Source organism: Bactrocera tryoni, chromosome 4, assembly GCF_016617805.1.
Source record: "Bactrocera tryoni isolate S06 chromosome 4, CSIRO_BtryS06_freeze2, whole genome shotgun sequence".
In the NCBI taxonomy this organism is placed as follows: Eukaryota; Metazoa; Arthropoda; class Insecta; order Diptera; family Tephritidae; genus Bactrocera; species Bactrocera tryoni.
Genome location: NC_052502.1, coordinates 40,038,637 through 40,110,725, shown reverse-complemented (window position 1 = coordinate 40,110,725; position 72,089 = coordinate 40,038,637). Strand labels below are relative to the sequence as shown.

The following is a 72,089-nucleotide window of genomic DNA, read 5'->3' as shown; positions in this document are numbered from 1 at the left end:
ACATGTTGCTACAGAGTATAATAAATTACAATATAGAACTGTAATTTGCTACAAAGAATTGCAGTAGTGTGTGTGAAAATTTTTGAAAAAGTGGGCGTGACCCCGCCCGCTAATATGTTTAATGTACATATCTCCTAGACCACTACAGCTACAAAACCCAAATTCCCTGAGGATAATTCTTATAAGAACTGTTACCAACAGTGTGAAAATGGATGATAACTCCGCCCACTCCCCGTATAACGGTACTGTTAAAAACTTCTTAAAGCACGATAAATCAATAAGTAAATTTTAGTATAAGGGGCCTTTATCGGAGCCAGTCTGTAAATTAGACGATAGGCGTGGTATCGCCCACTTTTTGGTGAATCCCATATCTCGAGATCCGCCCTACCGATTTTAACCAAATTCGGAATACGACATTTTATGGATGTTCCTATATACAGCGCGCCAGTCGTTCTTTCTTTTCGCTGCTTCGCGCCAATTGATGATTCCAATTGTAGCCAAGTCCTTCTCAACCTGGTCTTTCCAACGGAGTGGAGGTCTGCCTCTTCATCGGCTTCCCCCGGTGGATACTCTCAAAGCTGGAGTGTTTTCAACCATTCGGACGACTTGATCTAGCCAGCGTAGCCGCTGTTTCGCTGAACTGTGTCAATGTCATCGGATTGCCATGTGTAGAAGTTCGCGCAAGTGAGGAAAGTTCTCTGAGCGCCGCTCACTTGGGAGTGACCAGAAACGATTCTTCCGTTTTAAGAATTTGTCTGGAAATTGTCAAGAATACCAAAACAATTTATTATTTTTATGAAAATGCGAGTAGGATGTAACCTCACGTATCTGCACACGAACAAAATCCCTTGAAATTGAATCGGCCTGCTTTGCCCTTTGCTTTTGGTCGCAACGAATTCAAATCTAAATGATATTTAAGTAAACCTTATTTCTCAGCGCACGCCTGCAAGCACAGATCTACACATACATACGTAAATACGTATGTATGTAGACATGAATAGTCTTCAATTAGATTATTGATTTTAATACGAATGTAACAAATTACTCTTGCACCTCTGAAATTATCGCCCGCCGCTGCCATTGTTGTTGCGCAGCAATTACCTTTAACATGCAATAAAAATATAAACAATAAAACGAGGCTCAAGCGCCCCTCACTGTGATTTGATGACTGCCTTGTGTGTGCGGCGAATGTGATGGCTCCAATGCACCTATGCACACATCCACATACATATAAATGTAAAGGCGTGCTTATGCAATCACATACTCGTACATACAAACATTAACGCCCGTGCAAATGTATTTATGACACCTTCATGCTCGTTCGGGCTGCGCGAGCAGCCAATACCGCAGGCGCGGCTCTGCCAAAGTATTCGGCCAGACAGGGACCGGAGCGCAAATTGTACGAATGCATGTTACCCAGTTCAAAGCAGGCTCGTAAAACCATTACCAAAGACATCATGCAACGAACGACGTCAAATAAGCGGAATAGTCGTAGTCGGCTAAACGCCCAAATGGCTAATATGAGCATAACGAAGAGTGAACATGCGAACATGCACAACAACAAAACACCTTAACTTTGGCGGAAGATTAAGATGTGCCAGGTCAGTCGAAGGAATAAGTTAACACCATGCAAGTAGCCACTGACTAAACCGCAAACTGCCTTGCGTCGTCGTGGCCGTTTCCGTCGTCTTCACCGTCGCTGTGGTCGTTTCGTCTTGCTGATCAACTGACAACACTCCACAACCACTTGCTGCCAACCCTGCTCGTATTCTAGAGTTGAACGCGTTACAGGTGAGAAGCGTAAATAACAGCAGTAACAGTCAGTCGGATAGGCTAGCAGGCGATCGCTAATGCGGCATGCAATTCCACAATGAATAAGCCTCGCCGGGTGTGTGCGTTTGTGACAGTGAGGCAAACGGCAGTGCCACAAGCCGGCACTTCGGAATACTGACACCTCGCTCAGTGTCCGAGACACCAAAGAGTAAATGTGTAAATGAAAAGTCGGTGAACGATGGCTTCTGCCGGTGGAAACTGAGGAGCTCGTGGAGCATGTGCCCGTACGCGGACGCACGACACATTGTCTGTATGCCACAATTGCGAGCATTGCTTGGTTGTGAGTATTGCTTCATTTAGTGCCAGCGCTTGGTCAGCCTATCCAATTTCAACCCATCCAATCGTCTCAACCTATCCATAAAACGCATTATTATGCTAAATGACTATAAAAATCACGTTTACAATCCATTTATGCTGGGATAATAACCCATTCGGAGTGTACTGCATTTGTTTACGCCGCAGATAATTGAGTTATCTGATCCTATAGCGACCAACTCTACTGAGCACGGAGGGCAGGAGCTAACCACTGGCCAACGTCGGCTGGAGCAGCAAACGGTTGAATCGAGGCGATGAGCCAGTGCTTCGGCTAACAATTCACTCCACCGCTCTACCTCGCACGCCAAGCCATTGAAAACCAGTTAAGACAAACCCAGAAACAGTTGAAACTAATGGTGGAGTTGTGTCCATCTTTTTCTTTTCGAATTGCGCTCTTGCAGTCAGGAATGTGTCTGTTTGCATGTTTACTGGTTCGAGTTAACAAGTTTCTTTGGTTGTGTGCCATGATGTTGTGCTAAAAGGCCAGCAATTTGCAGTGGTTTTCGGCAGACAACTTCATTGCTGGCCATCCAATATCGGGCAAACGGTTTGCGCGCGTGTGCGACCACCACTTCTCGCATAGTTGCCTGTACATATGTATTACGACTTAACAACTAGTATTGGGATTTCTTTAAGTATTTGAATATTTGTGTCAGCTGGATATTTGTCCCTAGTATGGGTAAGTGAAAATGTACATATCTCTAAGGTAGCCACCCTGCGAGGAGAACGCTTCAATACTAATTTTCCAATATTAAATGGATGGGAAACTCGACAATAACCCAAAACGTCCTTCTAAAACATTAAATTTATATTTATTCTCGGTTCTTGACCTTCATAAATAATGAAATTCTTCAGACATCACAGTTGCGTTTATTTTGAAAAAAACTATTTAAGGGTTTGGATGATTTGGGGCCATCACAAATCTGAAAAGTGTTATATTGATACAAAATGGCGGTTCCTGAGCCAATCTTCACATTATTCAACCGAGAAATATGGGAAAACTTCCTGCTAAATGTATTTTAAGCTAAAAGCAATATTTTGTTTTTGAAATCTTAGACTAGCATAATCACTTTGTTTAAGTTTATATTAAATTTTCTTTTTATCTGAATAGATTATATCGGAAAAGAAAAAAAATTTCATGTAACTTTCAAAAAGCAATCTCAAGCCATTTCCTGCAGGGCATATATGTACATATATGCAATAATATCTATATCTAAGCTGTCTTGCGAGAGAGATACGCCCGTTCGTAGGCTCACGTTTCAGCCAATTCATTCCACTCCTCATTTTGTAGGCAGACACTGCGTGTAAGTGAATATTTGTTGGTATCGCGATAAAACATTTAGACGCGCCGCTCCAGCTAATCATCCGGCGTATCCTTTGAACAGCAACTTCAGCTCATTGGAACAGTGAATACTCTCACATACACACATTGGTAAACAATAAATTGTTTAAAAAAGAGGCAAAACAACAGTTGGTTGTTTCCTCTTTAATGCCTTGGTATTCTTGCCTCGGGTGTTGATAGCGAAAACGATCTGTATTTAAGTCCTCGTGTACCGCATTAAATAAAATTATTTTATTTCATTACATGTAAATATGTATGTACACATGGGAATCTTAATAAATATGCCAGACTTTTAATAAGCGCAATCATTCCATATTTGTATGTATGTATGTACGTACCATATATGTATATGCATGTACACATACCTCCGCCAGGCCGTCTGGTAAATTAATTTCGTGCGCCGGTGAGAAAACATTTGTCTCATTTGTGTTTAAAACAATAAGAGGTATTATTAACATTTTATACGAAGCTTTTAAATACACCTCTATGAAGATACAGTTACGCACGCACACTTGTGGGTATCAGTATATACGTAGGTTGCTATATATATATTTCTGGCCTAATAATGTAAATAGGCATATTTATCAACGAAAATGTTTTTTTTATTTTTTTTTTATTTTTTATTTTTTTTTGTCGATTGCTGTTTTGTTTCAATACGCATAGATCCATGATTCGTCACCTGTGACGATCTTATAAACGTCTTTTGAAGCACCGTGATCGTATTTTTTCAGCATTTCTTTACACCAATCCACACGAGCCTTTTTTTCAGCGATTGTCAAATTGTGCGGGATCCAACGAGAACAAACCTTTTTTACGGCCAGGTGTTCTAGCAATATCGAATGTATGCTGGTGGGAGAAATGCATAGGCATGCCTCTATCTGAAGGTATGTTACATGACGGTCTTACATTATCAGTTCACTTACGGCATCGATGTTTTCTGGCACAACGGCTGTTTTGGACGACCTTCAAGGAATTCGTCTTTGAGCGAGCGTCGGCCACGATTGAATTCGTTGTACCAGTTTTTCACAGTGCTATAGGATGGTGCTTCATAGCCATACAAAGATTTTAGTTCATCGATGCACTCTTGTCGTGATAATCCACGTCGAAAGTTGTGAAAAATGATCGCACGAAAATGTTCACGAGTTAATTCCATTTTTTGGCCGAGATGAATTTTTTAATTCCCTGTAAATAAAACAATTCACGATTAAATGACAAAACGTTCTGAGTGCTGTTATGCTAAAAAATGTCAAACTTTCCAATGGAAATGTCAGATTGCACCTGGCAACACTTAGTGTTGCCTTAGGCCAAAATATATATAACAGCCCTCGTACCATATGTATGTTTGTATGGATCCATACAAGCTTAACAGTTGATGTAAGAGAAAAATGCGTGATGTGGTCTTAAGGTTGGATCCCGCAAACTAACGTACTTAAGAAAATCATAAAAATCTATTAGTTATTGCAGAAAAGCTGGTTATAGTAATGTAAACGTGCGATTCTGTACTGTAATACAGTCTCAAGTCTCTCAATTTGAGATTTTAAGTTAGAGACAATTTTCGAGACGTGAGACAATTTAGCTATTCTGTAAGTGACAGTCACAAAATCTATTACATTTCATTATTCGGAGATGTTTTTACACTTGAATGAAAATAAATATGTCGATAACAATTATTAAGTTTGACTATGTTATAGAGTCAAAAAACATAATTATATCTTTTTAGCTTTGTGACCTGCTAACTATCAGGTCTCAAATTTGAGCCAATATTCTGAGACCAACGCTAGAGACTGTTTAGTGAATAGTAAATAGTCACAAATTGAGAGTTTACCTCAAAATGCCACAAATAGAGACTAGAGACTGGTTACAGAATCCCGCTATAAGTCTAAACACAATAAAAGTAATAATATTTTATATTAGTTGGTTAGACTGATTTTGAACACTTATCTTTTACCTCATAATGTTGAATAATAATTAAGAGCAATGTTATATTTGACTCTTACTACTTTTGTTTAAGTAGTGGAAATGAGATATCGTGACTTTGTGAGATCAGAGATCATAACTGATCTTTAAATGACTGAACGGATATGATTTCACATGTACATTTGCAGGCTGAGGCTAAAGTATTGACTGCCTCCATGCCTTTGAAATCCTGAGACAGTTCAGAGCGTCATATATTATACATATATACATACATATGTATGTAACATATTGTAGTATGAAGTGAGCGTTATGATACATACAAATGTATTGATAGGGGACATTTGTTGTGAACGAACCTTCATTTTTTTCTGTTTGGTTGGCATGACATCTGTCAAATTCATATATCCAATAACTTTACAGCCATTGAACAAGCAACATAACATTCTTTCGTTGTATAATTTTAAGGGGGTATTCTGGTTTAGAAATTCGAAAAATCGGTTTTTTTTTTGCATATTTTTATAGTATAACCCTTCAAGAAAATGTCCCTAAGAGGATTTTTCGAAATTCAAATTATTTTCCGAGTTACAGCTCATTTTGTGACTCCGACTCCGACTGCGCGCGACTAGTTCTCAAACTTTAAACTCGTTTTTCTCATAACTACTTTTCTAGAAACGGTGTGCATGATATCTCAAGTTCTACTCAACCGATTCACATGAAATTTTACACAGAGCTTTCTTATACATTATAGTATCGCACTACGAAGAGCTTTCGAAAGATTTTTTTTTTTATTTTTAAAAAATTCCGAACCACAAAAAACAGGGAAAATACGAAACTTTTTTTTCAAACCTCCACCATTTTGTAAAAAAATTTTTTTTTTTTCAAAAACGTTTCGTAGTGCGATAACTACACTTTTACTCTTCACGGATTTCGCATAAATTTTAATTTTAGGTCACGGAAATGATTTATATCCACACCAGGAAAAGCCATTGTTTCATCAGTCTCTACTTCGCCGACCTGCAGTTTTTTTTTTGTTTAGCATTCTTAGATTATCAATAAAAAGCATGTAAAAAAATGGATAGTCAAAATAGTTTTTGATTTTTTTATCGCGTCAAAAAATACCTCAAATTCGGGATTCGAAACCAGAATACCCCCTTAAAAATATCAAATTCTGTACCGAATTTCTCGCGGAAAGCATTAATTATTTCATTTATTTTGAAGAAAAGTGCTGCAGAGTCATATCGAATGCTTATCGAGGCATAAAGAGGGTTTTAACGGTTCAGAGATAATGATTTTGAAGTAAGAAATGAGGAACGGAAGACTACTAAAAAAGTTGTAAGTCACCGAACTGCACGCAATTTTGGATGAAGATGATACTTTGAGTCAAAAGCAAATGGTGCAAAATAAACATTTCACACCGTTTGAAAGCTGTGGGAAAGATGAGAAAGTTTGGAAGTGTTGTTGGCACCCGCCACAGGAATTGAATGAATGCCAAATGGAAAAGCGAAAAAATACTTGTGAAATTTTGCTTCAAAGACACGAAAGAAAATCAGTTTTGCCTCGAATTTTCACTGGCGATAAAAAATAAATTTATTTTAAGAATTCTAACCGGAGAAACGGTTTAATCCGGGACAACCATCAACATCGACTGCAAAAACGGTTCGATTCTAAAATCTAGTGAAGCTGTTAAACAAGTGGCTACAACACAACAATGATCAACTTGAACCAGGCATTGATATACCAGACGACCAGAATGGGCCAGAAGACATGTCAAAGTAATTTTGTTACATGACAATGTACCCACACACAAAGCAAAATCAGACTTGGCCACTTCCGATTACTACTTGTTTTCATCGATGGGTATCGGCTGAGCAGCACTTCGATTCCTACGCAAAATCGAAAATTGGTAACCATAACTTGCCAGAAAGGTGCTCAAAATATGTAAAAAGCAATTGCCAATACTTTCGAGATTTTTGTTTACTTTCCCATTCAAAATTAGTATTTCATTTTTACAAAAAAAAGATCATACCGTGAATCAAGCAGAAATATAAGAGAAATTTTACTCTTTGATGATTCCTCGCGATAATTATGAACAATTAAATCCTAAATAACCTGTCTAATGACCACTGTGGTCATGAAATTTAGCTCTGTTGAGCTCTTGTAAGATTTCTTCAATTCCATAGTCTGTACTTGAAAATCAAGGGTCGAAAACCTGACGTATCTAGTGCTGAGCACAATCCGAAACTAAAGCGAAATCGGTCAAGTAAGGACCACTAACAAACTACTTCGTCATAAATACATATGTACCGTATATGTATATATGTTGGAAGATTTTAAGCGGCAGATGTTTTTAATATACCATATATTTGCACCTAATATTTTCTTCTAGCCAATTACGAATCTTACATACACATGTACTTATATTTAAAGTACATGTAATTTATGTTGCAGAATTTGAGGAACTACTTCATTAATTCTCCTCAAAGCGAGAGTGATAGGTAAAATTTACACCCTACAAATTAAATTTTTCCACCAATGTGTGAACTATATAAATAAGTAAATTTACAATTAATTAAATTGTTTCCACATAACTGCATATAGTACATACGTATAGGCGTTCTAATGTGTGTAGGTGATGTTTAAGCTTAATTAATCATTCCCGAATTCAGGATTGATGATGCGGAGGCGCCGTCAAAAAGATTCTAGGAACCACAACTGGTTCACCTGCTGGAGTAGGTATACTCGTATAGGGCATGCATCAGTACATACACATTCAAAGGCCGAACGAAGCGACGGAAGGAACCAACCTCAATGCCGCATAGCTATGTGGCTATTAAAACGATCAGGTTCGTGTGAGTGCGAGTGTGAATTGTGAGTTGCGAAATGAAATCTTCACGCAGGCGGCAGAATGAAAGTGGTACGAGTATTATTATTGCTGTCAGAGTTTTTGTTGTGAGTTGATGTTTTTGGTTACTCCTTTGTTGGGGCTCATAGTGATCTCGACTCTGTAGAGTCGAAGCCAATGAGCGTTGGCAATTGTGTTTTAGTTGTTAAACCAAATTTCTGTTATGACGAAGCCAACTATAAATGAATCTCTTTTATTTTAATTCATTTTGTGGTGCCCTCAAGACAATTACACTCGTACATCATCGGTTACGCTGCATTTTGTATGGGCTCACAACGATCCAGCCAGCCAACTAGGCGACCAGGCGAACAGCCAAACCGTCGGATAAGCTGCATGCCAACATCATACCGATTACTCAAGTGGTGGAGTGAAAATGCCGCGTGCTTCTTATTAACTACATTAAAACCCAGCAGGGTTTTCACACCTTGTGCGCCCTGCTGTGCTGCCGCTATAGCTTCGGCCGAGGGATCATTTGAAATCTTGAGATCTCAATAACTTCACACATTTATGTGCAACTGCCGCACGACCTCTGCCTGGTCGCTTGCCCTGTCTGCCTACCAGTTTACAGTCATCCAACCACCAGTGAGCCGGTACAAGTTGCTACATCACCGCTGAGGAGTGAGTATGCGAACGTTTTGGATATGGTTGTTGCCTTAATTGTGGCCGCGGGAACGCATTGTTCAAATATTAATTGGCATATTGCGCAGTCAAAGCGCATTAGGTGCCAGTAAAAGTTCAACTTTTGGACTTTCTTTCTGCGTTGTTGATACTCGTCTAAAATCGCCAATGGAAATATAAATACAAGTATAAGTGTACCGTTTCTACAATTTCCATTCACACTCCGATTCAGATTAATTTGCAATTAAAGTAATTATATGATTCAACAACATCAATAATGGTTAAATACTTGTAAAAACATAATAAGTATTCATTATAAATAAATACAAACCGAGGGCCCAAGCAACACGTGCTATTATGCATTCAAAAATAATTGAATTATCATTTGAGTTGAAAAACTTAATTAAAAGTAAATTTATAACTCCCAAACAACGGAGTGATAAAAATCGGATTTAAAATTTTATATTAATTGCTATTCCCAAATACAGTCCCAAGCTTATAACTCGGGTGTAACCGATTACTCTTGCAAGCATTTAAGTCGGCGAAATACTTATATATAAACATTCAACAATTTTTTGGCGTAACATTAAATGCCTTGAGGATGGATGGATTTCCACCTAAATGTGGGCAGTCGAACGCCCAACGGGGAATTTTGACAACTGCCACTTTAAAACCATAAGTCTCTGACTCCTTCAGTTATTCATTTATCGCGCTTTTAGTAGTTTTTAATAAAACCGTTATATGCGAGTGGGCGTGGTTATCATCCGATTTTGTCTGCCATCATCCGATTTTGTCTTGCCATCCCCTGTACCAAATTTCAGTTTTATATAGCGCTTAGTTATGACATTTTATAGGATTTCGATTAATAAGGTTTTGTGGGGGTGACAGTGGTCCGATTACGCCGATCTATCAACTCGTCCTCCGTTTCATCATATCTTAAGGGGGTATTCTACTCTAGAAGCATGAGTTTCAGGTAATTTTTAAAGTGTCGTAAAAAAAGGCCATTAATATTTTTATTGTCCATTTTTTATGGAGTTTTTATTGATATCTTAAGAATACAGAAAAAAAATTTTACAAAAAATATTAAAAATTAAAATAATTAGAGTGGGGGGGAGAGACAGGTGTAAAAAAAATGGCGCATCCTGGTGACATTGATCCTGACTCTCCTGGTGTTCTGAAAAAAAAAATCAAAAGAAATTCTTAATCAGTAAGGATGCTATTATAGTCCCTACCTCAGGAAACACGAAAATTTTTTTTTTTGGAAAATGGCGACTGCCTGAAAATAAAAATCATTTTTTATATTATATAAAGAAAGTTCACACAAAATTTTAAGTAAATCGGTTGAATAGAACTTAAGATAATGCCGGTACCGTGTGGAAAAAAGTAGTTTCGAGAAAAAAAATCCGATACTGCCGAACCGGGCTAGGTACTGCGTCACTAAAGTAACTGTAGCTCTTAAAATAATTTTAATTTTTAAAAATCCTTTGGAGGATATGTTCTTTAAATATATGAAAAAAAAATCGAATTTTTCAAAATTCTAGAGTAGAATACCCTTTTAATTTTCACTCAAGCTGGATTACTTGAATGTTTAATTAAAAATTTGACTAAAAATTTTTGAATAATACAATTCGCAACCCTGACTAACCACATAAAAATCAAGTAATTTCGTCTACCCTAGACATGAAACATATTCTTAATTTAAAAAATCGTAATAGAAAATTATATTTATGTTTGTCCGATAAGATATCTAATGTACTTTTCTTGGTCACGGTAAAAGTTATTGGTTTTCGGTGAAATGTTCGAATTAGATTTGCTAAAAAGCAATATTACTATCTAATTAAGATTTTAAATTAACGATTAGAACAGAATAAGCAGACGTAAGCGTTGAGATAAAATGAAACAGATTTTATGACTTCAAAATTACTACTCAATGCTTTCCCCATTGCTTCGTTAAACATAAACAATTTACGAATCAAGAGGGATAAGGACAGTGGAAGAAGAGAATGACCGATGATTTCCCTTAAGATTGAGCAACAACAAGTCAGAAGAATGTAGAAAAGTTTGTCAAATCTTTATCGACGAAAATGCAATAGCAATATGACAAAAACCTGAAAGAGAATCTCGAAATCTAAATTAAACAACCAAGTAGGTACCAAATGCGTTCAAAAACTTTAGAAACACTCGAAAAAAACTTCGATAAATCACATGAGTACTGAGTTTCCTTAAACTATTTTGTTAGATATCTGAAACATTTACTTTCAAATCAAGCAGACTAGGGAAATTAAGGATCGTCAAACCAAAAAGGAATAAAAACAAGTAAGGAAGGGCTAAGTTCGGGTGTCACCGAACATTTTATACTCTCGCATGATAAAGTGATAATCGAGATTTCATTATACGTCATTTATATATTTTTCAAATACCGTATTCTTGTAAAGTTTTATTCCGCTATCATCATTAGTTCCTAATGTATATATTATACAGAGAAAGCATCAGATGGAATTCGAAATAGCGTTATATTGGAAGAAGGCGGGGTGGTGAACCGATTTCACCCATATTTCGTACGTGTCATCAGGGTGTTAAGAAAATATTATATACCGAATTTCATTGAAATCGGTCTAGTAGTTCCTGAGATATGGTTTTTGGTCCATAAGTGGGCGAGGCCACGCCCATTTTCAATTTTTAAAAAAGCCTGGGTGCAGCTTTCTTCTGCCATTTTTTCCGTAAAATTTAGTGTTTCTGACGTTTTTTGTTAGTCGGTTAACGGACTTTTAGTGATTTTCAACATAATCTTTGTATGGGAGGTGGGCGTGGTTATTATCCGATTTCTTCCATTTTTGAACTGTATATAGAAATGCCTGAAGAAAACGACTCTGTAGAGTTTGGTTGACATAGCTATAGTCGTTTCTGAGATATGTACAAAAACTTAGTAGGGCGGGGCCACGCCCACTTTTTCCAAAAAACTGCGTCCAAATATGCCCCTCCCTAATGCGATCCTTTCTACCAAATTTCACTTTAATATCTTTATTTATGGCTTAGTTATGACACTTTATAAGTTTTCGGTTTCCGCCATTTTGTGGGCGTGGCAGTTGGCCGATTTTGCCCATCTTCGAACTTAACCTTCTTATGGAGCCAAGAAATACGTGTACCAAGTTTCATCATGATATCTCAATTTTTACTCAAGTTACAGCTTGCACGGACGGACGGACAGACGGACGGACGGACGGACAGACGGACGGACAGACAGACATCCGGATTTCGACTCTACTCGTCACCCTGATCACTTTGGTATATATAACCCTATATCTGACTCTTTTAGTTTTAGGACTTACAAACAACCGTTATGTGAACAAAACTATAATACTCTCCTTAGCAACATTGTTGCGAGAGTATAAAAAGAAAAAATGTCCACATCCACTTAAAATATATCCCTGCATCAAGAAATTCGCCTACCAAATTTCATGATTATATCTAAATTTGGAAATCGTTTCGCTATTATATCCTCAATTGAGTTAAAACGGTGTCCTCGGAGTGGTCATGTGAATTTGCTGAATAGCCAGAAGTTACACGAAGGTAAATCAAGCGAATGCGGTGGTTGCGGCACGATATTAGTTGAAAATGTATGAGATGGTGCATCATCGCACGTTAAAATCGAAGAATTCACTTTCAGAGCGAAGTATAAACTAAAAATTCACCTTTCAATTTCATTTGATTTAATATACTTATTCAAGGGGTTCAATGCGAGCGAAGTCGCTGAAAAAGCTAGTAAAATTTATAAAAAGCATAGAAAATAAATACAAATTTGGGCTCATATCTCAAAACTTCCAGGGGAAAAACCGGCATAGAAGTAAAATGTCCAGTTTTGTTACGTCCTTGTCGACTACATAAAAATTGGATCCAAGTCTCCTTTGTACACGCTTACAAGAATTTTGGTTTTACACGATAGTATTGCTGTACGCGCTCGTATGTATAGGACTCCACTTTTAGTAATTTGTGGTTTAGCAGTTTAAATACTGCATTTTTCATTCTGAAATCAATAACATTAGCATGAATATTCAAGCTTATAGCATAGTTCTCTGAGTGAGAAATTTGCATTTTTAAAAAGTTCGATTATTTGACCATCCTATTCTTTTTGATATCATCGTATATTAAACTTTTCAATGCAATGAAAATACTTCTCTAATTACTAGTTTATGTCTATTAACGGATTAGACCGCTAGAATAGCAAACGACCCCATATTTTTTCCCGCTCTTTTCTCATTGCTCTTCAGTAAAGTTTGCCATTTCGTCATGAAAAGATATACGATCCAGAACGAATCGAAATTATTCAAATTTACTACCGAAAAACGGAGTCAGTGGTCTCAGCCTTACGAGCCTTACGTCCAATCTATAGTCGTCATAATCGTCCTGTCAAATCAACAATTGAGCGTCTAGTGCTAAAATTTGAATCCACAGGCACAGTACATAATGTTCCCTTGAGACAAAAAAGTGCCCGTGGAGTTGACAATATTGCTGCCGCTGGCGCATCAATTGAGAAAGATCCAAATTAGTCTCTCATATGTCGTTCTGAAGTGTTGGGCATCTCTGTGACGTCGTTGTGGCGAATTTTGCTCATTTCTGTCTGAATGGCTTCGACGATAAGCAAAATATGCGTTATTGATCAGGCCGCAATCCCCACGTACTCCACAGTTGCATCTCGAAAAAATTACGGTTTAGTGCGGTTTATTGGCCGGCGGCGTCATTAGGTCGGACTTCTTCCATGATGATCAAGACCGGCGCGTTTCTGTGAATGGGAATCGCTACTGCTCAATGTTAATGGAATATTTTTTTGGCTTGAATTGGATGATATGGACTTGGACAATAGGTGGTTCCAACAAGAGTTCCACACAGCGAATGTCACAATCGATTTTTTGAAAACCAAGTTTGATGTGCGTGTTATCTCACGAAATGCCCCAGTCAATTGGTCGCCTCGGTCGTGCTATTTGACGCCGTTAGACTATTTCCAGTGGGGATATGTCAAGTCTATGGTCTATGCCTACATGCTACCGAAGATTGATCTACGTACGAATATTGAACGTGAAATTGCAGCAGTATCAGCTGATATATACTTGAAGACCGTGGAAAAATGGGATTAGCGTCTGGACTTCTGCAAGCGTGCCCGTGGTGACCATGCAAAGAAAATCGAGTTCCATACATATTGACATCGGATTTCACAGGAATAAAGAATTTCATTGATATACCAAACGGTTTTTGTTTTATTTAAAAAAAAATTTTGTTTTTTTGCATTCAGAAAATAAAATTTAAAAAATACGGTTTTGTTTTTAAAATTCTAAGTGTAATTACTTATCGGCAATATCCTATTGCTGTACTGTATGTATCTATGTATGTATATATACTAATTTGATTTCATGTACATTTATCTAAACTATAAATAAATCTTAGTTTTATATATCGATTTCAGTATCATATAATAAATGTGTATTACTTCACTTCAGATAAATATACAGTGAAACCTCTAATAACCGGACCCTGTTCATCAGACAATTTCTGTCCTCTTATGGGGGTATCCGTTTATAGAGGTCCACGAATAAACGTTTTACTAAAATCTATACCCACGTTTCTTCTTAAATTAATTTACAAATTTTAGAATAATATTTACAATAAATTCGTTTGTTCAAATAGTGTATACATATGTATGTATATGGACAAATTTATTTATGCTTGAGTTTTAAAAATTTGTTGGACCTTAATTTCATTGAAATGGTTTCTACTCTTGTCAAAATATGTTTGATAATATTGAATCTGTAGTGTCATATGAAATTCTGTATAATGTCTTGATCAAAGCGCTGACAAACGGATGCTGTATTAGCAGACTTTATATTATCAAGTTTATTATCACGAGGGTGACTTAAATTGTAAACGTTTTGCCTCTTTGCATTTGTAATTTTTGATTTTTTCATGCTAAAAGCTACAAATTGTTACATATGGATCCCGTTACATTCATTTTCGAATACAAGGGAACAGCTAAAAACCACACTCGGTGGTAGTTTTACGGTCGATAACTTGACGACACTCATGTGTCAGTCGACTGATAAATGGCAAGCTGTCAGCGAAGCATCAGCGTTCATAATGACCAAACTGAGAACTTTTCAACAGACTAGGCGTCCGTCAGTCCGCGCAATAGAGGATACTTAAATGTCTTGTCCCTCCCACGAAGTAATACCTAGCCGGTGGCTCCGTGGGAGAGTCCTGAGTTGGGAGTAAAGTTCCGCACTTCGGCTTTCGATGCTTCCCCATACTATAAAAAAAAAAAACCCGTTACATCTTAACATGTTTATGTTCGTCATCACATTTTTACATACATATGGTGTGTTATGTACTCATATTATTCGTATTATGTATATACCTACATATGTACATACATACATACATATATGCTACCCCGGTTTAGTTATATTACCTTTACTTCAATTATTGATCTTTGTTGTCTCCAAATAAGAATTTCTCCTCCGCTTATTAGAGGATTTGTTTATTGTTTTCTTTACACTTTCTTTCAATAATTTAATTTTCTTGACCGCTATCTAGAGATCCGTGTCGCTTATGAAAGTTAACGAAACTAAAAAGTAGTAAAACAAGTGTCCCCGTCCGATCATGATAGTTCTTAAAGTGGAATTTGTTCTGAAAATCTAGCGTAAAACTTCGTTTCTAAATTTTTGTCCGGTTAAGACAGAGGTTCCCTATTTGGGTATCCGCAAGTAGGGATTTCACTGTACATCATCACATTCAAGTAGTTGTATTTGTTGTAACTGTGAAACTGTTTGTTTTCGTTTTGCGCAAGCCACAATTACATTCTATTAAAGGAGAAATCCACAATGTCAATATTCCTGAAGCAAAACAACACTTGTAATGGCAACACCTACACTAATGCAATTGTCGAAAACGGTAACAGCATAAGTTTGAAAGGTCACGAAGCAAAACGGATGCTAAAACTCAATTACATAACAATCTGTTCACATTTTTTTACACACCATCAACTCTAAATGAGCAAATGACTTACAGTTACAAGTAGTAAAACCATGCAACCAAACAACCACCAACACCAACAACAACAGCAACAGCAACACGCGCCAGCTCATTTCACCGATGTTCGCCTACATATGTGCCACACATCAACTTTGACTCTGACTGTAGCTTTCGGTTTTCGCCTTAGCACACCGATCGCTCCTCACCGCACAATCACTGCCACCATGGCCTCGACGTCGGCCACAGCCATAGCCGCAACCTCAACAACACAAATTACTATGCAATTTAATCTGATGCCAACAACAACAACAACGAAAATAGCTATGAGAAACATTCATGTGCAAAAGTTTGTAGCAGGATGCAAACATATACATATGTACATACTATATATACATATACATATATGTATGTATGTACATATGTATGTATTATTGCATTTTTGTACGTGTGTATTTAGAAACATTTGAAAATAAACTAGAATACTTGGGCTCAAACAACCCCCAATGAATTCAATCTCATTGTGGCCCATTTCGACGCCCATAAAGTTGGAATCATGCACCGCTCACTAAATATCTCCCACCGCCCATTAAGCAGCGATAACCGTGAGGCAACCACCCATCTTCATTGTGGCTCAGAGCCAACAGCACACATACATACATACATGTACCATATGTAAACACATGGCCTCTGCGCATTGGTACAATAAACGGTAAAGTCGTAGTGTTGCCTTTGCCGAAAAGCCGTTCAAGTCTCAATCAAAAAGACAAAGCAACAACATTATATGTGCATATATGCATTCTTACATACATACATACAAACATTTGTATGTATGTTATATGCATACCTATGCATGTAACGTTTAATACGTGGATGTGTTCCTAAGAGGACAGACATAGACATTCATGCATATACATACATAACAAAATAGCTAATTTCTGTAGGTGTATGGGGGAGCGATAGTGAGACTAAATTCATGAACAACAGCAATGAATTGGAGGACGACAGCGTTACAAGGATCATATATCTTTAACAATACCGTGGACGCGCTAAAACCACTCAGTATCCAATGAACCCAATAAATGCCAAAATTATTTTCTATAAAGCGAGCGCAAAACTCATAGAGAAATACCGTTCACTGAGAGCCAGCAGTTTACCCAATTAACAGTAAATATTCTAAGCAACGACAGCGTCGCATTAGTTATATAGAGTGAATGCAGATTTTGTTTGTGGTGATATCTATAATTTCATCGCTTCCTTTAGTACGATTGTATAGTCATATGACATCGACTTCATCACCAAAATGACGCAGTGATTTTAAAATATCTCAACATATCAAGAATCAACAAAGTTTCAAAGTCATTCAAGTTTTGTAGGGTTATAATGTAGCAGAAGAAGAATACAACTTATTTTCACGCCGTCATAATAAGTTTAATAATTTAGGCACCGTAATATTACGTTTGGTTCATCCCACAACGCCAGTTCTGCTTACGAAAAGTGGCTCACTAGGCACATTATATTTATCATAATCTCAACCTTCATATTAAGAAAGGTGAGATCCTTTCCCATTTAAAGTTTGAGAATATGTTAAGGTCGTTTCGACCCTAAGGCCTCTAATCATTCGCTTTATCATATAAGATTATTTTATATAATAATTAAATGCTCCAGCTATCCTAAGGAAACGGAGGGAACCAGCTACTAGATGGTTTTTAAGTGGACAAATTGGTGATGAGTGTTACACCGGAGCTTTTCCAAGAACTGTGTCGTGCTGATCATCTGATTGTGGATGTGGATCACCACTTTCCTTCGTTTGGACAGGGCTGAATTTCAGTCTCCAGGCATAAGTTTATGTATGCATTACAGCTTCTTGCCAACGTATTTATGTAACTCCGTCTAATGCCGTACAGTCACAAAATATTATTTTTCATTGTTCTGGAAAACCTCCCGATTTTGAAATGAATTATGTGGCAGAGATAAGCTAATATAATTATCTCTCACCAAAACTGAAATACATCGTTAACTCGGCTATAATCGCGTAAGCGGTGTCTACGCCAATTAAGAAGAAGAAGAAGTATTTTGGGTATTTGGCTGAAAGATAAAAAGTGTATGGTCGGATGCTACTATTGACAGCTTATAAGTATAGGAATGTTCAAGAATACAATATTTTTTTTTGTTTACTGGGTGGCTCTATCTTCAGGTGCATACACTCGAGTGCAAATACTTCTAGTACTATTCACTTGTATGTAGTTTATTTATACGTTTTCGAACTTCATTCAATTCAAATTCAATAAAATTTTATTTAAATATTATATATGTAAGAATTGATGTGTATTTATTATGTATACATGTATGTATGTATGTGCTAGTCATCTCATTTCACTAACATTTTATTACATAATCTCCAGCCAATAACCTTAACCAAGAGAAATTCCAAAAAACAAGAATGGAATCACTGACAGATTTGGACCTTTCACCATATTCTAAATCCCGCTTTCTTATGCAGTCAAAAGAAAAAAAGAAACCTAATAAAACTTCTTGCAATATATCGTCATAGGGCGGTTAAAAATTTATTTTACCACCCCAGCAAAGACAAACCTATATCTATAGTGGTCCGATCTGAACAATTTTTTTTGAAACTACAATTTTTGGCCATGCCAAATTTCGAGAACATACTCTGTCAAATCAAAAAGTTTTCCATACAACACACACGGACATGTCTAAATCGAGTCAGCATTTATGTATATAGAATATATTTTATAGGGTCTCGGACGTGTCCGTTTGGGGGTTACAAATGTGGCAAACATAATATACTAGTCAAATGTATAAGGATGGGTTGTGAGCAGAGTGAAACTGTCTTAATCTAAACCGATTTCTCCGAAAAACGCGATATAGTCCTCTCTTTTCACCTAAGACATTCGATAATGATTGTTCAAGTGCAAGAGCTGGTCACGGTAACGGTTAAACCAACTAAAGTATTTTTTTTTCATTATAATTGTATTTATTATATCTGATTTTTTTAACGCCTAACAATAAGTTATAAAATCTTAAATCTATTTGAAAACTAGTACGCAGGCATATCTCTTCTTTTACGTAGGTTGCTATATATATTTCTGGCCTAATAATGTAAATAGGCATATTTATCAACGAAAATGTTTTTTTTTATTTTTTTTTTATTTTTTTTCTTTGTCGATTGCTGTTTTGTTTCGATACGCATAGATCCATGATTCGTTACCTGTGACGATCTTATAAACGTCTTTTGAAGCACCGCGATCGTATTTTTTCAGCATTTCTTTACACCAATCCACACGAGTCTTTTTTGAGCGATAGTCAAATTGTGCGGGATCCAACGAGAACAAACCTTTTTTACGGCCAGGTGTTCAAGCAATATCGAATGTATGTTGGTGGGAGAAATGCATAGGCATGCCTCTATCTGAAGTATGTTACATGACGGTCTTGCATTATCAGTTCACGTACGGCATCGATGTTTTCTGGCACAACGGCTGTTTTTGGACGACCTTCACGGAATTCGCCTTTGAGCGAGCGTCGGCCACGATTGAATTCGTTGTACCAGTTTTTCACAGTGCTATAGGATGGTGCTTCATAGCCATACAAAGATTTTAGTTCATCGATGCACTCTTGTCGTGATAAATTCCATTTTTTGGTCGAGATTAATTTTTTAACTTCCGGTAAATGAAACAATTCACCATTAAATGACAAAACGTTCTGAGTGATGTTATGCTAAAAAATGTCAAACTTTCCAATGGAAATGTCAGATTGCACCTGGCAACACTTAGTGTTGCCCTAGGCCAGAATATATGTATATAGCAGCCCTCGTAAGGCGTGTTTGATCGCAGGAATGTATCAAAGCATTAGCCAAAGGGTTTGGGTGATCTCGGAGTTTAGATATATATTTAATTCGGCTATCTCCTACTTCTTTCTTTACTATAGGCATACAAAGGTCTTTATGGATATTTTCGTTACGTTACGCATGTACCATGGTGAACACATAATTGTTCTAAGCATTTTCGATGGGAACCTTTGTATTATATCAATATTAGTTGCACCGGTCGTACCCCACAGTTGATCCAAATCGGCCTTATGACCGCATTATATAAAAGCACTTTGTTGTCTAAGCTAAGTTTGGAGTTTTTATTTAAAAGCCAATTTAAATTTGCAGCTCTAATCTTCATACAAGTTATTTTACTAGAGATGTGTTTTCTCCTCGTGAGCCTTCTATCTATGTGAATACCAAGATATATTACTTCGTGCGCTTGGGGTACTAAAATATTGTTTATTTTTACTGCCGGGCACTTTTTGGCATTTTTGGTAGTTTACTAGGCATTCTTCGACAGAACTTAAATGCGCCGCACAGTGGTGCCAGAGCGGAAAAAAAGGATTTTTTTAACATTCCAAATTTGTACCATCTTTTCAATTTAAGCTAAGAACTAATCAAATAACATTGTCCGAACACTTGGGCTTGATATATTCAATGGTTTTTTGTTGGGAGAGCTTCAAAGTCCAACAAAGTATCAACGCAAAGTTACTCAGAAAAATGTGATGAATATTGCAAAGATTAAAACTCAAAAGTTAACTATAAAATACCAATTGTAAAGTTTCTATTTATTAAAACCAATGTTATAGATGTGATTTACATCATCAAATGTATACTTTCTTTTTCAAGATTTTTTTTAATATGATGTTTTTTCATGGTCCAAAAAAATCATATATTTCCCAACTTCAACAGAATATAACTATTGTGCGCAGGAGCGCGCAGGTTAGCCACTTACACAAAATAAACTTTAAAATCTCCTTAATCGATAGAAAAAAAATCAGCTGCCATTAGCTGCCAATTCATGAGTAATTAGCATTTTAATCTACTACAACTAGCTGTGATAACAGCGAAAATATTGCAACTTTTGTGATTATATTATATGGGAGATGGGCGTAATTGTGGGCGGATTTGCTTCATTTTTTCTGGACAAGCTTATATTTACAAAATATTACACTGTAGAAAATTTTGTTACTGTAGGATGATTTTTGATTTTTGTGTTATATGGGAGGTGGGCGTGGTTGTGGGCGGATTTTAACAATTTTTTTTTTCATCTAATTTGCAATATGAGAGATGTGTGCCAAATTTCAAAGCCCTACCTCGATTCCTTCTATTTTTTGTCGCGGATTGTATGAAGCGGCACCACTGTGCGCCGCTAATATTCTTGATGCTAAAATGTGGCAATTGTTCCTGCTCACTATACTAGCTGTGTCATCTGCAAAAGTTGAAGTTAATACATACATTGTTAGCTGTTGGAAGATCTGCTGTATATATGATGTAAAAAGTTGAGCTTAAAACACTGCCCCGTGGTACACCAGTCCTTATCTGTCGTTCATCAGATATGTAGAGTATTCATAAATAATCCGTTAATTTTTCGCACAAAAGACAGAGATGTATATTTGATATTAATAATTCGTCATAAAGCAGGGCACTGCATAAGCGCTCGAAATTGTTTTGCCAATCAAACCAGATGTTTTGATTTTTGGTAGACCAGAATGCGCCCAATAATCTCATTAATTTGTCACGTCCCATACACATTACAGTTATCGCTAGTCTCGCTCACAAGTGGGTGTGTCCAGTTGCAAACAACAACTGTTACAAATTAAGAGCGTTTGGCCACATATTTTGATTTTGACTTGATGAAGTGTAAATCCCCTAATTGGTGTGACCGAAGAAATGATAGCTGTTCCCGTATGGCCAATTACACCTCGAAATGAAATAATTGTCAGTCGTTACGCTTCATATGCTTCACATATTTATATACAGATGCACAAATATAAAATAAAAACCACATTTGCACACTTGCATTCGGAGATATTAGTCAGAACAACCCTGCGTGATCTACTTCTTCATGATGATGAGTTATTTGGTAGGTGCATTGAATGGGAATTCATAAATGGGGCGACAGCGAATTGAACATTAATGCGCTAAAATTTATTCATAAATTTATTTATAGGCATATATTATTGTACTTATATGTGAGTATTTTTAGGCAAAGAAGCGGTAATTTGTTATGTAACGACATATAATTATTGTAACTAAAACGCTTGTTGTAAATTAATTGAAAGCACAACTGTTGCAACATATAATGAAGGTATGTTTAATATATGAAAATATGTATTTAGTTAGAAATTTATATATTCAATTATATGAGCCACCATTAAGAAAATTATGCATAAATATATTTGGAACAGATAGGCTAATTATATCAGCTAAATGGATCTCTATGTAGTAATTACCAGCTTACAAATCGGTGCGGTACATGGAGACATACGTGAGTACATACATACATAGATGAGATAGAATATCTCGAGTTTTTGGTTAAGACTTTGACCTCTGGAAACATTTAAAATATTACCAGTATGAATCATATAAATGCATTTTGTATATATGTACATACATACATATGTAAATGTACATACATACATATATGTTCAAAATACTAAATTGATGAATTGGAGTAAATTGAGGCATATTTGTTCTCTTAAGGTATTAAGGAATACTTACATATGTAATTTATGTTTTTATTCTCTTGCAACAAGTTGCTACAAAGTACAATAGTTTTGTTCACCTAACGGTTGTTGGTATCAGCTAAACATGATGAGGCGAGTTTAAGTCCGTGTGACTGTTCGTCCATCTGTTCGTGCGATAACTTGGAAAAAATTAAAATGTCTTGATAAAACTTTGTACAACTGTTTCTTGGCAAAAAATAAGAGTGAGTTTGTAAATGGGCGTAATCAGACCACTACCATACTCACAAAACGCCATTAATCGAAAACCTCTAAAATGCCATAACTATAACACTAAATTAACATATAAAATTGCAAATTCGTAAAGGGGATTGCAGGAACACGAATCGTATTTGGTTTGAAAATTTTTAAGAAGTGAGCGTGCCCCAAAGGACCCCAGTGCGTATGGCTGACTTTTTGCCGAAAATATCAGTCAATCTGTGAGACATATTGCACTTGTTACGTTAAAGTGTAACAACGCAGAATTTCCAAATTTTAGTTTTTTTGCAAGAAAATAATGTGCAGTGGTCATCTCTACCCACTGTAAAAATCGTTCAGTGATTTGTCTAGTCTTTCGTTAAAACAACCGTTATGACTCTCTGTTTATTTTCAGCATGACTTCTTTCGACTCAACAGTTTTTCGTCTCTACTGAAAATGTTCAAATTTTGAGTTGTTACACTTTAACGTAACAAGTGCGATATGTATAATTGTAATTTAGGGAAAATGTTATTGTTAATAATATACCCTTGAGTCTAAAATTGAGTTTATTCGGATTAATAATCTCTTTAGATCTCTTATACCAAATACACTCAGAGAAAAAAATCCCACGCAGTCGATAATTCTCTAATATTCAATTTTTAAATTGTCACTATTCACTAAAAAAATACTGCTTGTCTTTTTTTGTTATGTAACATTATTGTATGTATACATTATTTTACCATTATTTCTGAAACAGTTAGTCTCTGCACATGTTTATTATTTAGTTTTTGAGTCAGTAAGCATATTGGAATATGGTGTTGCGAATAGAGAAGAAAGTAGAAATCGTAGCTTCATATGAAAGTAAATTATTCAAACGTCAAATTTTACAAAATTTAATTTTTTAAATCAGAAAAAGGGCAGTAGGCGTCCGAAAAAAGTAAAACCTCGTCATGAAGGGCAAATTAAACGGAATACCATTATTGATCGCTTTCTAAATGCTGGAACAATCAATTTAATATTTTACGAAACGTTCTTTGCGACGTCCAGCCAAAAAAAAACGGCGGCTAGAGTGAGAAAAATCACATAAAACTCGGATTGCATTAGATGGGGAAATGCCACGGTGCGTCGTAGGAAAAGAGAGTGATTTTTGGAAAACTGTATTTTACGCACCGTAAAGCATTCCCCTTTTTAATGGTTTGGTGGGTTTTAACCAAGTTTGGTGTTAGGCAGCTTATTATTCTTAATCTGACATTTGTGAATGCCGAAAAATGCATTGGAATTTTCAATGATGGTGTTTTGCCAATGCCAACTTGAACAGCTGTTCGAAACCATTAAAAACGTTTATTTTCAGGTTGATTGAGCCCCTTGCCATAAAGCCAAAGCCGTAACTAAAGCACAAAAATGTTGAAATATATTTTTCAACAATTCAAACAATTCCAAGTTACAAACCAAAAAAAATGTTTATGGAATTGAGGCTCTCACGTGACCAGGAACCAGTACAGATCTCAATCCAAATGAGAACTGCTGGCATTATATGGGCAAAAAAATAAGAAAGAAGCGTGCTAAAAGACTAAAAGAAATGTAAAAAATTATTAAAACTGTATGAAATGAAGAAATTAAAGAGCTACATAGGTTTTCGGGTTTCAAAAAATCGAATTTTTATTGTCTTCATGTGTCTACAACACCTCTGAAATATTGTTCTAAATTTTGAAGTTGATCAGAGTAATAGTTTCGTAGATTTAGCTTTGAGGACTTGAACACTCGAGGCTAGCTAGGCTATGTGCGCTGTCTTTAAATGCGTTTTTTCTCGAAACTGTGTTTTTGAAGTCGTTTGGCAAGATTTCTAGAGAACTACTCAAGCGATATTCATGAAATTTTACACAGTTCTTTGAGATACAATTCTTAAGGACTTGGACGAAGGATTTTGTTTTATTTTTAATAACAACTATTTGAAAAACAGTTTCGCGAAATTTTCACTGGAATTTTAATTTTTTTTTGTGAAAATGTCTGCAAAATTCCGCTTTTCAGTTTTTTTTCCTTCGCCCAAGTTCTAAATTAAGGTTTTAAATAAAACGCGTACTTTTTTCACTTGATGATCCTGTAAGAAGTTATCGTAGCAACGCGGGCGCTTCTTTTTTCCGAGGAGTCACCGGAAATGATATCGCAATGGCCGACATTAAAATATTTTTTTCCAAAAAATTTCGAAATTACTTTGTTAATAGTGTATGTTTGTAACAACAAAAAATTCTAATAAAATATTTAATTTTTTATATGAGAAAAAAATTAAAAAAAGGCTGTCCCGGGAAGCTCATCTAATCCCTTAATAAAAATTATTTATTTATTTATACTAGGATTTTTTTTAACAAATAATTTTATTTTTCCTTGGTTTGTATTCTATTGTTAAATACAGTACATATAAACGTAAAATATGTAAATAACATTTTTAAAAATTTTATTATTGTTCATAACAAATTTTAGTCTAGGGTTTGTTTTGAAGTTTAACACGAATCTTATGTAATTTTGCGTTATATACATATGTATGTATATATGTACATATAACCACTCTGTAAAGTATAGTGCGTTTTTTTTCTCCGAGTGTATATATTTTCGAGCTTCTAGTTGACTTCATAACAAAATCAGTAGAGTTTGGATTTTCGAAATAGGGTTTTTTTTAATTGCAAAGAAGGAATAAATACAGTTATTTTAAAACCACAATAAGTTACTTTAAAAATATCAATTACTATAATCTTCCTTCTACTTTAATTTAAAGGTGTTGTAATACTACAATACTAAGAAAGCAACGTTGTTTCAGCTTCTGTTGGTACTAAAAGAGACTACAAAAAATATACAAAGCCTCTGCTATTTTATATAAATTTTTGATCAGAAACTGTTTGAAATGACCTGTAAAATTAGCGATAATTCAGTTGAAGCAACTTAGCAAATCTAAGCTAACAACCTAAATTACGTCCCCACAAGCCCGAGCGCCTCAAAAGCCAAGTAGTAGCATTGACACGCTTTATAAAAAAATGTGTTGAGTCGATCCATAAGAGATTCTCTGTTACCCCTCTAACGATATTGAAGCGCTGCTTCTTTAACCTTTTCGAGGTTGTCGTCAGATAAAAAAATGATTGACACGTGGCTTAACTCAACGCATTTAATGGGGTATTCTACTCTAGAAGCATGAATTTCAGGTAATTTTTAAAGTGTCGTAAAAAAGGCAATTAATATTTTTACAATCCATTTTTTTATTAGTTATTTGTTAATTTTAGAAGAGTACAGAAAAAAATTAAAAACTAAAAAATTTCAAAAATTGTGAATTTTTGATATATTACATGTACATACATATATCAAAAATTGTGAGCTGACGAAGTGGGGGGTCTCTAAAAATTTCCACGTGACCATACCCATGATTTCAACCCTCCTAGTTATCTGAAACCAAAAAAAAAGCTATTGTTGATTATTATTGATTATTAATCTAGAATAATGTCACAATGGCCGGAACTACGGAAAAGCGGGGAACATTTTTTTTCACAAAATGGCGACGGCCTGAAAAAAAAGTTTTTTTGGATCACTTTTTCTGACTATTTCGAATTTTTTAACAATAATAAAAATAAAAATTTGGGGATGGGGCTATTTCCAATCATAGACAAGCCTATAAAAATTTCAAATAAATCGGTCCAGTAAAACCTGAGGAATCGTGAGTATCGTTCCAAAAAAGTCAGTTTTGAGAAAAACGCGTTTAAAGTTTAGGAGACAATTCTAGTGAACACGGATGCCACGCCACAAAATCGTCTGTATCTCCGAAAATAAGTCGTATTTTGAAAAATCCTTCCAAGGTCATATTTTTGAAAGTCTAAACTTTCAAGATATGCAAAAAAGATCGATTTTTTCAAAATCCTAGACAAGAATACTCCCTTAAGCAAGAATATTTCGTTTAGCATTACGTCATTCGTTAACTGAGAGATAATAACACATACATATGTATGTATGTACGTAACATTACCAAATGACTTAAATACATACTTCGCTACGCTTTGAACGTTTTTCAAGAAAAATCTGTTAAATTTTATTCAATAAAGCTTAAGTAAATTCGTCTACACCGAAGTTACGTGATGAAAAACCAGCTAACTAACTACAAAAATAACCATCACCATCACTATCAGCAGCAGCTATCAGCTTGCAGCAGCAGTTGCGGCAAGCAGCGAGGCACGAAAACTTTCATGTCATTAATAAAATTATCACTACGGCACACACCAATTAAGTAACCTGCCAACGTATCCAACATTTAACACCCTCTGCCAACGTCACTCAAATCCCTTACAAACCAAACAACACCAAAAACCATGCTCGTCGCTATCCGCTCGCTCTCTTGTGTAAATGAAGTAAAATTTTCAAAATAAATAAATGGATGAAGTGGCTATGCGAGAAGTATATACAAGTACATATATTATATATGTATATCTAAATGTCTAGTATACATATGTAAGTATGTACATAAGTAGAAACTATATGTAATAAAGTGTTTACGACTGCCCTCGTACTTGCTGGAAATTTGTGCACATACATACATACATACATATGTACATACATACATACATGCATAAGTAAATAGTTATATAAACATTATGTATACATAGCGTTACATATGTAAGTGCAGGCATTTCGAAGTTTACAGCAATAAATTTGGAATACAACTACATATGTATGTATGTTAGAACCATAGTTTCGGAAGTAACAAAAATTTCGGTCCATTTTAGAAAAAAAAAAACAACTTACCCAATGTACATGCATATGTACATACATACATACATATGTACATATGTACATTCATATATACATGTATACATATGTATGTATGTACAGTTAAAGTTGTACGTCTGAATTCATTTACACTGTACCCTCCCACTTATGTATATATGTATGTATATTATTTCCAAATTTACAAGTTCAAGTAGATAGCAAGCTCATGAAGATAAATAGACGAGAAATAAAAAAATCAAAAAGCCACAAACAAAACAACAATGCATACATATGCATACAAGTTTGTTGGTATACTAAGTGCATAAATAAATAAGTGGAAAACACACAGCGAAGGACATTTGCGACGAAGCCACACCAACGATGAAGAATCCCATATATACAATATAGTGCCAACTTTGCACAGATGCTTGCGCACATACACAGTATGTAAGTAAGTATGTGTGGGTATATACGACCAAAAAGAATAACGAATTCGCTTCGCAGCTTGACGAGTGGTGAAGTAGAGCAGGAAAGGAATAATCATAAAATGATTCATGTGCCTTTTCTTTAAGCGAGGCGTTTATGTTAACAAATTAAAAGCAAATTGGTCGCCACAAAGTCTCCCAACGGGCCCACTTGCGTACCCATACATGCAGACATTCTAATATACTTTATATCTACATATATACATACATATGTCCTCGTTCTATTGCACCTACCCAACTGGAAAATAGTTGTAGAAGTACTCCGTAAGAGTTTGTGTCAGTAAAAATTACCGTAGAATCATGGTAATCCATCCGAATTAAGCTTTTTGACTTTGTGGAATATATTTAATACTGCTTTCTATAAATCTATTTTTTTACAAAATGATAAAGAATAATACAAATTTCGATATAATACTTATAAACATTATATATGTATATGTATGTTAAGTGGAATATGCCATGAGTCTAGGGCCGCTATCAACAAACCTGTCACATTGAGAATATTCCAATAAGGGTTACAAGGAAAGTACCGAAAAAAGTAAAACTGCCGAAAACCGTTTGCCAATCGTGTAAATTTATTATAGAAATAATGATACAATTCGAGCAACATAATCGCCCAGTAGAGGCGATAATTCGAGCAACTATGGATCTGATTCGCACAACCATTAGTGGATAAGGCGCATCCTTAGAGACAAAGCTGCTGTTGCTGCTGGGAAGGAGAGTGTCACAGAAGAACCAAACGAGACCTTCATTGTGAGCAACAATTGGGGATGTGCCCAGCCACTTTGTGACAGATTTTGCAGAAAATCCATATATGCAGGTTTACAAAATCCAACTCGAGCAAGAATTGAAGCCGAATGACCGTTAATGTGCCCTAAACAAGTTGGCCATCGATCCTAATTTTCACAAGAAAAAATGGTTATGCGATTAAGCCCTCTTTTAGTTGAATGGCTACGTTAATATACAAAATTGTAGAACTTCAAGTGTTGATAATTTACAAGCCTTTGTTGAGGCGCCGTTACATCCTCAAAAAGTCGCTAGGATTATTCAGACCAGCCTTGTTAATTCGTTAGTCGTTACTCGGTAATGTTTTACGTGCGTTTTGTTTTTGTAAAATTAACATCACTTGTCTATTTGGCTTGCGTTGTTGCCTCAAAAGTTAACTTGATTCATTGCAAAAAAACACATTTGCTGTTCACTACAAAATAATTTTTGACAAATTTTTGAAAAGTAAGTATTTAATAAAATGTAATCCGCTGTTTGGAATAAAATTTACACACACCTCAGTAGAACAAAAAGTATGTTCACAGTTAAGTGTTTTAACGAGGTATCAACTAACGATCTACCAGATTAACAAGTTTGGTCTGAATACCCGTACTGTTTGGTATGCCGAGCATGGGGAATCATTGGCCCATATTTCTTCAAAAATTAAACCGACCACAAAGTAACAGTCAATGAGGAACGCTATAGAGGCATGATTAGGCCTTTACGATCTTGGTAGCCTCTCGGCTTATCTTTATAATAAAGCTAAATTCTTGGCCTTAATACCAAATTATATGCATTTTATTTCTTCTTGAAAATCTCATATCTTAAAAACTCCCTTTATGGGGGTACTCTCATGTGAACGCATACATTTTACCACTTTTCAGGAAATTTTTTTTTTATGCGACAACAAAATTCAATCATTTTAATTTTTTAATATATTTATATTTGCATTTTGAAATGTACAAAAAATTTTTTTTTTCGTTTTTTACATTTTTAATATATTTTTTTTTTAAATCAAAGTAGTCCCCAACAAAAAAAGTAGTTCACTGGTCATGGTGATAGCGGCTGTTCATGTTGTCTGAAATAAAAAATCGAATGGATTATTATTCAGTAGTTCTGCGGCTATCATCCCTACCAAATATAATCAATTTCATTAAAAAAAAATGTCGAACTTCAAAAAAAAGTCACGAAAATCTTTTTTTTCTTTTTCGTTAAAAATCGTTTAAAAAAATTAAAATATTTTCGAAAATAAACAATTCTGGTAGGGGCGATAACTATAAATGAGTAGAAGAACATACATATGTAAATTTTAAAGCAATCGGTTGAATACTTTTTTTTTTAGGACCATGACATTTTCAGAAAATGATGATTCGAGAAAAATGCAGACATGGCGCCTGGTAGACACGTCGGCGACTATGAGCTGTAACTTATCAAATACTATGAATTTCGGTCTGAATTTTTCACAGCATGTTTTCAATAGGTTTTACTGTCAAAATATCAAAAAAATCGATTCTTCGAAGTGATTACATGAGAATACCCTCTCATATACTTGTAGCTCAAATCGTTAGCGATTCTTGTTGATTTTAATATGAAAAAGAAACACGTATGTACAGGGAAATCTCCAATAAGGAATTTATATAAACAGAACTGTAACTGATGTTGTCTATGTTAACTACTTTAGGATTTCTTTGTAAGTGGAATTTGTTTGCAATAAGTGGCGTGACGGGTTGTGTTTTTTTAAGTACGTTTCTTATCACATTATATAAGAAAATATAATATAAGGTGAACATATTTATATTGTTCCGGTTTTCAATTAATATCAAATGAAAAAGTATCGACAGTAAGAAGAATTCAAGGTTCCTCACAGGCGCTTCGGTTTGTATAGAAATAGAGTGAACGTCAAATACTCTTTAATCAAAGGTTCTTCCTCAGATTCGATTGATTTGATGATTTAGAATTTATAGAAAACGGCCATTGTATTTGTACATTCACAAGAAATTATCTATTTATGTATAATTAGAAGTGATTTCCTACCGAGTACTTTGCACCAACACTATATAGCTTTACACCAACAACATTTAAATAAAAGAATGAGTTTAAAATAAGAATATAATGAGATCTCGAATTCCTACACGAGCTCTCACAAAAAATTGAAATATATTTTGTACTCGTAATAATAATAATTTTATTTCGTGTTCATACTATGAAACATCTTTGATTGTATAACAATTCAGGGGAGGATTCAGAGTAGAATTTTGGGAGGGGGGCAGGTTAACTATACTTGCAACTCAAAGGCTTTTTATTCGCGGAGTGTCAGTTATGATGGAAATAAGGGGGGTAGAACTCTCCGTGGATCCGCGCCTGTAACAGATGGATATTAGATGAATGCAAATCTTGAATAAAACAAATATTTATTCTTTTACAAAATGAAAGCCGTTAAGAATCTTAAAAGGCGCTTCGAGATCATATTGCGAAATTATTATCAGATATGAATGCTTTTAATGAGAACATTTTTAGCTGTACATGCCTTGAATATTATGTGTATGTGTGCTTTGGTAAGCTTTCTTCATTACTACTCTGTTACTTCTATTAAACTGCTGAGAAATCTACAGAAATCCACATTCTACTATCCTCTAGGTTGTATTGTCGGAAAAGTACAAGTAATATCTATGTAACCACGGTATGAATATGTTGCATAAAGTTCACCATTCCCTGAGAAATAAATTTAAAAAAATATTTATGAATATAATCAAATATTCAACAAAGCGATACTAGTATGCAAGAGTGGTAGTGAATGCTGGACGGGATGTACTATACTTATACATAAGTACATACAGTCAGGGACAGAGAAATGCACACTTTCAGCTTTTGATAAAAAGACGTTTATTGTGAATTTAAAAAGAAAACATATTGAACTTTGTCATTAGAGTAGCATAAATTTAGAAATAACTAAGTTATGTACAAAAATTATAAATTGAATTTTTCAATACTTCTTTTTTTTAATATTAAGTTTCCAATTGCGTATTTTGGTCTGACAGAGCGCAGTATGCCGCTTCCGCGGAAGTTTTGAAAATTTATTTGACCTGCTATAGGAGTTATTGCTTTTAACCATCCAAATGTTAATACTTTGTAATGTATTCACAATTTTTCAAAATTGCTTGGCATTGTCGTGGCAAACTCTCCACTAACTTATGGCATTTACATATATATGTATGTACATACATATTTTGTGGAATTGCGTACCAAGCCTCCCACCCCAAAGTTCTTACAATTTTTTTAAATTTATTTTGGCAATGTGCATCTTAACATCACACCATAAATTTCCAAAAGGTTTGCATCGGGTCTTTGCGCTGGCCACCTAAGGACGTCAATACTTTCTGCAGAGAGCCAATAATTCACATCTTTTGTTGCGTAGCCGGATGAGTGCCATGCATAGAAATACAATTCATAGGCACGGACTCAAACGGATATGCTTCCATAGTGGTTTTGAGAATGTTGAGGTGTGAAAATTGGTCTATTCTACTATCTAATCCCTCTCCAGTGGTTCAAAGGCGTACTAGAAAAACGCTCACCAGACCATCACGCTATCACCGCGGTACTTAAGGGTTTTTGTGGTGTATCTGGAGTTATATGCCTGACAGCTGGAATGTGGGAAAAATGGTTTGCCATCGGATCCAATACGATTCAACTTTTTTTCATCGCTCTTAAAGACACTTTTTCAAAATTTTCGTCCTTTTCTCAATATTCTTTAGCAGAATTCGGCCGTGCTCTTATGATTCTTTTGGATAGCAAGGGTTTTTTGACTCATTCGCCCAAATAATTAAGCATCATTTAGATGCTTTCGTCAAAGTCAACGGGGTGCGCTAAATCCAAATTCCTCATTTCTTTCAGCCATAATCTCTCGAGAAGGTTTAAAATGATCAGCCTGGCCTTTGCTGGTGTTGGCTTTATCAGCATGTTCCGTTATTTTACGTGCAGGAGCTATCCGGCTTTTTTATTTTTCAGCAAATTAAAATCATTTTTAACAAAATTAATGGCGTTATATACTATTTGCCCTGAACAATTCTTAACTTTATCAATCTGAGTTGGATTTTTGGCTTTTGGTGTACTTAAAAATCATTCTCCTTTTTCTAGAGTGCAATCCAAATTTCTACCCATTTTTTATTAATTTTAATTTTTTTTACAGCCACAGTTAAAACAATTTCACTTTTCCACAAGAATATTTGTACAAATAACTTATATCTTTGTACAATCACATTTCGTGAGAATGGATTGTAAGGAGAAACCATAGAAAAGTAATCATGATAACGGCATCCATCACCTTACCGTTATAAGTTAGGGCAGTCAAGACATACACTAACGTAGTAAATTTTTGCGAGGCACTTATTTGATAAAACTAAATTGTAATTCGTATTATTTATTTTAAAACTGCGCTATATAACTGTCCATGACTGTATATTTATATACATATCTACAATATATTATATACAAATACTTATATATTTTATTTAATTTCGATCAGAATCTGTAGAAAACACTAGTGTGGGCTTATTTGGTAAACATGTACATATGTATGTACATATCCATATGTGTATACTTACATACATATATAAACACCTTACCATAAACTACAGCAACAACTGTCGTCGAAAAATGCGCCGATAAGCGACCAAGCAATCATTCCCTCTTCCTTTTCCTTTCGAGCCACTTTGGTTGTTCTTCTATACCAATGCCGGCAAAAGCAACACAGGCACTTACAGCAACAAATGCACAAATAATAATTTTATGAGCGCAAATTGAAATATACCGAAAAACTCCGCCCCACGCAAGCCCAGTGCACATACCCAGCACATGCATACAAACACCTTCTCTCCTCTCACGAATAGTTGGGTTAAATTGATAAAATCTTCAAATGTAAAAAGGAATATTAATAATAATGGGAATAGTTCCCAGTATTTACAAGCACTTCATCTGACCATCTCGCTCTAACGTTCGCAATTGTGGCGCGTTGTGTTGGTGTTTCTGTAAAGATTTGACTGGTGGTGTTGGTGCTCGGAAATACAGCCATTGTCGTCCATATTGGAAACGACAAAGAACAAATAAACATGCAAACAATTACTCTTTCGGATACATGCGTTCGGTTGTTGGTCCGGCGTGCAGTGCGCTTGTGTGTTTGTATTAATTATCTGTAGAGGGGTGCTGTGACGGCTTGGACTGAAGGAAGGTGTGCAGTGCACGAGCTGACTGCGGCAGAGAGCATTATGGGAGTTGGTTGAACTGTCGGCGGAGGTCGCGGTGTCACTTTAGCGATGGCATATGCAGCAACAATGCCGGAGGAATAGAATTAAGTGGCTTTTTGATGAATTTCCTGCTCGCTTGCACCAATGGGAAAAAGCTGGAAGCGACATGCTGCTTCGTTCTCGCATACACGGAGCAACAGCTAGCCAACGTTCGGTCGATAATCGTCTGTTTGCGGTTTGGTGAGGTGTGGTGCTGATAGTGGTGGTTGTGGTGGTGATACCTTGGCGCAATAATGGCAACAATCTCGTGCTCTTGGACTCGTCGTCTACTCGCTCACTGATTCGTTGACTTCTTGCTGTTCATCGCTTACGGCAGCTGCCGCGTCGTTAATCTGTCTGGGTTTGCTTTGCTTTGGTTTGTTAAGCTCGCAGTCTGCTCGTTGTGCTCAGTTCAAATTGAATTTTCATGGTGAGCGCTCGTTGGTTGTTCGTTGCGTTCTGTTTGTTGTACATTTCGGCTTGTGCTACCGTCGGTGGTTCACTAGTTCGAGCAGAGTTGCTTGGGGATTTGATTAGGTTGCGCCGCGAGAGTGGTGTAGGATGTCCGCGATTCGGGTTCAATTGCCAAACGGTGGCAGTTGAGCTGGCCGAGGTCTAAACCGGAATTCACTTCATCGGCTGTGCTGTCGAGCACGTTGTGTGCGATTGCAATTATTTTTATTAACGCTGCCACAAAATTGAATCTTAATTGATTGGTATAATAAGCCAACAATAACAATATTAAATTTTTATTATAAAGCGCATATTTACATGTGTACGAAATACTTACGTGCCGAAGGAACATCAACGTTCAATACGAATGTGAACCATTGTGAATACTTCAACACATACACGTACATACATAATACTCCGATATTTGTGGATTTTGTGCATTAATCTTTTCGACTGACGTGAATAAAATTGATTGTGTGATTTGGTGCAAATTTAAAGTGAATTCATTCCACATTTATGCAATAGTCACTGTGAGTTGTTGCTGTATGGTTATTCGCTCATCTGCAGAGCATTAGTACAGAATGGTTTTAGAGCAACAACTGCAGCAGCAACAACAAAACCTGCAACTAACACGCATATCAGCGCAAGGACGTTTGAGCCCGACGGCAGACACTGCCAGTGGTCCCGATAGTGTAGCGGTCAGTGGCGGTGGTAGTATAGTTTCGTGTCCTGGAACAGTGGTCCGTTCAACAGTCAATTCGGCAACCATGCCGCCGGAAGGCTTGCATCCAACGGCTGCGTTGCAGTTGTACGCCGCTGCTGCCCAGCTAGCGCCCGGTGGGGTGCGGGTTCCTCCTTGGGGACCATTTCTTCAATTCGGTGTGCCGGGAGTGTTTGCCGGCGGCCCGTTTTTGGGCCGTCCACGCTTTGAGACTAATCCGCAGAATGCTGCTGCGGCTGCTGCGGCCTCACAAATGGCGGTCAATGCAAGTAATGCGTTCGCCAATTTAACTGGATTAAGTGTGGCGATGCGAAATGTGTCGGCTGTGCAAACGACTGCGGCTGCCGCTGTGGCAACGGTAGCCATTCAGCATCGTTTAATGATAGGAAATCGGCAAAACTTGGCAGCAGGTCCGCCTAGCGAGGGATCGAATGAAGATGGAGGTGAGTTCTAAGCCCGTTTCTCCACTTATTACTAATAAATTAATGTTCAGACTGTACTAATTTGCATGCTATTAAGAATGTTACTTACCTATAATGAAATGATTAAAAGTCATATTATTTCTTAAAGAAAAATTTTGCTTTAATATCATTAAATTAGAAGCCAGTCTTTGTAGAGTACCTACCTAGTTAGAAGGTAGAAGATTGAATTAACATAATTTTATTATTATAATAATAGTGGATGTTATTTGTTAAATATTGACATCAGGAAATTATACTTTAGTAGCATTTTAAAATTCCATTCAATATTTGCAAAATAATTATATAATTAGTTTGACAAGATCCAGTCATAAAATGGTAAGCCTTCATTTGCATATACCAACTGGAACTTATTTTTCATATTTGAAACATTCAACATTAAACTGGTCGAATTAAAAAAATATTTTATTTAGTCAGTGTTATGAATTGGTTTCAATCATTCATCTTTTCTATACCTCAAATAGATATGATACGTTAAATTTGAGTCATGTCATCTTAACGTCGTTTAAAAATCTTAATAAATACATAAATATGTATACATATGTATGTATGTATTAATAGGAGCATATAATAGGATTGTCTCAAAGCAGTCTTAGCTAGAACAAATTGGGGTTCTTAAGTTTATTAACTTAACGAAGTTCAATACAATGGATATTTAAAAGCATATGAAATCAATGGTTGGAAAAATTGAGTTTTAAACAGTTTTTGGAAAAGTTATTTGTAACATTTTAGAATATTAACTATATTAATTCTTTGTAATAAAAAAAAATATGTCTTCTTTTAAAAAACATAAACTGACTAACTATTTAAGTTGTGAGAAAATATAACGGTAGCTTTTTCTAATACAAATTATCTAAAAAGCCATTTGGCTATGACTGAAAACTGAAATTACTTAATGTGGGTGAAATATTTCGGAGAGGCGTTAGCTGATAAGTGTTCTGGAGGGTAAAAACTAAACAACTTTAATTCTCTGAGAATCTAAAATAGACTTTAATTCTCAGCTACCGCCTCTTGGAAATATTTTCAAGTTTGGATAATTGCACATGTGTGTCCTGTTTTGTAGTAAACTCAAGAGAAATAGCAGAAGTAAGTTGCATAATTGTCAATAAATCTTTATAAGAGCCATTCAAAGTATGATCTAATGAAACAAATAATAAATATATTTTCCAAAGAAATATTTTTAGGTTTTTCGTTATCAAAATATGTGGGAAATCAGTGAAATTATGTTCAAACAACTTTACGCTCGCTTAAATTGGCGAAGCACCTGTTTAGAAAACCCGGCCGTCTCATTTATCTCCTTTCATCCTTTTCCATTCGTTCTAGCTTTTTTATTTGATTTGCTTACTTTTTCGTGAGTGCAAAATATGCATATTCACAATTCGTGAACTATTTTCAATAACAGTAAGATACTAATAATTTTTGCCGAACCTATTTAAACATTTATTTTTGGAAACTATTTCTTATGGAAACAAAAATGAAAATTCTAAAACTTTTTTTTTTTGTTTTAATAACTAGATTATTTTTTTTTTTAATAGTATTTGGCATTAAAAATTAAAAAAAAAAAAACATATATTTATTTCAGTCTTTTGGGAATAGAAAATAAAGATTTCAGAGAGTCAAATGTTTATTCAGTTGTTTTATTAAGTTTGTCACGAAATTTGTAGTCCCCAGTAGCAAACGTCAAAGACCCAATGAAATGTCTATGTAAATGATCAGCGTGACAAGCTGAATCGATTTAGCCTGCCCGTCTGTATACATATGTATGTATATGCGAACAAGTCTTTAATTTTTTAAATATTAATCTACAATTTTTCAAACGTCCTTTTCTAAGCAAAAAGCTCCTCATTTATCGGAATCGCCAATATCGGAATACTATAGCATATATGTAGCTACCCTACTACTGAACGATCGGAATAAAGTTCTTGCATGAAAAGGATTATTAATTAACGAGATATTTCCACGAAAATTCGGCACAATTTACTATCTAAAAAAACGTTGCAATCTCCGTAGAAATTGTCTAGATCGGACCACTATACTATATAGCCGTCAAACAAAGTCGAACAAAATAAAATTCTTGTAAGTAAAACTTGAACCAGTAAAGGGTATTAGAGCTTCGGTGCAGCCGAAGTGATTTTTTTTATTGCATTAATTGCAACGCAGATCGTCGGCTAGTTCTCATTAGACTGTATTAGGTGAATAGCAGTATATACAAGTACATTTATACAGTAAATAACACAATATTTAAATGAGCAGTACTAGTAGGGTGATAATGAAATGAATTGTTCACTCGTTTATTGGCGTTTCGCAAAACACATGACTCTTAGTTAGACTCATTAATAAAACAATAATCAATTAGTAGAATGAATATTAAATAAATTGATATGAAATAAAAACAACATTACATTATACAATACATTGTTGGATTGAAATTATTTGCATTCGGATTTAATAAAACAAGCTAATTGAATGATTTGATTTGTGTTTTCGAATTACAAAATGACCTCATTCTTTGAAATTCTCCGACTTATCGCCGCGATCAAATAGGACAGTTCAATTATATTGATAGTTTTAATCAACAATTAAATTGCTTGTGCACTGACATATTTTGCAAATATAATATATATAAAATATTATTTTTTATATGTATGTATATGTTAAGACATACAAATTGACTGATTGTGTCATAATCAATAATAACCGATTTTATAAGGAAATTTTATTAATGCTAATCATTTTGAAAATATTTACCTATTTTAATTCAATTGTTTCAGCAAAAAAATATAACTTTTATATAAATAGAAAGGCACTCTTCACAACAAATAATTAGCACTTTTGACTACACGAGGAAGTGGGATATACTCGTAGATTCTGGGTGATTTACTATATGCTTTTAATTCATTGAACAACTACCCAGTTCAAAAGCATACTATAATCAGATTTAGAGAAAAAAATTATGCAAATAGTGGTATTGTTTTAACTTTAATAAAAAATTCTTATACAAATATTGAAAAGAACAACAAATAATATGACGCGAGAACTCATATTTAATAATTTTGGAATATACGAGTTGTTTTAAATTGTTATATTTATTTATTTACGAGGATTTACATTTAAACGAAGAAATTTTAGCCATTTTAATTGAAAAGTATCTTGCTAATTACCGCGGTTGCTATTTTTCCCTCTCGAACGATTTCCATTACATTACATGTAAATCGATATCTCAAACAGTTTTTGAGTTATAGCTTTCAAGTGTGATCGCTCAGTTCAATCAGCTCCATCAGTTTATCTTTTAAAGCCTATTTCTCGAAACAATATTTTTCAAATTTGCTTAAGTGATCTGCTCCTAGTGATCTGTATACATGTAGTTCTCCCTACAATGACCAATATATTTTTTTATTTGATCAAAAATCGTATTTTGGCAAACCGAAAACGGTAAAATTTTTGGGTAAAATTTATTTATTTTCTGACAGTAGGTAGAAAAGAAGAGTATTTTTTGCTAGGCTTTATCCACGGAGAAGGCCGAGACCACTGTAACTGGAAAAATATTTAAATTTTTCTTTAAAAATATTAACATGTTTTCTTAAAATACTATATATAAATATGCCCTTACAACTTTGACACAATTAACTCATTTACAGCTAATGGTAAATTTTTCGACCAGCAACTTTGAAAAATCGCCGAAAATTTTTCTTTCACTAATTAATTATTTTTTTTTTTTTAATTTTATCGGATCTTCGGAAGACCCTTTTTGCCAAATTTTAAAAAATTCAGAAAAAATAAAGAAAATTTTTGGAAAAAAAATAAACTTTCCTATATACTATTGTAGTGTTTGTCGCATACTTCACGCAGGATGTATTTTTCAGCAGATCGGTTGTAGTATAGAATGGCAAGGAATGTGCAAAATTAGTTGGTTGATAAATCGACCACTAGCTGAAAACGATACGACTAATATATCCATTTCATTACCCTGGTCAACAAAAAAAAATATTTTTTTTTGGGTTTCTGTTCTCTTGCTTGAATTCTGATTCTAGACATTGAAAACACTTGAATATTAATCTTTAGTTCTTTAAGTTTGCTTTGGGCTGATCTACATCGATAAGTATATTTGGGGTTTAATACGAGAGAGCTCATATGAGCATAAAAGAAATACAAAAAAAATTCACTTTTAGACAGTCATTTTTTGTTATTTTACATTCATATATTATTGTTTATCACACATCTTCAATAAAAACGACTCTTGTATCTAAAAAAAAGTTTTCTAATTATAATCTATAGTGAAATTGTAGAAAAAATATAAAAATCATCGAAAAATTGCTCTAATTTCTATGAAAGCAAACTTTAACCGGAAAAAAATGTCCTTATTTTTGTCATAGGAGAAACTAAAATTTAACATGTAGATGTCAGACCCAAAAATCGTGTTGACCGGTGTTATTTTTGTGTCTTGTGAACTCCAATGTTCCAAATGAATGATGGCCATCAATTTAACAGAAAATTGCTTTGTTAAGTTCTTGATTACTGAGTTCTTTCACAAACAAGTAGATGCAGGAAGTATCATAAGCAAAAACATGCAGGACAAAGCGTCGTCTTACAGTTCATATAATTTTTCCTAATTACATATCAGAAAATGAAAAAAATCGACTAAGTACTTATTCCACTCCATAGAACATTCAAGAGCTTTCTTTACAGATATTTCTGGAATAGAATTTTCCAGAAGCTTCCTAGGTTACGAATATACAAAGGAACCCTTCCAGGCAGGTAGTTAGTCGATTGTTGTCCACGAGCCTAAGCAGGTCTTCCAGTGAGATTCGCAGGTATACCCCCCAGCTGTGCGGTAGTGAGGTATTCCGCTCTTGAGTAAAGGATTGACAGTGAAAGTTTGAGTTTTCTCTTGAAAATGTTTCGCGAAAGATACCGGAATAAAAGAGAGATTAAGGAGATTATGGGGCACGTAGATCATGAAATTGCAAATTGCATTCTCCATGCAGATGCGGTCGACTTAGTGGTCTTTCCTCCGGAAACTACAGTTGCAGTAAGTGACACGGAAAATATCGATGAAGAGGAGCAAATACTCAACGATGACAGTGCGTTTGAATAAGAAATTCGTGCAGTTTGGCATATTCTCACACAATCTGTCAATCGATGAGCAGATGATTGCTTACTACGGCCGTCATTCTTGCAAAATGTTTATCAAAGGAAAAGCCATTCAATTTTTCTTCAAATAGTGGGATTTATGTTCGTCTGATGGCTATTTGTATTCGTTCATTCCGTACAGCGGTGCAAATGAGAATCGAGAACCCGAATACAAAAATTTGAAATGGTCGTACTAAAGTTATTGAACCAACTTGACGATCCACGTGAACATTGTGTTGCGTTTGACAACTTCTTCACTTCCCATAAATTGATGAGTCACCTCACCTCTTTGGGGTATTATGCTACCGGAACTATTCTTGACGATCGCACGAATAAAACGAAACTACTGACGTCTCATCATCTAAGAAAAAAGAACGCGGCTGCTTAGACTACACATTTGATCGAAACAATAATGTGCTGATAGCCTGATGGAACGACCATTGATCCTAGACACCTCTAAGAAAGCCTCTCCATAAACCTATGAGTTTCATCATTCATAATAATTTTTTTCATTGAGTTATAAAATTCATAAGAAATAAAAAATTTTCCACAAAATAATCAAACTTTAACTGTTAATATCTTTTAAACGGCTGGGTTTACGAAAAAATCATGTGAGAAATTTTTTGTAGAGCATTCAATTTCCTACAAAATCTAAGGAACAAGATATTTTTTCAAATAGTTGGAAGCGAGATATAAATTTTTCTATCTGATAATAAGAAAAAATAGAAAACTGTATGTAGGAGGACCTTCCCGTTACAATTAAGAACTCATGCTTGGAGAGGCTTTCTTAGAGGTGTCTAGGCACCTATTTTTCCGAGTACCAAACGAAAAAAAAAATTTTTGTTTTGAATCAGCCTAGTGCACATTGTAACGTTTATATCACGTTATATCTCAGATATGATCAGTTTTAGAAATTCATTAATTTTTTATAGATAATTTTATGATCTTAATTTTTCGTCTTAAGTATTTTTTTTTTACAACTTATAGTTCCTTTGAAAATCGCGGAAAAATGTTCCTGTGAAAATCGAGTATTTAGTTCGGCATATCGGAACCATGACGATATTTAGTAGCTTATTGTAAATTAATATAACTTCCCTCTTATTTTCTGTCTAATTTAAACGGACCGGTATTAATTGTATAAAGTTTTATTGTTTTATTTTCGCTCTTCTATCTTCTTACTTTATTAACTATTTTCATATTTCTTTCTTCTCAACAAACTGAGTTATAATGAAAACAATTAGGATGTCTATTAATAACTCCATTTACTTAAAAAATTTAATTTTCATTTGGATTCATGACAGATTCCAAGTTTAATTGATTAGTTTTATTTGCCCAAGAGAACCCGCGGAGACACTTTGGCAAATATTTAATTTTAGAAAACGAGAGAGCTGTTTAAAATTAAAAAAAGATCTAAAATAACGCAGTTATTATTTTATTTTCGGCGACGAATTGAAAGGACTGTTCTCTGTGCTTTTGGTTAACCTTTTGAACTCGCAATGATATCAAAAATAAAATGGGTAAATCAGAAAGAGTTCATACAGATTAAAGCTTGTAGAGTTATTTGAGATATGTTAATAACAAAATGCTCCTAAACAAATAAGGAAAAGCTAAGTTCGGGTGTAACATGCAACATGCAAGCCTCAGAGCCGCAGAATAGCGGTCGGCAAAACGTTATACATGTATAAATGTTGCGAAATAATTCAACACTCATTCCTTGATGAAATCGTGAACAAATCACAATATATTTTGGTATATTATTAACTATTGCTATATTATGTACTTAATTTGTTTTATTAATATATTTCAATAGCGATTTTTCAATTTCAATAACATATCTCACAGATTGACTGATATTTTCAATAAAATGTTCGCTGTAGGAACTGGGGTCCACATATTTGGTATACTTATGGCTTAAAGCTTACCACGAAGTTTTTAACTATTCTTCATGTTCGTCTGTCTGTCTGTCCGTATGACAGGCAAGAAGCTGCTCATTTGTCGGAATCGCCGATATCGAACCACTATGGTATAAAGTTACCATAAAAAATGAACAACCGAAATGAAATGAATTCTTGTATGGAAATCTGTTGTATGTGACAATATATCTTCACGAAATTTAACATACAATATTCAGATCCAGTGGCGTAGCTAGGGGGATGGGGCGAAGGGGGCCGTCGCCCCCGGGCGTAACTTCTTGGGGGCGGCAAAATGGTATTTAAAAACTCCAATTCGGGCAAAAATTCCTGCAAATTGTGTCAAAAGTGTACAAGATATAGGACAAAAATGGCTTTTTTCTATGGCTTTTAATAAGATGTCTTCTAAATTTAGTATCAATTTCCTCAAAAACCGTATTGTGAGAATTTTGGAACTTCCGAATTTGCGTGGCTTCTAGTTCCTAAATTTTATATACTTAATATCGAAGGTATTTTGTAAAAATTCACTTTTGTTCGAACAACCTCATGAAACTTGTAGGTAGGTAGATAAAGGGGGGGGGGCGGCAGAACATCCTTGGGCCCGGGCGCCCGAAGTTGTAGCTGCGCCACTGTTCAGATGGGACCATAAATCATGTAACTGCCATACAAGCTGACCGGCCAAGATTAAGTGTTTGTATGGAACACCGTTTAATTTGTGAATGGTATTATAACATCGGTGTAATCAAAGTTAAGGTTAGATTAGAGCTTATGTTTACTATGAGTAAAGTTATATGACTATATATCAAAAATATCGGCTGAAGTATATATTATCCTTGGCTATTATCTGTAGCTATCAAAATGGATTAACAAACTTCCTTTTAATTTATCGTAAAAATTTAATTAAAAGCTGCTACACACTTCAAATATTGATTACGGCACTAGCTCTGCATTATATGTATGTATGTACAAATCAAAAAAGTACATATGTATGTACAATCATATACAATATATGAATTTTTTTCTGTACTTATCTGTACAAATTTGGTCGATAATTAAATACAGAAATATGAAGTTTTATGCCTGCTAACACATATGAACATTATATATGTAAGTATGTATGTATGTTGTTATGCACTTTCACATGTGTGTGCAATTATAAGCGAATAAATATAATCATAAGTCAATTTCTAAATGTATTTACGATATTTTATGCGTAGGCTTTTGCCAACGAACATATTGAGGATATTAATTTGATCAGGCCTAGAGATAATGAATTTATAATTTGTAAACTAACAATGTTCTGCCGCAAACCGCTCCGCAAGGGTGTCTATTATAACCATTTATACTATTTGCTTTTGGCTTCAGTTCGCTTTTCGCATGGCCTCTTTGGAACGAGTCATACGCAAAAATACACCAAGTCAGCATAAACTCATTAATCATTTTCGCGAAAAGGGAAATAAAACTGAAGAAAATGTGCATCATCGTTCCTCCGCTACCCGTTTTCAACGAACGTCGCTTGCATTTATTCATGCCTACGCACTGGAGCGTGTTGCCGGCAAACAACGCCACAACCTTACGAGCACACAAACAATTCACATGTCAATGTGACATAAGAGTTGGCTCTTGGGCCGTAAACAGCACAGCGCAGAAACCAGTTGTCACATTTCTTTCGAATAAAATGTCGTTCGAATGCTGAAACGTTTGCATTGTGTTTTGACTTGTCCATTTCGTGTTCTGAATAACATATCCATTGCCTTCGATTTAATTCACTTTCGTCATACTCGACCGATGGGCGGAGCCTAAAGTGTGCACAAGTATATATAGTTTATTAGTGCCGTTGCCGTATATGTGTAAGTGTGTGTGTAGCTTTTCTTAAGTTCCATTCATCATCGCGTTGTTGGTCTGCTGACATCGGATGTACTTTGGAGGGGAAAAGTCTTGCAGGAAATGAAATGTGTCATAAGTTGATCGTTTACATTCATCATTTTCTTTTTAAAATTATAGTCTTAGATTCATAAATATTTTCAGAGATACTTTATTATATTTTTCCATAATCTGTTAGGGATTTCACAAAGTCTCATGAAGTTATAAGTTATAATGAAGCAAAAATTTGAGAGAATTATAATTATGTAAACTCATTTTTGCATGCAGTCCAACAACAATTTTTTTAAACAAGTGTACAAATTTATGATGTTATCATTTAACGATGCGTTATGATAAGTTGCGAGTCCCTTTTATGTATATTCGCACATTCGTTACTCCGACACAATCAAACGAAATTTAGATGCATTCTTTGTCAAACAATTAAATATTGTTAAAATCCAAATAAGTAAATTATATTGTTTACAGCAAAAGCGTAGAATTTTCGAAGAATTAAAAGGAAACATTATTTCAAGTTTTAAGAATAGAACAAATTGTATTGTGAGCCAATCGGTGGAAAATGAAAAATTCGGACAGCTGAAAGTGTGATAAATAAATAACATCCGGAAAAGATTCGTAAAAAATACATAAAAGTTTAAATTTTTAAGATTGTAGTTCGAAAACGAATTTATGTACTTAACTGATTGCATAAATTCTCGATAACAAAGAAATACTACAAAGAATGCGTGTGAGCAAAGCAAAATGAAGATTTTTTTGTATTCAATTCAGTAAGAATTTTCCATGCAATCATTAAAAATTAAAGAAGGTTAAGTTTGTGGGTAACCGAATTATTAAATTTTTACACTGATTCCTAAATCTTTGTTGTAAAATAACCATTTCATAGGAGGTGTGTATGGTTTTCATTTAATTTCATCAATTTTCACTCTGTAAGAAGATGTGCTGAAAAATTGTAGTTGATACAGCTTTAATCGTTTAAGAAATATGTATGTATATTAAACTTAGTATGGAGAGGGCGCGCTTCCTTCTTAAAAAACACACCAATGTCCGTTCCTACTATGATTACTTGTACCAAATGACAGTTTTATAGCTTAAACTTAATATCTGGATTAGTTTGAGGGGTTAAAAACGATCATTACAAAACTAACTGGTGTTTTAAATATTATTCACAAGAAGACACAAATCTGGCCATAACATTATGCACGCTTTTTTTTTGTTTTTTTAATAACACGTCTAAAAATAAACACGCTTTATTATACTCCCTTCAATATATTGAGATAGTATAAAAATTAGAATTCGGACTCAAAAGACGTTTATATAATCACTTTCCGGCTAAAAGAATATCTTGAAAGTAGAATAATATTAAGGGTAATCTGGCCTGTTTTTTGACATTTTTTTATAGAAATTTTTATTCTGCAATAGAACTCTTTTACATATCATGAGGTATATCGTGCAGTGTATAAACAAATTTTTTCGGAATTTTTTGATGACATCTGTCGGCGAAATGGCCGGGTGAATGAGTTGCGTCTTTTCACTGGTGGACACGATTTCTCATGTCTGGATCATCTGAAACACAAAAACCCAATTTATTTTTAAAAAGTACGTGAATGGTTATCGTTCCTACTAGAATCATGAAAAAATGTTGATAAATAAAAAAGTAATTAGGTGTTTTGTTTTTTTTTTAGTTTTTCACCATGTTCCTTATAAATTTTGTCATCACATTGTCAATAAATTATAAAAAATATGGGGACGATAGCCAGGCGTTTTATGAACATTTAAAAAGAAAAAACAAATAAATCGGTTGAGTAGTTCGACCAGAATCATGTCCGTCAGTTTAAATAAGTGTGTTTTGAGAAAAACACGTTTAAAGTTTGAGGTGTGCACGCCGAGCGCTCCGAACGTTGAGCGGTATTAATACTTTTCGGGCTTTTTCGAAACCTTCCAATGGTAAATTGGGTTTCTACATTAATTCTAAGGGTAGAAGAAAACAGAAAATGCACAAAAAAAAGGTTTTTGCAAAAAGATTACCCTACTGACTCCTTAACAATGTTCATTACAAAAAATTTCAAACAATAAAATATAGATTTTTTTTCTTGGAGTGAACTTCGTTTGAAGTGATCTTCCTCTCTGCCTGAGTTGTGGACTTGTGCCTGTTTGATCTTGTACGTATCAGGCGTTTTTTCAAGGAATCGAATAACAACTAACTTAGACTGATAAGTTGAAAAATCAAAAATTAATATAATGCAATATGATGGGTAAAGTTTTTTAAGCTGCCAAAAAAAAAAATAATACACGTAATTTATTGTTGTTGCAAACAGTACTTAATATGTAGTAGTGTAAAACAATAAATCGTGAAATATTTTATTTGAGAATTTGGAAACAAAAACACACAAAATTTGATTAAGAGAACTTCTGTATACTCTACAATAGAAAGTACCAAATGTAATGTGCATATCGTCACCGAAAATGCAAAAAAACGTATCGTCAAAAAATTCGAAATTGAGTGTTTCATTGATTACGATCCACTACTTCAAATTACATACACATAAGTACAAATGACATATATTTAAGGTTCTGCTATCACTTATATCCCAGTTTTAAACGAATATATAAATTTTGTTTCAGTGATTTTGAAACCGTACTAGATTACAAATTTTTTACAAAAAAAAAAAATTTTTCAACCGTGTAACTTCAAATCCGTGTAAAAAGAAACCGTGTAAAAAGAGTTGGGTGTATAATTTAATAATAAAGTATACATATTCATGCTTCGATACTTCCAGCAAAGTGTTATAATAATATTACAGAAGCCAATTGAGTCACAAATGGAAAAATAATAAAATTACCCTTTTCTGCTTGTGTTCCTGCCGAAAATGATCGCTTAATAACTGCATGTATGTATATATTTGGGTGTGTATCCAGGTAAACATAGTCATAGTCATAAACCTTTACAAGATTTCACTGAAATGCGTGATTAGCTTGGCTTTAGGTTTTTAAAATACTGATCCATTCGTATCAACATATTGATTTTGTCTGAAAGCATTTCTGGGTAACTCAAAATATACCTTCCAACGATCACGAGTTAAAGACGTAAAATATCACGCCAAAGGAGGACATTTCTTGAATCCATTTATAGCCTTTTGAAGGCGAAATTGCTATTTTTAGCAGCATTAATGGACAAGAGCCTTATTCAATATGCCACACAATATTTTAAATTCATGCTGGTATTATTAAAAATCAATTATGATATATTACAGCCTTTATTAATATAAATACTACTGCCTACGATAAGAGTTAAACATATACAGATGTATGTATACTTGTACATGTAAGCGTATGCTTTGCACCTTGCAGAGCGCTCGCGTGCGGCGCGTTATTAAACCGTTTCAATCCAACGGGCCAAGCACGCATCCCCACTGCAACGAGGCGTACCATAAATAGCCCTAAGTTGTAATTGGCCTACTAACGCCAACAACAAATGTGCTCCAACATCGACTGCCGCTGAGGATATGCTGACGCGGAGCGGCGGAAGGGGCGGTGACAGTGCCAGCATTTAATTTGAATTATTAAGGTCCGAATGCACATTTCGCTGCAATGAAATACATACACAGAGTGGAATTAATACTATTCACTTTACGCCCTTTAACTGCTAAGTCCTTTCCTTAATGTGTTTATCTCACTCGCCTCCATGAATTCCATAAAAAGGAATACTATTAGAGTGTGTGTCTGGATAGACACACACGCATTCATGGCTACAAATGGTATTAAATAAAGCCAGTTATAGACAAACTTACGGCGAAATTCATATTTTTCGTATTTCAATTGAATTCCCTGCACATTACAGCTATGGGCTGGAAGATAAATCTGAAAGTATAAACGCACTCATATGTATGAACATATACACATGCGTGGTTTGACCCCCACCCTCACTGGAATAATAGGCATATGCAAATTATGTGACTTCGACCCATTCATAGGCATTCATTTGGGAATATTCACAGTTATATATGCTTGTATGTGCGTAAATATACATATATGTATATGTATATATTCATTGATATAAATTGTTCAGACTAGTTTTGCAGTTGTTGTGGCTGGTTGGTAATTGAAATATATGAGCGTAATTATCATTTGGGATGAAAATTTATGTCCACCTGCACTCATATGTGTTTAACTCCATATTATCCTTCAGTAATTCACCGAAGTGGGAATGTTAGTTGCATAGAAACTGGATTTTATATATTTTTTTTAAATATACAAGTATTTACTTAGTATTGGTAGAACTTTTAAGTGCTATACAATTTTATGAAAAGCAGTATTTGTTAATTTAAGGACAATCTTTACAATTTTGATATAATACGAGTATTTATGCTTTAACGGATTTTGAAATAAATTTTGAATATTTTTACTATATACCCTCACAACATGTTGCGAAAGAGACTACAAGTTTTTTCACTTGACTAAACTTATCGAGGTATTTGTAGAGTTATACATATATGTACATAAATCAGGGCTGGGAGTTATTGTTATTATAAAATTTTAGATTTAAAAATAAAAAAATATGTTTGGGATTAAAAATTGATCTTTCATTTTTAATCCAAAGTACAGAGCGTCGTAATTGAATGAGCAACTGAAAATGTGTCAAAACACCACATATAACGGTCATGTTGAAAACTATTAAAATTGCGATAATTCAGTAAATAAATGTCGCACAAGCAGCGGCGTAGCTACAATTTCGGGCGCCCGGGGCTAAGGATGTTCTGCCGCCCCCCTTTATCTACCTACCTTCCTACAAGTTTCATGAGGTGGTTCAAACAAAAGTGAATTTTTACAAAATATCTTCGATATTAAGTATATAAAATTAAGGAACTAGAAGCCACGCAAATTCTGAAGTTCAAAAATTCTTACAATACGGTTTTTGAGGAAATTGATAGTAAATTTACAAGACATCTTATTAAAAGCCATAGAAAAAAGCCAATTTCGCCCTACATCTTGTACACTTTTGACACAATTTGCCCGAATTGGAGTTTTAAAAAACAGCGAGATCGTTTTGCCGCCCCCAAGACGTTGCGCCCGGGGCGACGGCCCCCGAATATGTGGACCTCAGTGCTTATAACAGACTTTATAACAAAACCATCACTCATTCTTCGTGATATGTATACTCATGAATTTCAGAGGGAATATTTTCCTAATAACAATGTGGACTGGTGTCAAAAATATGAAATATAGGCTAACTACCGGTTCCACTAGCCCCCATATAACTAACTAACATATCGGTCAATATTTCATATTCAGGGAGAATCTTTCTACGAAAATTGTCTGTTGTTGTACCCACAATGTTTATAATCTGCGATATTCTAATGAAACTAAGTTATTTATTAACGACTGGTTGTATATGAATGAAATTGGTCTACATCCAAACACTTAATATAAATACATTCGCGCTTTCATTTACTTTTCTCTCATGTACCTAATATTTTAAGTTTCGTCCCCAAGGTGGAGTTTATTTCTCTATATATCTCAATAGAAGATATCTCAATTAAAGTGAGCAAAAATTTAGTAATTAACATTATGTTCTTTGTAATAATTATAAATATCGGTGCATCTGAGACAAGGTGCATAGCACTAATATAATAACTATAGACATTCATGATAGCTAGATTGATTTTAAGGTTTCCTCGGGTAAAAACTGTCTTTTTTCAATAATTTTTTTTTCATATAAAAAGAAAAATATTTAATTAGAATTTTTTATTGTTACACACATACACTATTAAGAAAGAAATTCTGAAATTTTTGGAAAAAAATATTTTAAACTCGGCCATTGCCATTTCCGGGGTTCCCTTAGAAAAAAGATGCGCCGCGTTGGCAGGATAACTGCTTACAGGATCATCCAAAGAGAAAAAAGAAAATTACGTGTTTTAGTTAAAACCTTAACTTACAACTTGGACTAAGGAAAAAATTTAAAATTGGATTTTTGGCAGACATTTTTACAAAAAAAACTAAAATTTGACGACATTTTTTTCAAATAGTTGTAATCGAAGAAAAAATTCTTCGTCCACGATTTAAGAATTATATCTCAAAGACCTGTGTAAAATTTCATGAAGATCGGTTGAGTAGTTCTCAAGAAATCTTACCAACCGATTTCAAAGCAGAGTTTCGAGAAAAACGCATATAAAGATTTAAGTGACAATAAAGGTTAGGACAATATTCTAGAGGTGTTGTAGAATTTAAGAAGACAAAAAAAAATCGATTTTCTGATACCCGTTAACCCATGTAGCCCCTTATTATAAATGTTTCGGACTAAGCGTGCCCCGTAAACGCTTATATATATAGCATAAATTAAAAATTATAGCGATTCATTCATATTTTTATAATTAATATTGAAATCTTTCGCAACATATTTTCATAAAAGCCTTTGAAAATAGCGAGAGTATAAAATGTCTGGATTTGGCCGAACTTATTTGTTCCTTATTTGTTTCCTATGTAATGATTTTCACAGTGCTTTCAAAATTGTTGTTAATGGTAAAAGTCTTTTATTCGCCAAACCGTCGAAAGCGCCGAACGTACAAAAAATATATACAAGGGGAATTCCAAAGTAAGCAAGGCTTAAAAAAAAAAATAACAGAACAAATAGTATCAAAATCAATTATTTTATTCAAAATAGCCTCCTTCTGCTTCAATAAAGCTCTTTGGACGGTCCAAAAGCATGTCCAACGAGTGTTTTAGCTCGTTGGCCGGTATGGCCGCCAGTATCGCCGCCAGTATGCCGCTGCAAGCCTTTTGAATGGCCTCTACGTCCGCATAACGCTTTCCTTTCATGGGCAAATGCATTTTTCCGAAAAGGAAGAAGTCGCACGGTGCCTTATCAGGTGAATACGGGGAGTGGTTAATGGTTAAAATGTGATTTTTGGTAAAACAATCGGTCACAAGATGACCCTCGAATGTTGGATTCTGAGCAATTTTTGGTCGTCAGTCAATTTGTGCGGAACAAACCGTGCACACACCTTTCGTAAGCCCAAATGTTCGGTCAAGATGCAATAAATCGATGTTTTGAAGAAGTTCAATTCCATTTCCATGAATTTCAAAGATGATTTCGGCTGATTTTTGATTAATTCACGCACAGTTTCTAAGCAAATTCACGGATTTTGATTGGCCCACATGTTGATCGTCATTTATGTCCTCACGACCACTTTGAAAACGTTGAAACCACTCATGCACTCTGCTACGGGATAGGCAATCATCGCCATAAACTTGTTTCATCAATTGAAACGTTTCGGTAAAAGTTTTACCAATTTTGAAACAAAATTTAATGTTGGCTCTTTGTTCGAAGCTGATTTTCGTACCGATAACATAAACTTACTCGCACTTAAAACGCAATAACTTCACTTCCAATTCTTCAACTTCTTGAAATTCTCACTGGACAATCGATAAAGACAGCACCAGTCGACATATATGTAGATGGCGCTACCAGGGGGCGCTAGATTCAAAATTTTACCTGTGTGCTTTGGAACGCACCTTGTAAGTCAAACAGTCTAGAAATGATCGCCGATTCGTAAAGAGTCGAATTCGAGAATGGCGAATCGAACAAACTATATTGACGTGTGAACCTAACGCCATAGCAAAAACTCATATGCGTTACATAATTTTTCGCAAAGAAATTATTCTTTCTGCGCCAAATAACAGCCAACCTCAAAGCATTACAGCTTCCACAAAATAATATATATTTTAAATCAAGTCTTAAGATATTAAAATTAATAATTTTACTTGTTAAAACACGCTATTATATTGTTACATTGTAGAAAATGAGAAATATGCAAACTCTCTTCAATTGAGTTTAATTGATCGTCTCAGTGTGACCCTCCGAAAAATCACTGATTTTGGCGATTTTTTTTTGTGTTGAAATGAACTAATCGGTCTAGTAAATAAAATTATAAATAAATACATTCATGACAAATACAAAATTATTTTTTTTTATGTTTATTTAGTTTTTTTTTATTAGTTATGTATAATAGTTAAAGAATTGTTAAAATGAGAAGTAAAGAAAAAGGTCCTGACCGATGTGCACGACATAATGGCGGCGGTTTGAACAGAAAGTATCGATTTTGGGCCTTTTTTCGACAGTTTTTCGTAAAAAAGTAAAAAGATTTCTAAAAATAGAAAGTGATCTTAAAAATGTTCTCTCCAAATTGGAACTACATATCTTCAAAACTCTTTCATTGAGAGCGGAAACCGTTTTGAAAAACTCTATTGTCTTTCTACAAGAAACGCTGTAGCCGTATTAATTTGAATTTCGATTTCAAAATGGAAGAGAATGTTTATTAAAATGTATACTATCCGATAATGCAACAGAAAAAATCAATTTTTCGAAAATTTAACACTGAGAAGATGCCTTAAGTTTCTACAAAACAAAAACTAATTTATAACCTTGCTACAATTTTAGGCTTTCCTGGTGATGGTGATGAGGATAGTAATGCTGCGAAACGGAGACGATCTCGAACTAACTTCAATTCGTGGCAACTGGAGGAGCTCGAGCGCGCGTTCTCTGCGAGCCATTATCCCGATATTTTCATGCGTGAAGCACTGGCCATGAGACTGGACTTGAAGGAGAGCAGAGTTGCGGTGAGTTCTGTTTTACATACTAGCAAAATTAGTTCAAAAGCGAAGAAACCTCTTACGATAAAGATATCAATTAGCTTAAGCTAAATCAATTTGCTTTAAAGTTTATTATAATAAAAGGAGAAAAATATATTGATAAGGGTAATTGCTGGTAAATTAGGTCTTCTGTGTAGTATTATACATATTATATATACTTGATTAAGAATGGAGATATTTTGATATTCGAGTACCCATTGAATAACAACCCAACCAACATTTTATCAGGGTTAAAGGGAGACCAAAAGTAAACGAATATTTTTTGTGATTCCATTGCTTTCTCGGAAAAGCAAGTGAGAGAGATATACAGACAAAACAGGCACATCATAATGATTCTAGAACTGTTTACCAATGTTTTCTATATACCAAATAAAAAGCCCATCATTATTGCATTTGAAATTTCTGAAATGAAACACTTTGTTCCAGATAGGTATGGTTCCAGAACCGAAGGGCAAAAGTGCGGAAACGTGAACACACCAAAAAAGGACCGGGACGACCTGCACATAACGCTCAACCTCAAACCTGCTCCGGAGAACCAATTCCGCCAAGTGAATTGAAAGCCAAAGAAAGGTAAATCAAAAGACTTTACTACTTAGCGACATTGCAAACTTATTAAATACCAACAACTACAACAACACATGTCTGTAAATTTTTAGGGCACGGCGAAGAAAAAAATTAGCGAAAGCGATTGATCGTCAAGCGAGAAAGCTGCAGGCCAAAGGCATCACGGTCGACCTCGAAGCTCTCAAGGCCGAATACATATCACAACATAAAGCCAACGGCACATTCTCCGACTCAGATCTGGAAGACGATGGCATACAAATAGACGTAGTGGGCGGCACGGACAGTGACGACGATGGAGACGACTGCTCATTTCGAAGTCCTAGAGCAAATAGCTTAATGCCAGGTAGCTTCTCACCAAACAGTAGTCAAAATGGCATAGAGAGTCCAGTATCCAATGGGGAGCGCAACAACGAGGATGACAGCAATGCCACAGATAGCTGTGGAAAGACATCCTTCATTTTTCCTACAGCAAGTACCGGCATATCGAATTTGCGATTAAATCTGACAAATTCCAATACACCCGCCCATGAATATCAGCAACAACACCAGCAAAACCAACATAATCAAATCCATCAAAATCACAACAGCAATCAACATCAAACATCGCCGATTAGCATCCGGCGGAACAATCCATTTAGCATAGAGTCACTTCTGTTCAACAACACGTGAGATTTATTGAGATGGTTAAATGGTTGAATGCAAAAGCTAACAGGTTGTACGCTTTCTCGCAAGCCAGTGCTTGTGCCCACTTTACCCATCCACAGCAGATACGCGTTAACACACACACAGACACATACAGGGTGCGCATCAGCCAAGCCACTGTATAGTGTATGTATGTACCATATAAATAAATGACTAAATATTAAGTATGTATGTATAGCATTAGTGAATAGTTAAAGAATGTACCATGAATGAACTCAACTAATAAACGGAATTGTTTGGCAGCTAAGCGAGCACGTACATATGCACCAAATGTGCGACTAGTATTTAGCTATATTTAGAATTGCTCACAGTAAATAATGATAATGCATCCAGAACCAATTGCGCAATATTAGTATAATTGATGTACCATTATGAGCAGTAATTTACATATTTTTCATGAAAATTATGTTGGGCATTCTTTGATTTGTGGCAATTAACTTTTGCGTATGTAACGTTCCCAACTGTACATAATTTGTGTCGAAGCATATTTATTTCACGTCTCACATACATACATACACGCATTTCCTTTCTATGGCTCGAACTGTGGCTAATTCGTCTCGCACTCGCCCACTAGTTGCCGCCTTTCAATCGACCAGTGCCTGTCCTCTTAATGTTGGACTTGGCCATTTCGTGACAATAACTTCTAAAAAAAAACAGTGGCATTGTGGAACTGGCTCTGAAAAAGTTGTGCCGAAAGCGCCTAATTTAAGCGTAAATTTAAGGGGGTACTCTCATGTGAACGCATACATTTTACCACTTTTTAGAAATTTTTTTTTATGCGACAACAAAATTCAATCAATTTAATTTTTTAATATATTTTTATGTGTATTTTGATATGTACAAAAAAAATCTTTTTTTTTCGTTGTTTACATTTTTAATATTTTTTTTTTTAAATCAAAGTAGTCCTAAACAAAAAAAGTAGCTCACTGGTCATGGTGATTGCGGCTGTTCATGTTGTCTGAAATAAAAAAATCGAATTGATTATTATTCAGTAGTTCTGCGGCTATCATCCCTACCAAATATAATCAATTTCATTAAAAAAAAATGTCGAACTTCAAAAAAAAGTCACGAAAATCTTGTTTTTTTTTGTTAAAAATCGTTTAAAAAAATGAAAATATTTTCGAAAATAAACAATTCTGGTAGGGACGATAACTATAAATGAGTTGAAGAAGATATGTAAATTTTAAAGCAATCGGTTGAATAATTTTTTTTTTAGGACCATGACAGTTTCAGAAAATGATTTGAGAAAAATTCGTTTAGAAACGTAGCAGCTGCAGACGACACGTCGGCGACTATGAGCTGTAACTTATCAAATACTATGAATTTCGGTCTGAATTTTTCACAGCATGTTTTCAATAGGTTTTACTGTCAAAATATAAAAAAAAAAATCGATTTTTCGAATTGTTTACATGAGAATATCCCCTTAAAAGCTGTTTCACAAGTTTATTTTTTTTTCTCATAATAAATGTGCGGAATATATTAATGTGTCCTACTATTGTCCAGTGTATCATGCTCCTATTTGAGTTTCGAACCGAAGTGGCAAAATCGCAACAAAGCAATGGGCGATTTACGCACAATTTCATCTCATTAGCTAATTACTTCGCTACTTTAAGTTGCCTACACTTATATATTATTTGTTTAAAATTGTTTAGTTAAATAGTTATATGTATATGTGTATTTTACGAGTACTAGTATGCAGTTGTATGCGTGAACAGGGCTTTGAATATTATAAAAATCTAGTTTTAGGTGCAATACAAATATGCGTAAACGTACATATGTATTTTAGTGTAGTATATAAAGGCATATTTTTATGTTTATGTACATATTTATGTATGTTTGAGTTAATGTCTGACGCTTTAATACCTCTTTAGCATTTTAATATTTCGTTTCATTTTATTTCGCTTTTGTGTTCTCCTTGAAACTGAATCAGTTGTATATACTGGCTAAGATCATTATTGTAAAATAATTTAAATTTAATTTAAAGAAAATATAAATAAATAATATGTCCCATTAAATGAAAAAATATCAAGTAACTATTTACAAGTAAAATGAAATTGTTTAAATATTCGACTAAACTGCAGGTAAGTTGTTTGATGTCTAAAGAGTGGACCCGTTGTCCAACTGTTTTTGTAACACTTATGTAAGGTTAATAGAGATGGATATGTGGTTATACATATTATATGTATACATTGTGACAGTGGCGTAGCTAGGGGGGGCGGCAAAACGATCTTCGCTGTTTTTTAATATTCAGAAAAATACTTTCACACATTTTTTTTACAAAATTTATTATAAAAGATAAAGAGTTGTACACTCAATCTGTAATTATCGGAATAACAATGAAAAATATGTATTAATTTTTACTCGAATACTCTTCAGTCTTTGAATTTGTCTTATATCTTTTGGCTTATATCTTTCTTAAAAATACTGATAGAACTTAAAGACTCACTTTTCTAGCTTTGATCGCAGCAAAATCACATATCATATCATTGTAATTTAAAGTTGAAGCAGTTTCACATTCTATTGAGAGAATCGCAAGATTGGACAGTCTACTCTGACCAGTGGCGTAGCTAGGGGGGGAGGCGAAGGGGGCCCTCGCCCTGGGCGCAACGTCTTGGGGGCGGCAAAACGATCTTCACTGTTTTTTAATATTCAGAAAAACACTTCAACAAATTTTTTACAAAATTTATTATAATAGATAAAGAGTTGTACACTCACTATGTAATAATCGGAATAACAATGAAAAATATGTATTAATTTTTACTCGAATAATCTTCAGCCTTTGAATTTGTCTTATATCTTTTGGCTTATTATATCTTTCTTAAAAATAGTGATAGAACTTAAAGATGCATTTTTCTAGCTTTGTCTAGCGACGTGTCACTCTCACAGTTACCCTATGCTTTGAATGTAACAATTACTTTTATTTCTCCAAATTTTCAAAAATAGTATTTAAAAATTCCTGCAAATTGTGGAAATGGGTTTCTTCTATGGCTTTTAATAAGATGTCTTGTAAATTTACTGTCAATTTCCTCAAAAACCGTATTGTGAGAATTTTGAAACTTCAGAATTTGCGTGGCTTCTAGTTCCTAAATTTTATATACTTAATATCGAAGATATTTTGTAAAAACTCATTTTTGTTCGAACCACCTCATGAAACTTGTAGGTATGTAGATAAAGGGGGGCGGCAGAACATCCTTGGCCCCGGGAGCCCGAAGTTGTAGCTACGCCACTGCATTGTGACAAAAGAGAAATTATACAAAAAATGCAAAATAATTACCTTATTGTTCATCAATATTTATTTTGTCGACTTCAAAGTAATTCCCACCAGACGTAATGCACTTACATATGTATATCAACGATATCTCCAGTCCAGCCCAGCCGATTGACTGAAAACGGGCTCCACGGAGCGGCAATTTCAGTTTAGGGAACAAGAAAAAATCACACGTAGCCAAATCTGGTGAATACGGTGGTAGATCGATGGTATTCATTGCGTTTCTGTCACAATCATGCCCTTTTTGAGAAAAATTCAGCTTATCGGGAAGAGTTGAGCACGAATGCGATTCATCAAAATCATTCGAATGGACTCGCTAGAGGTGTCGAGCTCACTTGCCATCACTTTAACACTTGCCTGACGATTTTCAACAACCATCTCTTCCTTTTTTAATATTTTCATCAGTTGAAGGACCCGTTCAGAACGAGGCATATTTTCAACGACCTCTCGACCGTCTTTGAAGGCTTTGTAAAACTCCTAGGCTTGTGTATTTGATACAACTGAATCACCACAAGCCCTTTCTAACATTCGCAAGGATTCCGCAAACGAAATTTTTTTAGAAATGCAAAATTGAGATGAGATCGCTTTAGGTTACAGTTGTACTATACTTCCAATTTTCTCGTTTATTTTTATACTTTTGCAACAAAATTTTATATTTTTCTTCAGCTAACGGTTATTTAAAGCAACTAAAACTAATCGAGTTAGATATAGGGTTATGTATATATAAACGGTCAGGATAATGAGACGAATTGATTTCCGAATGACTGTCTGTCTCCCCGTTCATCCGACGGTGCAAGTTGTAACTTGATTAAAATTGAGATTCCTTAATGAAGCTTTACACACGTTTTCCTTGAAAAAACAGAAAGAACGAGTTTGTAGAACGGCGGAAATTAAGATACAGAACTTAAATACGACATAACGAATCATATTTATGATGGACATATGTGGTTTGCAAATCTTTAAAAAGTGGACGTAAATCCGGATCCAATAAATTAAATCGATATATGTATCTTCCAAACCAATAAAGCTATATTACCCAAATTTATACAGGACAAACTCTATAACTCTTCTATCGATGCTATGAAAAAAAGTGAAATCGGGCGATAACCCGCCCACTCCCAATATAACGGTTTTGTTAAAAATTACTAAAAGTGCGACAAATCAATAAGTAGTTAAATATGTATGTGTGCTGCCCAATCCACAAAAAGGGAGACCGCATAATCTACGCCAACTTTCGTGGGATAAGTCTCCTAAATATCGCGTATAAGGTTCTATCGAGCGTATTGTGTTAAATATTAAATTCCACCATCAACAAACTGATTGGACCTTATCAGTGTGGTTTCAGACCTGGCACATCAGCAACTGACCAGATATTCACCATGCGCCAAATCTTGGAAAAGACCAGTGGAAAGAGAATCGAGGTGGTGCGTGTCGATTCTCCTTTCAAGGGTCTTTTTACGGGTCTTTTCAAAGCTGCTTTTGACAGCACGAAAAGGAGTTGCCTTTATGTCGCGATGTCTAGAGGAAGTATCTCCTGTCATCAAAGAAACAGTTGTCGCTCTCGCGATTAGGCACCCACGTCACTGTTGACATTCATAACTTTAAAGTTCTAGATAATTTGGTCTATCTTAGAACCAGCATCACCACCAATAACAACGTCAGCCTCGAAATCCAACGCAGAATATCTCTTTCCAACAGGTGCTACTTCGGACTAAGTAGTCAATTGAGAAGTCAAGTTCCCTCTCGACGAACAAAAACCAAACTTTATAAGGCACTCATTATTCCCGTCCTGCTATATGGTGCAGAGGCATGGACGATAACAACATCCGATTAGTCGGCGATACCAGTATTCGAGAAAACGGTTCTGCCGAAGATTTATGGTCCTTTGCTAATTGACCATAGCGAATATCGCATTTGATGGAATGATGAGCTGTATGAGATATACGACGACATTGTCATAGTTCAACGAATTAGAAGACAGCGGCTAGATCATATTTTCCGAATAGACGAAAACACTCCACCTCGGAAAGTATTGTGTATCCGCCCTTGACTACAGGTGTCTATATAACTCGTATTGCGTGGTAATTTTAGATTGCTAACGTATTAATAAATTATTCCTTAAAAGATACGACCTTATAGATTATGAATAGAGAGAAATTGGTTCGACAATTATCTTAACAATCAAATTTCTATACTGAAGAACTGGAACTACTGTTAAACAGTTTCAGCATAATTTAAGTTGTAATACGGAAATTCTTACCATATTCAAGTGACATTCCTTTCAATGAATTATAATCGAAGAATTTCGTATTAGACTACATTGTATAGTCTTATAGGTGCACTAAAAGAGGATTATCCACTTAATAAATGCATTGCCAGTAAAGAAAACAGAAAACAACCGTAACGAAATTCGTTCTTATTGTTGCTTTTATCGGAAGAAAAGCCACTTTCCATAGCAGACTTTTCAAATTTTGGTGGGAAAATATTACTAATCATTAGACAATACAATAAATTAACAATATTGTTAAGAAAATATCGACAACACCACCAATTTATGCGCAACAACAGCTAAACAATGAAAACAACAATAACGACAAAAGAGTGTGAATAAATTAAATATCACGATAAACACTTTGATTAACCCCTCAAATCGTAGCTGCAGCAACAACAACATCATCATCATACACGTCAAAGCCATCATTACTAACCGACAAGTCCGCCGTAAACGGCATCAGCTCCACAATTGGCCAAGTTGATGTCTTTATTGAATTTGGGAATTGAACAGAGCGCGTGGTACTCACTTAACTGCCTCACATTTGCCCAAACACAGCCACAAATGAAAAGCAGCGCTGACGAAAATCGGAAAAAGAAACACTACGCATTTGTATGTGTGTGTATATGTGTGCGATAAAAGAATAAGAAAAGGAAAACGTGTGAAGCATAAATAATAGCGTGAATTTCATTTGCATAGGAGAGTAATTGGCCAGAAAAGTCCATAATAACAAAGAGCTGAGCTAAGGCGAGAAAAAGCCAACTAACTGAAACACATTCACACGCACATACATATGTACATACATACATAACTACCAATAAACCCATAATATTGGATTTGGAAGAAGAAAAAGTACAAATCATTCAAAATTAAATATTAAGATGCATAATCATATCATATCACTATAGGTAATAATAGCAGATCAGATGATCATCACCAGCGGGGGAAAAGCACAAAACGTTCACAACTGGGAGTAATGAGCAATAATACCATGAAACCCTAATACCAATCATCGAAAATCGGAGATCAGAGATGCCTTTCAACTTTCAACAATACAAGAGCACTAACACTTACACTGGCCAACATGCAACGTGCGCTGAGCAGCAATCCACGAACGGACAAATTCAAACAAATACACACACACACACACACACACGAATGTATTCGAATGTATGGTTCTGCAAGGTGAAAGAAGAAAAAATTTTGAAAAATTAATAAGCAATAAAATTGCCATGAAATTAATATTCCCATGAATCTCGTAAGTATCACGCTGTGCACATCAGCACAATGTGCCGCAACCAACAACACCGTCACACATTAAATGGGCAAAACAGAACATCGAAAATCCTACCAACTCTCATAACAGCACACATGTATACACATACATTAATGTGTGTGTGATCAGTCGCGAGGGCGAATGAGCTTGTTGGAAGTAAAAATCAGAAAATCAAAAAACTTAAAACCAAGAAATAAGAAACAAAAGGAAAAGATGGCAGTGAGAATGAAGCGGCAGGCGAGAAACAATCACAGCTGGCCGGCAGGAGATGTTAACCATTGCCACTGCCACTGACACCGCCACAATAAAAGTTTTGAACTACTTTATGACATTTTGAGCGCAGAGCGCAACACTTTCGGCACTGTCGCGAGGAAGCGGCAAGACATGTTGGCATGTCTTTAATCAGTTCGGTTTCAAAGAAATGCACAAAAGTGCACGCATATAAGTCCTATTCATATAAACAACATATATGCTCATATGTGAATATCAGGTGTGTGTGCACACGTACATACATATGTATATTCACATTTAAATTGTTAGGTGTCAGCAAACAAATCCTGTCATTGTGTGAAAATCGTAAATAAAGGGATTACCGCATCTGTACATACTTTATTCGAAGCTCGGAGTTCGCCGGCTTAAACAGTCGGAAACATATCGGTAAGGAAAGTGATTCGGTATGGCTTAATTGATTCTCTTAATACATAACGCTATTTCTTAAAATACCTACCGAAATATTACCTATATATCGATATATTTAATAATATACGGATCAGCAACAATATTCGCTGTGGGATACATGCTTACAAATGCTAATTGGTAACGAAATGTTCGAGGAACCTTACTTTCAGAATATGTTCTTTAATTGTTGGGCCAAAGACCTTTCATCCCATACAGTATATTTAGATATACTCACGAAGATCTACAAAATTGGGAATGAGCGAAGTAATGAGGACTGCTTATGTTTGAAGCTAGGCTATACAGTGATAGGTTGGGAAAGTCAATTTGCCACCACTAGTTTATATTATACATAATGACGATAATTGCTATATTCTTATCCAAATTCTCCTTACCCTTAGAGTGCGACTTGAACCGAACCCGATTGCCTAATTAATATTATAAATTTCTCGCAGAAATGCATTCCGAAGTTTGCACAGCAGGTATTGTCCAAAACTACTAAAATAATAATGATAACTCGATATGTGACCTGGTCTACGAAAAGGGGGCTAACGTGCGAAAACTAGTTTTCTGGGAAAAGCTGTTAAAAATAATTCTCAGTTTCTCGTTATCTCATTAATTGTTCTCCTTTTTTTTGACACCTAAGCCCCCTTTTCGTAGACCAAGTCACATATGTATATACATTTAGAACCTTATACACATTATTCGAAACTGAAGACTTAAAGATCATATCGAAAAAACTCTGAGAAAATATTTAAAAAATGGAATGAGCTAGCCGGTGTGTATTGATAAAAAAATAATTTTTCTTAGAACCCAGGGCTCTTATAACTAGTGTACTAGCTCACGAATCTTTACAGGATCTGAAGTAGGTGGCGAGAGTTATGATAGCTGATAGCTAGAGTTCCAGCCGAAATATTTATCTAATTTTAAATAAAAGTGCACCGCTTTTCGGAAAGATATTGATGGCTAAACCTATGGATTTTGTCAGCCTGTTGGTATGTATGTATGTACATACATATTGATCTCATTCCGTCATGTTTTTAAAAACATTCACAAATTTGTGAGTCTCTTTAAGCCACATTCTGCGTGTGGATCCGAAAGCAAATCTCTGTGGTTAATTACTCGCCGTTACAGATTTGATCTGGCATAAGTAGCGAGCACATAGATTGGACTTATAGCGTCCGTCGGCATGGCTGCTGCCGAAAGGTAGAAACGAAACTCCTAACCGAAAATAATTAACGAGAATAGAATGAAGATATTTTTAAATTTTATTGCGATAACAACCGCTGCCAGTTCATAAATCATATCGCTGTTGCTGTTCACGCGCACGCTACTGAAGCGACGCGGACTCGTTTGAGCTCGTTGACGCACCGGTGCCTCTGCAAGCCGTGGTCAAAACATAACAGTGTGTATTGTCTATGGGCTGTGTACGTGTGTGTGTGCGTGTATGTGGTATTGTACATATGTAAGGCATTCTACAGAAACACGTTCGCATTCACACACAAATTCAGCTCTCGCAGCTAAGGAGCACATTCAATATTATAGGTTTTTTATTATTATTATCATTATTATTAATAATTCGATTAAGCCATATGGTCGTTTGAAGACATACCCCTTACCTGTTTGCTGCTTGGCCGTTGGCCGTTGGCCGTTGCTCGTTGGTCGTCGTATTTGTATCGCATTTACGGCAGTCCCCCCCTTCACTCACCCTTGCTTTTGTTAATTTAATATTGATTTTAAAGTGTTGTTCAATTTAGAGCGGATTAAAGACGCAGTAAGACATCGTGAGATGTTGGATGGAGCAGCGATTCGCTTTGGTTATTCATGTTCGCGCTTTATTATGTTGTTTTTGTGTGTTGCTGCATGGGTTTTTCGTTCGCTTTCGTCTTAATGCTCACCAGAACAATTTAATTATCGTCATAAAATGGACTTCCTATACAGAAATTGATTTATTTTAATATTGTGCGCGTTCAAACGTTTGTGCTTAAGTTCGGAATATGTCATTATAATACATAGAATGAGGAGAGGTACATGTGTAACCCATTTGTATGTTTATATGATATTAAAGATCGATAAAAAAAAACATAAGTTAATACACAACAATAAAAAATGTTATATTTACTTACGCATATTCGTACGTGGTATGTACGAAAGGACTTTAGAAAGGGTCGAAACAATTGACTGGAAGTTTTTATAGCAGAAGCTAATGATTATTTTTGGTGTTTCGAGTTACATAACTTTGGCTAAGAAAGTTTCATATTTTAAAGTATTGTCGACGAGTCATTAGTGTAATGAAAACCAAGTCTTAAATAACAGGTCAATTGAAAAGCCTTCCATCTTGCCACATAAATGGCGCTACTGTAATTGAATCCATATGATTTTTAGTTGGCCCCAACTTTCAAAAACTTTTGACAGCTGTTTGCTAATTGGTTTGTGAATTATATCATTTTGCGTAAAACAACTTTTGTTATTGTGAAAAATTTGGACAAAAAGGAGTTTCGCATGTTGATAAAATATTGCTTTTTGAATGGAAAAATACAGTTGAAGCAAAAACTAGGCTTGATGACGACTTTCCGGACACTATCCAAGAAAAATCAAGAAAAGAACTTGTTACCAACGAAAACATTAAAAAACTATCTAAAGAAATCAACTGATCTTGTACATCATATCATTTACGAATATTTGGGTATGAGCAGTGCTGCCAATTTGGATTTTTCTTCGTCAAAACTGGCTTTTTTCGAAGGCTAACTGCGGGAAAAATTTGAGAATTGTGGGAATTGGGAAAAGCGGGAATTCTGGCTTTTTTTAGAAATTCAGTTGGCTTTGTCTGACTTTTTTTTGTGTTGTTAACACTTAAGTACAAAAAATATGAAAAAGTGGCAGCTTTACGATAGTCACTTACAAACAAACCAGAAAATGTGGTGGCGGATCGATTGTTTTCCTCGATATACGCGAATGTCATCTCTATTTAGTGGTTCCATCTATATTTAAAAAGTGCGCGTAAATTTTTAAACGTTGTGAAATGCCGAAAGAATACAAGCAAAAATGCCGCGATGTGTGGCTTAAAAGTGATGAATTCAAGGCATGGATTCGCAGGGATGATACAGACCAGCAGAGGGTTTACTGTAACTATTGCAAGAGCACTATCACAGCGAAACGGAGTGATCTGCTCACGCTGTAACAAAGAAGCACACAAGTGCCATGAAAGGCTTTACCCAGGCGAACAAGCTCAACTTTGCAAGAGCATCTGAAAATTGTAATGGCAAATTAAGGAAGCATCACTGTGCCTTTTTATTGCACAGCATACAGCAATGGCGCAAATTGACCACTTGGGGATCATCACAGATATTTTAGAGTTCCTGCAATGCAAAAATATTTCTAAAATTGAACGCCAATACAACAACATAAATTTGATTAAATGGGACAACATCAGCGACACAAACAAATTTTAGTTTGAGGTGCTAAACTTTAAAGATTCTGGTGGAAACCGCAGATTTTTTGAGTTGGCAACTGTGGCCATTCAAATATCGTATTTACCCTGGTCAAACGCGGAGATAGAAAGGGTTTTTAGCCAGGTTAACCTAATTAAATCAAAATTAAGAAATTCAATAGGCCTCACCACGACTAACAGCATTCTAAGCATAAGGTAAAGTGTTATTTCAAGCAAAAGATATACTCTATTCATTTTTATTTTAATATACAGAAACGGATTACGAAGGATGGTGCCTGTAAAATATCTGCAGATGATAGGCACGAATATGTCATACGAAAATGAGACAGACCAAGACGATATACATAGATAAATTAATGGAAATCTTTTAAACAAAAATGAACTTAATAAATTGTTATTTTTTTAGACATTTTTTCTTATTTTTGATACATTTGTTTTTAGATTTGTTTTGGATTTTTTATAATTTTTTTTAGCTTTTTTCTCCATTCTTTCCGTCAAAAACAGCTTCTTTTCCTGGTCAAAAGTTGGCAGCACTGTACGGTATGAGAAATCTCTGTGCGAAGTGAGTGCCGTGTTAGCTCTCTCTCTCTCTCTCTCTCATCGACGTGGTGTTTGGTGATATGGAAGCGTAATTAACCGTATTTTTTGCACCGATATGGGGCAATGGATGAAACATGGCTCCATCAGAGAACATAAAGCACATTTTCACATAACATTTCACAGCGTGAATTCTGTGGTTGTGAGGTGAATTCCTCACTATAAATCTAACAAATGTTCGATATCGAACCTGCACCTTCTCTATGCTTTACATTCTCTGGCTCCATCATTTCACTCCGAAATCCAATCGTCAGTCATGAGCTCAGTAATTGCCGAAGAAAAAAAAGAATGTCACCTGGCAAGCTAACATTGCAAAATTCCTTTTTGGATTGCAAATATGTGAAATAGATCAAGTTAGAGATCCTATAAATTGTATATATAAGTGATCAATGTGACTAGCTAAGTCGATTTAGTCATTTTTGTCTGTCCGCCCGTCTGTACATATACGAACTAGTCTATCAGTTTTTGAGATATCGACTTGAGTCGTCTTTTTATCAAAAGAAGCTTCTTATTTGTCGGAATCTCCGATATCGGAATACTATAGTATAAAGCTTTCATACAAACTGATCGATCAAACTCTAATCCTCGATCCTCAATCCACCATAGCATTTAGCTATCAAACTGATTGCACAAAATCAGCATAAAAATCTTTTATACCCTTTAATGCTATAAAAATGCTTCTTTGAAGGGTATTATAGCTTCAGTACAGCAATTTTGCAGGAATATGGTATAATGCATAAATAGCAACAAAATTTATTTACATCTATGGATAATAGAGTATACTCCCTTTTAGTCTAAAATGAGGGGATAAAAAAAATTCAAAAACAGATACTTATAAGCCGGATATCGAGACGCGAGCTCTTCCCAGTCAGAAGAATGATGCCACATTTTTGCATTGCTTTGGTCGGCTATCAGACTAATTTTGATGACAACTTTGTGATGGTATTTTGATAAAATATAATTTTTAAAGTTACTAATTAGCGAAAGTACAATAATTATAAAATAATAAATGTTTAAAATCCTACCCTATCTAACTACATGAGCACCCTATATGCAAAAAATTTGTTACTATTTGTGATCCATCGATTTAACCGCTTTCCTTAAGACAGCAAGTCAACACTTAGTAGTTGTTTGTTATTCTAATCCCTTAAACATATAACGAAGCAAAACTCTTACCAGCTCACTGATGTGTACTGAAATCTGAACAGATTGTTATAATTGAGTTTTCCCTGACCGCCTCGTTGCGGAATTCTTCTCCAGAGGACGCTGACACCAAATATCATAATAATGAAGTGTTTGGGGTGAGTGACTTTTAATTTACTTCAATCCTCACCGCAGACTAACTCCCCTGAGGGGTATACCCTCGTGAAGGCAACAGCATCACGCACAACAACAGATAATGGTAATAACAACAATGAAAACAATGCACATACATCCGACCTATAAATAATCAGACACGACTGGTTAACTCCTCGCGTGTAAATCTGCACAAAAACATACATACATACATATGTATGTACATGGATGTGCTAACGGAAGTTAGGATATGTCACACTCGAAACACACCAGCATCATAACGCTAAGCAGAAGGAACAGCTCAACCACCATGAGCGTCATAACGCTAAATCGGTGGGTTGAAGAACGCCACACAGTGATTCAATGCAGCAAAGAGGAACGAAAATTTTCCAAATTTTCAATCGGCCGAGAGTGGGCGGCTTTGAACTTCTCTACATATAAGTCCACAATTTTTCGAATAAAAGTCAAGAGCTGTATGAGAAGTAGAAAAACATACTGAGTCAGGCAAATCAAAAAAAAAAAAAATTGTGTATAGATGTTTTACAAAAAACAATTTTTTGTACCAAAAATGTATGGATTCATACTACTGTGCGACATTGCATTGTACCCTAAGTACTTTACAATTACATATGTGTGCCCCTTCCGCCAAGTCTTAGCCCAAAACCGACAAGTGTTCCTTTGACGTGGTTTCGGCTAGTTCTAATCTAGCTTTCAGGCGGATTTCATCATTTTATTGCTCAGTAAAATGTCTTAGATCAACATTTTTTATTAGTAATCATATTTTTAATCTAATTACCAATTAATTACATATGTAATCGTTAGATTGAGTGAATTAATAAAGTGTGTCACTGATTTTGCTTAGTACGTCTAGGGACTGTTGGGTTTAACTTTTCATACCCCAAGACTGGTACACATTTGAAAACTTGAACACCCTACAGCAGCAAGTATGTACATATACATATGTATGTACATACATATGTACATATATAGTATGCAAATGGTTTTTAAAATTTTGATTTACCTTGGTGCATACTATACATACATATGTATGCATAAAGAATTCAAAATTTTGAATAATGCTAGGAAATAAAATACTTAATAAAGCGGCAACCTGTTTACCAAAAACTCTGATTTAGGCTATGCATATAAGATATTTAAGTAAATCCTATAGCACTGTGAAAAACTGGTACAACGAATTCAATCGTGGCCGATGCTCGCTCAAAGACGAATTCCGTGCAGGTCGTCCAAAAACAGCCGTTGTGCCAGAAAACATCGATGCCGTACGTGAACTGATATTGCAAGACCGTCATGTAACATACCTTCAGATAGAGGCATGCCTATGCATTTCTCCCACCAGCATACATTCGATATTGCATGAACACCTGGCCGTAGAAAGGTTTGTTCTCGTAGGATCCCGCACAATTTGACATTCACTCAAAAAAAGGCTCGTGTGGATTGGTGTAAAGAAATGCTGAAAAATACGATCGCGGTGCTTCAAAAGATGTTTATAAGAGAATCATGGATCTATGCGTATGAGCCCGAAACAAAACAGCAATCGACCGTGTGGGTCTTCCAAGACGAGCCAAATCCAACGAAAGTTGTTCGTGGAAGAAGCACTTCGAAGCAAATGGTCGCCTGTTTCTTCGGCAAAACTGGTTATTTGGCGACTGTTCCGCTCGAGCAACGTAGGACGGTCAATTCTGAGTGGTACATCACCATTTGTTTGCCTGGAGTCTTCGGAGAAATTCGAAAAACGAACAAGAGAAGACGAATCATTGTGCACCATGACAATGCGAGCTCTCACACATCGGCTCAAACCAGCGCCTTTTTGACCGGCCAAAACGTCGAATTGATGGGTCATCCGCCGTACAGCCCTGACTTGGCACCCAATGACTTCTTTTTATTCCCACACATCAAGAAAATAATGCGTGGTCAACGATTTTCGTCGCCAGAAGATGCTGCTGAAGCATTCAAAAACCATGTTTTGGAGGTGTCTCAATCGGAGTGGAAAAAGTGCTTCGAAAATTGGTTTTAGCGCATGCAAAAGTGTATAAATCTTGATGGAGAATATTTTGAAAAACAATAAAACCATATTCGTTGATAAATACTCCTATTTTCATATAAATATATATGTCAACGCTTTCTGCTGACTCTAAGGACATTACTTGACGTAATACGATGTGAGATTATTTGCTAACTCATTAGCTTTTCTAACCACAACGCCTTCCACCTGGAAAAGAGAGCAGTATTCTGCAAGCTTCCAGGAACGCCATTCCATTAGTCACTTTCGATCCGACTGTGTAGATATGGCAAGTTCCGCTAGCGATTCGGATGCTCCTTCGCCATCAACCCTCTTTTAATGGAACTTGAAACCGTTAGAATGATTCCACTGGTAGACACATAATTTGTGACATGAAAATTCTTAGGTGTTTCTAATGCAGTTTGATTTTTCTATCATCCACAAATATTCTGTAACCTGCGGCTTTAGATTTTTCAATACTTCTGTGATCAAATTGAAAGGTGAATTAATTTCAATTAATTTATACTTCGCGTGTTTTTCGAATAGGTATTTTTATACCCTGAACAGGGTATATTAAGTTTTTCACGATGTTTGTGACACCCAGAAAGAAGCGTCGGAGACCCTATAAAGTATATATACATATAAATGATCAGTATGCTGAGCTGAGTCGATTTAACCATGTCCATCTGTCCGTCTGTCCGTCCGTCCGTCCGTCCGTCGGAATATATACGAACTAGCCCATCCTTTTGAAATTTTGCAAACGTCTTTTTCTCTTCAAGAAACTGCTCATTTGTCGGAACGGCCGATATCGGACCACTATAACATATAGCTACCATACAAACTGAACGATCGGAATCAAGTTCTTGTATGGAAAACTTTCAGATTTGACAATGTGTCTTCACCAAATTTGATATAGATTATTTTCTAAGGCAACAATGTAATCTCCGAAGAAATTGGTCAGATTGGATTACTATAGCATATAGCTACCATACAAGCTTAACACATAGTTACTAAAAGAAATGCACCTGTGAAGGGTATATTAGCTTCGGTGCAGCCGAAATTAACGTTTTTTCTTGTTTTTTCTGTAAGTTGGTAGTACCGTTAATGACATCTATGCTAAATGCCACATCAAAATATTCATTAGTATTTGAGATACGCGTCGTTTTGTGAGGCCTTAAAAGTGAATTCTTCGATTTTTACTATATCTGAATTTATTGAACACTGAAATGCGATAATGCACCATCTCACACTGCATTGGTTATTCGTGATAATTTCGCCACATTTTCAACTAATATCGTGCCGCAACCGCCGCATTCGTCTCATTTACTTTCCTGTAACTTCTGCCTATTCAGAAAATTCACATGACCACTCCGAGCAGTGGCTAGTACGTCAGGCACTAACTTTGGAACAAAAAAACATTACCAGTTAACCTTTAGTTGATCCCAACAAGCTATTACTACCACATTTGCGTATTAAATTGGATTTAATAAAACATTTTGTTAAGGCAATGGACGGAAATGGTTCTTGTATCTGAAACAAAAATTCCCGAGAGTCAGTGAAGCAAAAATCAAAGAGGGCATTTTTGTGAGTCCGCAAATAAGAGAACTAATGAAAGATGAAACATTTGAGAAAGTGCTCAATGAAACTGAAATACGAGCATGGAGTGCCTTTAAAAGCGTTATTAAAATTTTTCTCGGAAATGTGAAAGCTGACAATTACAAAGTTCTTGTGACTGAAGTACTTATTGCCTATGTGAAAATGGGTTGCAACATGTTACTTAAAATTCACTTTCTGGACTCCCATCTGGATTTTTTCCCCGAAAATTTAGGGACCGAACCTGAGAAACGGTTCCACCAAGACATTTCTGCTATGGGAAACGGTACCAAGGCAATGGAGTGCCAGTTTGCTTGCCGATTACTGCTGGACATTGTTAAGGGATACTACAAAAGCAAAAAATCGCCGAATGGCATCGGCAGTAACATTTTAGGGTACTCTTTGGTTAATAAAATAATATAAGAACAAGTAAGGAAGGGCTAAGTTCGGGTGTCACCGAACATTTTATACTCTCGTATCATAAAGTGATAATCGAGATTTCATTATCCGTCATTTACATATTTTTCAAATACCGTATTTGTGTAAAGTTTTATTCCGCTATCATCATTGGTTCCTAATGTATATATTATACATGAAAGGCATCAGATGGAATTCAAAATAGCGTTATATTGGAAGAAGGCGTGGTTGTGAACCGATTTCACCCATATTTCATACATGTCATCAGGGTGTTAAGAAAATATTATATACCGAATTTCATTGAAATCGGTCTAGTAGTTCCTGAGATATGGTTTTTGGTCCATAAGTGGGCGACGCCACGCCCATTTTCAATTTTTAAAAAAGCCTGGGTGCAGCTTCCTTCTGCCATTTCTTCCGTAAAATTTAGTGTTTCTGACCTTTTTTTGTTAGTCAATCAACGCATTTTTAGTGATTTTCAACATAACCTTTGTATGGGAGGTGGGCGTGGCTATTATCCGATTTCTTCCATTTTTGAACTGTATATGGAAATGCCTGAAGGAAACGATTCTATAATAGAGGTTGGTTGACATAGCTATAGTAGTTTCCGAGATACGTACAAAAAACTTAGTAGGGGGCGGGGCCACGCCCACTTTTCCAAAAAAAAATGCGTCCAAATATGCCCCTCTCTAATGCGATCCTTTGTGCCAAATTTCACTTTAATATCTTTATTTATGGCTTAGTTATGACACTTTATAGGTTTTCAGTTTT

General features: G+C 35.2%; 1 protein-coding gene across 1 annotated transcript; it reads left to right on the top strand.

The window, feature by feature from the left end:
- Nucleotides 1-34,381: 34,381 nt before the first annotated feature.
- LOC120775543 (homeobox protein unc-4) lies at nucleotides 34,382-55,247 on the top strand. The gene is made up of 4 exons (XM_040105768.1): nucleotides 34,382-35,587; nucleotides 52,979-53,157; nucleotides 53,621-53,760; nucleotides 53,847-55,247. Exons 1-4 carry the CDS (start codon nucleotides 35,005-35,007, stop codon nucleotides 54,421-54,423), a joined length of 1,479 nt encoding a protein of 492 aa, XP_039961702.1. The 5' UTR covers nucleotides 34,382-35,004; the 3' UTR covers nucleotides 54,424-55,247.
- The last annotated feature ends 16,842 nt before the right edge of the window (nucleotides 55,248-72,089 follow it).

Coding starts and splice junctions, on each gene's coding strand:
- LOC120775543 (XM_040105768.1), top strand. CDS start 35,005: ATGGTTTTAGAGCAACAACTGCAGCAGCAACAACAAAACCTGCAACTA. Junction 35,588..52,978: donor GGGATCGAATGAAGATGGAG/GTGAGTTCTAAG, acceptor CTACAATTTTAG/GCTTTCCTGGTGATGGTGAT. Junction 53,158..53,620: donor TGAAGGAGAGCAGAGTTGCG/GTGAGTTCTGTT, acceptor TGTTCCAGATAG/GTATGGTTCCAGAACCGAAG.